This window comes from Rosa chinensis, chromosome 7 (genome assembly GCF_002994745.2).
Source record: "Rosa chinensis cultivar Old Blush chromosome 7, RchiOBHm-V2, whole genome shotgun sequence".
Lineage (NCBI taxonomy): Eukaryota > Viridiplantae > Streptophyta > Magnoliopsida > Rosales > Rosaceae > Rosa > Rosa chinensis.
Genome location: NC_037094.1, coordinates 69,632,102 through 69,702,219, shown reverse-complemented (window position 1 = coordinate 69,702,219; position 70,118 = coordinate 69,632,102). Strand labels below are relative to the sequence as shown.

Sequence of the window (70,118 nt, the reverse complement as noted above, 5' to 3'; positions counted from 1 at the left end):
TCAATTTGGCTGAAATTTGTAGAAATGATCTATACATTTGGACCTAAAATCTGAACGGTTAAGATGTTAAAATATAATCGAAAAGTTGGTCTAATGCCCTATCCCTAGAAAAGACCAAAAAAATGGATCCCTCACAAGAAGGGCCCTGTGTGTGTGTGTGTCCGTCCATTTCAGTTCAATCTAATATGATTTACTTTTGGGGGTGGAAATCATGGTCCGAGAAATTTTTTTTTTTTTTTTTTTACCAATTTATTTTACGGAGATGGGGATGTAGAATTTACAATGTTTAGTTATTTATCAATATGTGGGGATACAATTTGACCCAATAAAATGCATTGCTAACTCTCCTTATCACAATCGATCAAGTCATTCTTGGGGTCCTCTATATATAATGCTGCAATATGTTTTGAGTTATTAAAGGTCCTAATAGCCCAAATGAGTTTTGATTAATCTCTTACCACGAATATATTCACTCCAGGGAATGGCAGAGAAGAGAACTGAGAGTTAAAGATGACTAACTATCAAATGTTTTCAATCTAGTTCAAGACGTAAGTGAAGCGGTACTTACCTGGGATCTATTCTGGTCAGGAAGCTTTCTACTAACTTGTATGAATTAACCTAGCTAGCAAATCTCAGCTCAAACCAAACTAACGAGAGACGTACGTTCAAGTTAAAAAGGAACTCGACTTCGACGAGTATGTTAGTTCAGGAGGCGATTTCTCGTTTCATGCAAAGGTGCAAGTTTGATTTCTGGAGACCTGGTGCTCGAAAAAGTACAATGACTGAGAAATGTCAAGTTTATACAACGTTTTTTGTTTCCCTAGCCTTAAGAGTTTCCAGAAATTGTAGTTTTTTTTTTTTTTTGAGGAAATGATCATTTCATTAATTTATCTATTTTCAGAAGGCATGTACATCATATGCTGTCTCACACCAAAATCATAAATGGCACAACCCGCCAAGCAGTATGACAGGTAACCCTCATTGTAAACAAAATGAGCTCACTTATTCGAGCCTAAAAATCAAAGGACCCAAACCCTTACAACTTAACTCCCCTAAAATAGTAAATTTAGTTGCCTAGAGACCTCAATAGGTGTACAACTAAAGAAATTAATAATTAAGCCGACAAAGATCAAAATCCATGTGACAGGCTAAACTAGAGAAAAAGCTAGAATAGGCAGAAGCCTCTAAGTTGACTAGAAACGCTAGGCAAGAAAACTAAAACAAGAGGTCCAACCAACATGACCACTAGACATGGCCCAAGGACAAAGCCCAAGCACCCAACCACTAGGATCAACCCAGAACCCCAGCGATGAGCAAAGCACCAACACCATGAGCCAAAAAGGTCGTCGAAGCCACCATTGGTAGCCATCGAAGTCATGGCCTCCGTCGCACACAGGGTGACCGCCCCACCAGCGCACATCAACCCAGTTGAACCAAACTCATCCCGTCACCATAACCAATCCACATAGCCACCCCATCTGCATTTGAGCATATCCTCTGCCAAATTGAGATCCCATCAGATTGCCCTCCTCAAGCTTCCTGCAATCGCCAAAATCTTCTGATCCCCTCGCCAGCCCATAACCAATAAGTTGAAATCGATCTGATCACCAAACCGGATCCAGGTCATGAACACATCTAGATGCATCCTAGAAAAAACTAGTCCCGTCCGACCACATGGCTCATACCGGCAAAGCCAGAGGTCCACTCTGCATGGCGGCGCAGTCGGACGAGTGAGAAGGTCAATTGAAGAAGAGAGTAGGTCGCGGAGACCCGCTACTTGTGATTTCAGTTGAGAATGAAACCATTCCAGAAATTGTAAATTGATTACAACACAACAACAATTTATGCTATCCTTTAAAGAAAATTAATTCAACAAGATAGTCTAATATTAAAACCAGCCCGTTGGTATAATCTTGTTTTAGTCGCCAACATCAATTGCTTCCTCTTCGATGAACCAACCCATTGATACAATCTTACTATAATCCCCAACATCAATCTCTTCCTCTTCGATGAGCTAACCCGTTGGTACAATTGTGCTATAATTCCCAATATCAACTGTTTCCTCTTTGATAATGCACATATGAAACAATGTTACAAGATATTTCATGGATAATCTAGGCAAATACCTAATCTCATCATTTGCAATTGGATCATTATCAATAAAACTAAGCTAGTTGTTACTGTATCTTCCAAATTAAATACTACATCAACTTCTCTAAGCAGTATCCATCCATAATGACATAGTAACCCGTGAACAATTCCAATTCCCAAACCAAATGAGGCAATAGCTGAATCAAATCTTTATTGCTCACATATATAGTTGTTATCATTCATGGATCAAATTACCAATAACAAAAGAAATATTAGAAAATAAATAAAAACATTGAATTTGGTACTAGATCACAATTATCTCTTTCGAAGTCGAGGATTTTGATGGCGACAACCTCATTAAAGGGCTTTCATACAGCACGATGTACAGAGGCGCTTACACCTTGGCCGACCTCCTTGTAGAGCTTGTACTACCTATCAGATAATTCTTCTCCATCCTAACCAGCACTTCCTACCTTAGCAACAATCACAATCTGCATATTCAATTTTAGAAACCCTAGATTTTACAATTGAAATTAAATACTCAGCCCACTCTATTCGGAAAGTTAAAACAACAATGAAGACCTACTCAAAATATCAACAATTTTTCACAATTTTCTCAGTTCGATTTGTGCAAATTGTTTGGCTCCAAAACCAGTTGGCGTGCAAACTGTCTCTTTTGAGTGTGTGCGCAGGCGTGCCAGCACCGTGGGGTGCAGTCGTCGGGGGAGTCCCTTGACCTGACTTCTTCTTCAAGCATTGTGGATGAGGAGAGCACCAACCTCGCCACAAGGTTCTTCTCTAGCCTTCGGAGAAAGGACTTCTTGCCTTACGGATAAGGACTTTGGATGTGATCTCTTCGAGTCACCGAATCGATACTCAACATTGTAGACTGAGCAGAGAAATCACTGGGAAGTTTGGAGAAAGCACGGGTTTTGCTAAAGCGTGACTTTAGCTTCGCTGGGTTGCGAGGGCGTTACCCTTACTTTGCTGGTTGTATCGGTGGCAGTGGTACTGGCAATCGGCTCGCGAGGAGACTAGGACTGGAAGCACCGTCGCCGGGTTGATCTGGTGATGCTGACAGTCGGCTCTTGGAGAGACTAGGATTGGCGCGCGGTCACAGGGTTTCAACGAGGTTGAAGGTTTGCTCCGGGGAAGCTTTGTAATCGCTGGGATTGATTGATTCGAGAGAGGTCCTTTGTTGTTCCGCTTTAGCCTTTATATATAGGCTACTCGTAGATTCTCCTTCCTAATAGGAATGAAATACTATATTTTAGGCCACAATTATTGGCCTTGAATCAAATCAAAACTCTTAATAGTTTTGATATCTATCGTAATCAATAAAAGATTAACTCTGTCGTAGCAATCTTCTAGGCAAAATTAATTACCTTTTAGAGTACTGGACCTAATCTTCCTCTTGGATATGGTAGGATATGCACGTATATATATATATATATATTCATATATATCTTCGTGACTTCGCGAGGACTCCGTAGCTCCATGCAATTATATATATATATATATATATATATATATATGTTGGCGGCAAATAGTTCCACATCCACCTTAATTGCATAATTGCATGGAAGATTTGCTCGCTTGCACACCATTGGTAGTGAATGATGGCCCACCATGCTATTTAATTCTATGAATACACTATTGAATATGCGGAGAGGAGGACAGCATGTTTAATTGCATGGGGAACCTTCCTTAATTGAACCATGCACATTAATTGCATGCTTCCATATATGCCAGTGCACATTAATTGCATGTGAATATATATGAATATTTGCATGGGCCACGTGACTGCTCTTTCTCTGCACAATCGCCTCTTGGAATCAACCAAATAAATCACCATTAATTACCAAATATATGATAATTAATAGTAAATCGATGAATATCCAGATCTGCCTCAAGATTGCTGGGCCACCAAGTAGGCCTTATTTAGCCTCTAAATAATATATTCCGAAATTGTAGGAAATATATCGCTTGAGCCACGGATATTGGCCAGGATTTCTTCGAGTCTTCCTCATGGGGAAAAAAAATGTTAATTTTGGGTTCAAACATAAATAACCTACTTTTTTTTTTTTCAAAAACTCATTCGAAATAAATAGTAATCAAAACTCAAGACATGAATTGTTCCATCCCGAACTTTTATTTACCCATTTACTGGTCATTTGGAAGGTAAAAGGATAAAATCTTTACTTTTCACCTGCATTTTGATCATTTAATGGCTCTAAAAGTTGACTTTTTGTTTGGCTCAGTTTTTTAGGAAACTTCCTTCATGAAAGTTGTAGAGGACGTTAAATCGAGTTCGAAGACGTAAGGCACGCTAAAATCGGAGTTATAACATTATACGGGTTTCAAGTCAGTGGCAATTTTGTAATTACGTTGAATTAGTGTCTATAAATAGCAACTTGACTTTCCATTTCGGGAAAGTCCCGAAAATTTCCAGATTTCGTCTTCTCTCGCCGGCGTAGCTTCCTAGCGTCACCATTTCGGGAAAGTCCCGAAAATTTCTAGATTTCGTCTTCTCTCGCCGGCGTAGCTTCCTAGCGTCACCGCCGCTTCGTCCGGCCACCTATGGCCATGAAATTGGTATCAATCTCTTCGTCTTGCGACAAGGTTTCCATCCATATATGTCTTGCATTCTATCATTCACCATAGACGACGAATCGAAGCCAAGAAGGTTACTGTAGCAAATTGGGTTCAGACTATTTTCCGATTTCCTGCCAAACCGTCGAGAATTTGGATAAATCCCGAGGTATAAAGTTGTTCCTTACCTCATGGGCTTTCTTTTTAGTATAATATTGCATATAAATTTGAAGATTTTGGAAGTTGGAATTCCGGCCACCTTGAGCCACCGCGGCTCCTCCGGCGGTCTTTCATAACCATTTTAATCCTTTTTAAGCTTTATCATTCTTCCTAGGATGTGTTAGTATTAGTCCAAGTAAAGTTGTAGAATTTTATATGAGAAATTGGGATTTGGTGTTGAGAATAAATTGGGAAAATTGTGAATTGGAAGTGTTGTAGTTAGAGGGAAGCTAGCGGAAGGAAGTTAAGATGAATTATTGTTGATAGAAAAATTTGGGTTGAATCCGAGAAGAAAAGGAGATGTTGGTTTACAAGAGTTCATTTTAGAATAGTATTTATTTTGCGAATCGTTGCTTACGAAATATAATTATGTGTACAGGGCGACGTACCGAGCTACTGCTCGACGAAGAAATCCGTATGCATGGTTGCCTAAATAATACTGTAAGTGGACTTTTGTTTTAAATAATGATGCATGCTATGATTTTCCCGAAATAATGATTTAATTAATTTATTTATCATTTTGCTATAACTTGAGCATATGATTTGTTTCTATTTTTATTTCGATATTGAACTTTCGATGGTTTATCTCCGATATATGATTATTATTTGAAATTATGATTTATGTGATTAAACGAATATTTTTCAAGATGATTTTCAAAAATCAATATTATATTTTATTAGTCGATTTTGACTTTTTTGGATTATTATAGAACATGGGATTTTTTTTTTTTAGGGAATTATAATTATATATGATTTCAGACCTATTTATTTTGGATTCGGGAATATTTTAGCATGTGAGGCACGTCATTGGAATACACATATTCTTTTATAAGATTTTCCAAGTATGGATGGAAATTGTACTTGTGCCCTATTTCGAGATTTATGGGGAAGCCTTATGAATTTATGGATTTACTGGGTTTTGAATGTTTTCTTCACCATTCTTGGATCGTTCTATTAGTGTCTCCTCCTCACTTATTTTGTGTTTTTGAGTGGCAGTCGAGGAGAATAAATTTATTCTCCTCCTCACGTGGGTGGTAGTCAAGGTTAGTAGTTATCCTCATCAAATACTCTGTGTGTGAGTGGCAATCGAGGGTAGAGCCTGAGGGGCTCCTTTACCCATATGGTGATAATTTCTTCCCCATATTTTACTATTACTTGACTAGCCAGGCTAGTCCGATTCTTTTAACCAGCAAGGCTGAGATGTTTTCGCAAACTTTTTGTGTGGCGAGAAATATATTTTATAAATGTGGCATGCATCGAGATTTTTGTAAATAATTCAAATTGTGGAAAAGTATCAAAGCTTATTTAACTTAAATTATCTCGATTATTTTTTTTTTCCACTCACTCTAACGTGTTTTTCAATTACTTTTCCCTGGACCCTTCGGTTTCAAATGTCCAGTTTGCAAGTGAGATTAGTTTAGGTCGGGCATACATGGAGTTGAGGCATAGTTGTCACTGTTTCCACATTGTAGGATCTATCGATCCTTTACCCTCTTATTTCTATATTCTTGTATACTTTTTATTTTTTTAGAATTGCTCTGATAACCTGTAGAATTAATATTGTTAAGATGAGATTTGTATTATGTGAAAGTGGAATTGATGGCATTTAGGGAGCAGGGTGGCTCCATGAGTATAAGGATGGATGTTTAGAAGTGTAAATGGGTTTGCTACAGGTTTTGAGTAATCCATTTTAAAGGTAACGCTATCGAATTTTCGGTAAAGTCATTCTTAAGGTGGGCCTACATGGCCACTTCGGATTTCAAGGTGAAGTTCGAGGTAGGTCCTGTCACGAATTAAAGCAGAGAGAGAAACTACACCTCACATAGAGAGAGAGAGAGAGAGAGATTTCAAGGTGAAGTTCGAGGTAGGTCCTGTCACGAATTAAAGCAGGGAGAGAAACTACACCTCACATAGAGAGAGAGAGAGAGAGAGAGAGTCATGGAGGAGAGCATGAATGAGGGGTTTCAATATAAAGGACAGTCCATTGGGAAATTTGTCTTCTTCCTTCTCCACAACACCGGAGGAGTTGGGAGTTGGCAGAGGAGCGTTGATATCAATTTGGGATTGGAGCTTCGACAACCATGGCTGACCTTATCTACAAACATGGGTAAAAGCCGGCTTGGCCTTAGCAGATACTCGTGAGAAGATGGCGCACCGTTTGCGCGGTGAGGCGGAGATGGTGGGGATGTGAACCTAGGGTGGGAGTTCGAGATCAGAAATTTGGACAGAGATCGGTATCCTTCGAGGCCTGGTCGCTTGGTTTTCAGTTTTGTATCAAGGGAAGTAGGGGGCTGAGAGAGAGGTCAGAGGACTGGGTTTAAAAACTATATTGTGCTCTTTTCAAGAATTACCATAACTGCTACCGACATTTGAAAGTTTGTGAACTATAAAACTCATCATAAACAGAAGTTCGATCCAGATATACTACCAAATTTACGCACAAATATTTATTCTTTTTGTGGTAACTTCACAGTTTTGACCAGGAAATTAATGGTGCTGAACTGCTGATATATAGAAATCTAATCACACATTTTAATCTATCATCATCCTAAAAACAAAGATGATAAATAGCTATTGCACAACATATTGCTATCCACTAAATATACTGCAATACAGCATTTTGAGAGCTTACTAATCTATAAAGGAGTTGGCCCTCTCCTGACTAGCACCATGAAGATCTGGGAGATCGTTCAGAACTGATGGAGAACTTCATCCACCTCTTCCTCTCAACATATGTGAGACAGGGCTGCATCACAAGGCCGATCACTATAGCTATAAGACTCACAACCACAACCTTGAGTTCAGAAAGAGCAAACAAAACACCAATTAGCAGGGTAGGCGGAATGCACAAAAAAATGGTTCCAACTGTTCCAACAGGAATCTTGAATGGCCGCGATGCAGCTGGATGCTTCACCCGTAATAGTATAAATGCTATGAACTCCAAAATCATTCCAACACAGTACAAGAAGTTTTCTGCAGCTACAATCTCTTGAAAGCTTAGCCAAGATAGCAAAAGGACTCCGGAAGCTGAGAACATAATGCCGATGACTGGGGTTCCATAACAAGACCGCTTGCTAAAGAACTCAGGCAACATCCCTCTTTCTGCCATCCCAAGAAGTTGAAAAGAGTCGCTGCTCATTTCAGCCACAAACATCCCCATATTTGACATCGCCGCAGCCCCTTGGATCCAACATCTCAACCAAACTCCCCCAACAATTTTTGCAATATCAGAGAAGTAACCATCAGTCCACAACTCACGATCAAGTGGAACAGCCCCAGTACCAATTAAAAGGGGGAAGAAATATCCAACAACAACCAAAATGAACGCATAAAAAAGAGCCTTGGGGAGAGTTTTCTTTTGGTTCTCCACCTCTCCGGCAAGTGTACTTATAGAATCCCAATAGTTCAAATTCCAAAAGAGAGTGTTCAAATACAAATTCCAGTCCACATTATGTAGACTCACCACTAACCATCTTGAAGGCTCCAACTTGGGAATTGCCACAAGTCCCATAACCACAAAAGGAATGATTGAGAAAATCCCTAAAAGTACAGCAACCCATCCCACAATGGTTAAACCCCGATAGTTTAAGTAAGTGAGGAACAATGTCAGAGCTAACGCTGCCACGATTCTTGGAAGTCCACCGCCTAAAGCTGGTATTGCTGACTTCAAGTAGTCCAAAAACAGAACTGGGTACAAAGCATTATCAATGACTCCACTTAACCATTTCAACCATCCTTGTTGAAACCCCCAAAATGGACCCAGGGCCGAAGAAACCCAAACCACATAACCCCCATTCACAGGGAACATGGTACCCATCTCTGCAGTAATCAAGGCCTCAGGAACGCTCCAAATGAATGGAAAGACCAAGAACCCGAGAAGCGCTAGAAGGGGACCAGCAGCCTGAACACTGTCCTCCATACCAAATGGACCCCCAGATACCTCATAGAAGATGAGGAAGACAAGGGGCAGAACTGAGACTTTCTTGAAGTTATTTACCCTAGGGGATTGTGCTTCACTAACTGCAACACATTCGGGATTGTTGTGCTCTCCCATTTCAACGGAGCCTTCCCTAGTTGCCGCGGTCCTCAATTTCTGCATTCAGCATCAAGTTTATAACTTTATAAGGGTGTCTTTTGGTGTCGATTTTAACAAGGCATGTATATAGCACAGCAAACTAAACCTATCCTTACAAATCAGCAAAGCCTATATTTTTACATCTACCTTACATAAGCAATTGAGCAATATTGTAAAGAAATTAATCAGCACCAAAATAACAATATCATGATTCACCAACAAAAATGTATACGTACACACATAGTAATCATTCAGAAAAAAGAGACATGTACATGAAGACGAACTAAGAAACACAGAAAGCTTCAGCAATAGAGATGGTCAGATGGGTCTCTTGAAATGGGCGGTAAAGTTGGATGCTTCAATGGAACTAGGAGTTTTCTAAGCAATAGAGAGTGACAATTAGAATGAGGTGGAGGGAAATAGAAGATATGGAAATGGACAAACCAGGAACAGATCGCAGCTATTCTAGTTTGAGTTCGTGCATATAATACCCTCCATTACAGAACAGAGGAAGTTTGAAAGTTACGTCTGAGTGGCTCAAAGGGAGAGACGATAAGTCGGCAGTGCAGGTGAACTTCAAGCCTATGTTTGAAGCTCAGCTGGTGCAAAGTGCAAAACATTGGAATCGTTTTAATTTGGGAGAGTCACATTTACTTTTGGGAAAAACTTACAAACAGTACCTGAATTACGGGCCACTAATAACTTTCGTACCTCAACTTCAAAAACTATCACAATGGTACCCAGATTATCTAACACGACCTAACATTCATACATGCCGTCCACTTTGCCGTTAACGGTGTTAAATTTACAAAGGTAAATCTGTCATTTCACTGTTCATCTCTCTTACCATGGTACTGTTCATTTTTAAAAAAAATTTCCTCTCCTTAGGAAAAAAAAAAAAACAGTACCATGGTAAGAGAGATGAACAGTGAAATGACAGATTTACCCTTGTAAATTTAACACCGTTAACAGCAAAGTGGATCCCAGGTATGAATCTTGGGTCGGGGTGAAAAGTCCAGGTACCAAAATGATAGTTTTTGAAGTTGAGGTACGAAAGTTATTAGTGGCCCATAGTTTGGGTACTGTTTGTATTTTTTTCCCTTTACTTTTTTTTTTTTTTTGTTCTTATCACAAATAGTATCTGAACTTATCTTCTATCTTATTTATAGTGTCTGAACTTCAATTTTGATCACAATCAGTACCTGAACTTTTCGATTTCATTTGAAATGGTACTCATCACTAAATTCCGTTAATGTTCCATTGAAAACTAACATATGACTCATTTTTCAAGGATAAGCTTGTAAAATTACTTTTCTTTTCCCTTATTTTTTTTTTGTAATATCACTAATTTTCACTTATATTGTGGCTATAAAAAATGAGATAATCGAGAAAAAAAAAACTTTCAACTTCAATTAAAAATCTGAGTGATAAGAAACAAAAATTAAGCAAGTTTTGATAAACTTTTGGTTTTAATGTTTTATAGTTTGTCCAAAAAAAAAGTGTTTTATAGTTTTACTTGAAATGCTTTGTCTTCATAGTTTTAAATTTTTATTTTCATAAGAGCAGTGTTCTAAAACTCGGCCGCCTAGGCGCTGGGCGGTACCTCTCTGCCTCAAGGAATGCATAATCGGAGCTTCTAGGCGTTTGGATTTTAGGCGGGCGCCTAGGCGGCTGGGCGTTTCCTTTTTTTTTTTTTAAATTCGCGAAATCTTCACCGTCGCTGGTCTCTTCTCAGTCTCTCCTCTCTCTCTCTAGCTCAGTTGTTGTCGCTCTCTCTCTTTCTCTCTGCGCGCAGCTGAACTCCAAAACCAGATCGAAAATTAATCTCCAGTAAACACTCTTCGTTATGGTTTCCGGATCTTTAGGATTGGTTATTGATTGAATAATGAAAAGATCAATGAAGAGAGAAGGTGGAGATGGTTGCTACTGGTTTCGCAGAGAGGAGAGAGAGAGAGAGAGAGAGAGTAATTTGTGGCTACTTTTAGTTGGCAGGGAGAAGAAGGATAAGATTGCACGGCAACAAATTGCTTCAATTGAATACTACTTTTTGTTGGTTGGATAATTGAATACAACTTCAAACTGTACCACCTCTATTTAATTAAAAAATATTAAATTTTTTTTTTTTAGGAGGATAAATATTTAGTTTATTACACTTTTGAGTCTTTATAAGTTTATATATTTTCAATTACATAAATAAAAGCTATAAAAATTAAAATTAAAATTAAAAAATACAAAACCTCCTGGACGCTTGGGCGCTCCTCCCTAACCCACCGCCCGACTAGCGCCTAGCGATTTTTCGAACCTTGCATAAGAGGGTAGAGATACATTTTAATTTCTATTTTTAATTGAACTTCTATTTGATTAACATATTAATTGACCAAAATATTATTTAGGATTTTTTAGTAAAGAAAATTATTTAAATGGGTATTTTCGTCAAACTATTCTTGAATATATGTCATGTGCTTTGCACATGTCAGTTTTTAACCGAACATTAACGAAAGTTAGTGATAGGTACCATTTGAAATGAAATCGAAATGTTTAGGTACTAGTTGTGATCAAAATTGAAGTTCAGGTGTCATGGATAAGATAGAGGATAAGTTCAGGTACCATTTGTGATAACAACCCTTTTTTAATCAAATAAATAACTCTTATACAATAACTAATCTACTGTCAGTTCGACTCACAACCTCCCACTTATAAATGAGAGATTTATGCCATCAAACCAAAAGGTACTAGCCAAATTATTTCACTTTTTGTGTGATGCACGCTATTTCTTAATTTTTTAGTTGCTTTATTTTTAGAAAATTATGATATTTATTTATTATTAAAGAAAGCTTAAGATGGTTAAATTTTTAAATTATCCATATTATCATTACTGTTAAAGTAAAATGCAATTGGAATTGGTTTACTCATTTCATTTCATAGTCCCTTTATATAGGGAGAGAATTACAACGGAAATATCAATTACAATGATGACATTAACTATTGATTGGTCCTTGATCCATACTGATTGATGGTGATTGCTAATTACCTGATTCCCTCTCCGTCAATCTCTTTGACGAAGGCACATAATATGTTTTTCCTTTAACACTCCCCCTTGTGCCAAGTCAAAGACGAAATGGTGCATGAGTTGTTGCCTCACTAAAAACCTCTTGCCAAGTAACAATAAAGACCCTGTGGGACAAAAAATACATCTTGGTAGAAGGAAAAGAGCACAACTCACCTTCTACATTTGAGGATGACATGTGTGTGTTAGACTCCCCTTGACGTCTACACCTCCCGTTGATACTTGCATTAATCAAGGAAGTTTGGAAAGACTTCGCATTCCTATGTTTTTCACATGTTTCTCAAATGTGGACTTGGGCAATGATTTGGTGAACAAATCTGCCACATTCTCCTCATACCTTACTTGATTCACTTGAATCTTGAAGAGAGCCTGTTGTTGCTGATTGTAGAACAACTTTGGCGATATGTGTTTTGTGTTATCACCCTTAATATAACCTAGCTTCATCTGTTCGATGCAAGCTGCATTGTCTTCATAAATGCAAGTAGGCTCTTCAGTGGTAGAACTCAAACCACTAGTCCCTCGAATATGTGTAATGATAGTTCTTAACCATACACACTCACGAACCGCCTCATGTAGAGCAATGATCTCTGAGTGGTTCGAGGAGGTAGCCACAAGGGTTTTCTTGGTTGATCTCCAAGATATCGCTGTGTTCCCATTGGTAAATACATAACCAATTTGAGAACGATCTTTATGTGGGTTAGACACGTATCCAGCATCAGCAAAACTGACCAAAACGTCATTTGGCGTATCAGTGTAGTGAGTGGTGTTTTCGCCATCAACATTTCCTTTAGGGATTGCAGTTCCATCTGCGGTCCCTCTTGTCTCTCTGTAGGGAAAGAACAGTCCCAAGTCAATGGTTCCTTTTAGGTATCGGAAAATGTTCTTGATACCATTCCAATGACGCTGCGTTGGCGCTGAGCTAAATCTAGCTAACAAGTTCACTGAGAATTCAATGCCTGGTCGAGTACATTGGGCTAAGTACAATAATGCGCCTATTGCACTTAGATAGGGAATTTCAGCTCCAACACCTCTTCGTCATCTTCCTCTGGACGAAATTGATCTTTCTTTGCATCCAAGCTTCGACCAATCATGGGAGTGCTAGCAGGATGCGCTTTGTCCATGTTAAATTGCCTGACTTTTGGACATACGCAGACTAGTGGATTAATATTCCACAAACTCAGTGTTCTAGTTCAAGGCCTAGACAGAATCGAGTTTTCCCAAGATCATTCATCTCAAATTCGGATTTCAAATAGCTCGCGGTTTCTCTTATTTCATCAAGAGTACCTATTATGTTCATATCATCGACATATACTGCTATAATTGCAAATCCGGAACTTGTTTTCTTTATGAATACACAGGGGCATAATTCATCGTTCTTATATCCCTTCCCAATCAAGTAGTCACTTAGACGGGTATACCACATCCGCCCGGATTGTTTCAATCCGTAAAGTGAGCATTTCAACCTAATTGCAAACGCACTCCATGGTTTAGAGTCACTTGACTAGGGTAATGTAAGGCCATCTGGCACTTTCATATATATCTCTGAATCTAGATCCCCATAGAGCTATGTAGTAATCACATCCATGAGCTGCATTTCCAGTCCTTCGGAAACTAAGCTAACTAAGTAGCGGAACGTTATAATGTCCTTTACGGGAGAGTATGTATCCTCGTAGTCAATTCCAGGGCGTTGTGAGAAACCTTGCGCCACAAGGCGAGCCTTGTACCTCAGGACTTCATTCTTCTCATTACACTTTTTGACAAAGACTCATTTATGTCCTACAAGTTTTACACTTGGTGGGGTTAGCACTACCTGACCAAATACCTGTCTGTTTGTCAGAGAATCTAATTCTGTCTGGATTACTTCTTTCCATTTAGGCCGATCTGCTCTTTGTTGACATTCTGCAACAGAGCGCGGTTCGATATCATCGTGCTCTATGATTCCTTGAGCAACAGTATATATCATCAATGTGCATGGAAGATCTTTCTATCAACTCATATGCACTCTCATAATCCTTTGAGATTTCTTTGTTCTCTGGAATCATTTTAAACATCGGAGTGTCCTCTCGTATTGATTCATGCATGGACATAACTATAATCAGAGACAATCTAATGAGAGGGATTCTATACATTGATCTTTGGTTTGTGCCTTACTCGCCCTCTTCTTCCTTGGGTGAGTGTCAATCAAACCAAGTGGCCTCCCCCTCTTCCTTGGGGAGCCACGACCTCAACCACACCTCCACTAAGTGCGGTTGCAGTGCCTCTATCTGTGGCACCGTGCCCCTTGTTGGGGACTTCTAACCTTGCAGGCACATTTGCAGCTGGTATATGTGATCTCGTCACTTTTGCGATATCAGTAAACGCATCAGGCATCAAATCTGCTACGTTCTGAAGATCAATTATTCTTTTCACTTCACTTTCACTTTGTGAAGTGCGGGGATCAAAATGAGACAGAGTAGGGACAAACCACTACAATTCCTGTCGTTCCTTTGGAAAATCCTTTTTCCTATCTCCCCCTAACGACGGGAGGAGTGTCTCATCAAAGTGACAGTCCACAAATCTAGTGGTAAAGAGATCGCCTGTCAAGGGTTCCAAGTAGCGGATAATTGTTGGGGATTCGTATCCAACATAAATACTTAATCATCTCTGAGGACCCATTTTGATGCTCTGTGGGGGCGCAATAGACACATATACTGCTCAACCAAATATGCGTAAGTCAGGCTCATATCCAGTTACCAACTGGTACACAAAAAATGGTTGGCTAGCAATGGGTCTGAAACGAATAAGTAAAGCTGCGTGCAATATTGCATAACCCCAGGCAGATATAGGCAGGTTGGTGTGCATAACCAATGCTCTAGCCACCATATGTAGTCTTTTGATGGTGGCTTCTGCGAGACCGTTTTGTGTATGCACATGGGGTACAGGATGCTCTACATCGATCCCAATAGGCATGCAATATTCATCAAATGCTTTTGATGTAAACTCTCCAGCGTTATCAAGCCTTATAGACTTGATAGGGTGATCAGGGTGGTGAGCCCTTAAACGTATAATCTGTGCTAGGAGTTTTGCAGCATTTCTTGTGGACAATAAAGTGACATGTGACCAGTGTGTCGAAGCATCCACCAGAACCATAAAGTACTTGAATGGTCTGCATTCTGGATGGATAGGTCCACAGATATGTCCTTGTATCCTTTGCAAGAATGGAATGTTTTATGTTATATTTTTAGCATAGGGAGGTCTCGATCCTAGTTTTGCTAAAGAGAAGGCTTTACAAAACGAGTGATGTGCCTTTGAGATAGTCAATAAGGCATAATGGGAGGGAGGTAGTGCTTCTGGTACTTCAGAAGGCAATGACTGCATTTGAGCATTACTAGAACCGACACTTTGCAGTGTGACGGATTTTGTCCCATTTTATGTTTCACTCGAAAGAAGGGATGTCCATATGAGTTTTTTAAAATACGAATCATCATGTCACGACCGGGGTGCCCTAGGCGGTCATGCCAAAGCCTGTATGAGTCAGTGTCCCACATTTCATTATGGGTGACAATCTAGGATTCAATGATCCGAATCGTAGTGAGGTTCAGTCCACTTGATTGACTCATGAGTTTCTCGAAAATGCGTTTCCTTCCACATTCATTAGAGGTAATATAAAAGTATTCAGTTCCATTCTCACAGTGTGTTTTGACATGATAACCGTTGGCACGAATATCTTTGATACTTAACAAGGTTCGATTAGCTCTTGGTGCATATAGAGCGTCTGTGACTTTAAATATATCTCATATTCTTTAGAGTATTTCTATTTTAGTAGAATGATAATCTTTTCATTCTAATAATTTTTTTCTCTAGATGAATTGCTTTACATCTTTATAGTGCAATTTCGAACCATGTAAATATATGTAGTAAATAAATTTGAATAAATTCAATGCTTCAGAATAAAATTCAAAATTTATTAATAAGCCAACGATAATCAAATCAAGGTCTTTGTTTAGAAATCTAATTCATCAAACCATTCTTTAAGACCAAATAATAGTCTAATTAAAAATGAGGCATTATGCCTTCACAACTATCTTTGGAAAATAGATAAAGCAGGTTAGTCAAAAACTAGTGCATCCATTGACTGAGCAAGTTCCTTATTGCCATTGAGGTCTACAATTGTGAGGTTGACATCTGGGTCATGGCCTCTTTCTTCCATACAGTGAGTTTCTTGTTCTTTAGACTTTCTATATCTCTTGTAAGTGGCTGCAACTATGTTGCTTGCTTGGCAGTTCTTGTACTAATGCCCAATGACTCCACACCTATAGCATGGTTCATTGCCAACTCTATCATGTTTGACTGAAGGGTTCTTAGGTGCCCTGTGGACCTTGTTTCCATGACCACCAGGGCCAGCACCACCATCTCTGCGCCATACATTAGGAGGGCCTCCACGGCCCCATACCACGACCCCCATGTCCCTTGCCACATGGTGTGCTGTTGCCACATGGTGTGCTGTTGCCATATGAGTAGGGATCAGCACGTTTAACCCCCTTTGCATTGGGGTTCTTTCCACCTTTCACTTTGCCATAATTAGTCTCGGGAATTTTCTTTGTCCCAATAGGCCTGGCATTGTTGCTCAAAAGAACCTCAACATGCCTCTCAGCCAGTTGCAGTAGGTTGATCAGCTTATTGTAGGTTGTGATTCTTTTGTTGTCATACTCCAGCCTATACTGGTTCGCTAGTATAATTGCTGAAGTAGGAAAAATGGAAAGAGTCATCTGGATCATATCATTTTCTGTGAGTTTCTTTCCACAGAAATTGAGACGTGCCTTGAGGCGCAACATGTCTTTGTTGAAGTCATTAACCCGTTTTGTAGTCAAGTAAGCAGATTTCATTCCACTGAACGATCAGTTCTGGGAGTAAAGTTTCATGAATATTCCCAAAACGTCCCTTAAGGGCATTCCACAAGTCTTTGGGTGTCTTCAGCTGTAGGTATTCCCAGCGTAGGCTAGTATCAATTTGCCGCCTCAGAAATATTAAGGTATTTGCTTTCACCTTATTAGATAGTTCATCATCTTTGGGGTCGGTAATAGTGGCAGTGTAGTCTTTTGCCACAAAGGCAATTTTTACATCAGAAACTCAACGATGGTACTCAAGTCCTTCTGAGTCCAAGATGTCAAATTCAGGTTAAGTTGGATCAGTCATCTACATAAACAAGAAGGAAGATATAAATTACGCAGTCATAAAGACATCCACGTGAATTATTTTCCAAACATATGAATTAGATTTCAAGACCAACACTACTACAAAAAGGTCATCAGACGACGGTGAATTTGTGTTGTGTGATGACCAAGCTCACCGTGGTCTAAGTGAGTGTTGTGTGATTGAAAAATCAGACAACGGTGATTTCACAGTTGTGTGATAATAGTTTGCTCAACAGAAATACCTATTTCCGTTGTGTGAGTTCTGCGCAGCATGTGCCTGGCATGGCATGCGCGGCGATGCCTCGGCACATTCAGACAACAGAAGATGAAATTTTGCCGTTGTCTGAGATTCATAACATACAACAGGTATGACTTATTCTTTGTTGTCTGAGATTCATAACACACAACAGATATAACTCATTATTTGTTGTCTGAGACTACTAACAGACAACGGATATAACTTAATATTTGTTGTCTGAGGTAAGTAACACACAACTGAAGTAAAATTATCTCCCTTGTCTGTTGATTACTCAGACAACAGTGATCATTTTATTTCTGTTGTGTGTTATGAATCTCACACAACATAATTTTGTTTTCTTTTGTTGTTGGTTGTTAGTTCACACAACAATTATATTTGGTTATCCGTTGTGTGAATACTGTAATCAATTGGGTACCAACTAGTGACTGTTGTAGGAGAAGCCTCAATTTTGAACTCTTTTACATTCATACAACACATTGTTTTGTATTGTGTTGTATGACTAAACCTTGAACAACAACAAGAATATCAATATAAATGTTTATCCAGAATAATGCTCAATATATTACCATATAAACAATACTCTAATCCATATATATCATTCAAGTACCATTATTCAAGCATCAATACATTCAAGTAACAAGATAATGCACCAAAGAAGAGCATTCTTAGCTAGCTACACATGAATAAAAAAACATTCCTATTCTTGATGACTCTTAACCTTCTGCTGCCATTCGCTTCTACAAAACCTCGAATGTCTCACTCACAATTGGCCTGCAAGATGCAAACTTGTTTAGTGATTTGAAAAAAATTGACAATGTCTGCATTAGGCACAGGCAGCTCATCTTTAAACCCTGTAGCAGAATTACATATGTAATGGTTGCGTTTCACATCAACTAACTGAATCTTTCACAAAGAGAAAAAAAAAAAACAATTACATCAAGTGGTTCAAGACTACACAATTGTGTCAAGTACTTTTGAAATGATAAAAAAGTTACATGGTGCATCAGAAGGTGCTTGAGACGACTACATATGCTAAAATGGCACAACACCTTGAGATAACAGCAACCAACTCACCCATTCCATTGATGATCTTTATAATCTTTGTTTTCTTGCTCTCCTCTATGCCCGAGTCAATAAGAAAGTGCTCAACAAGTTTGTCCTCTGAAGGATCTCTACATGCCAAAGTAGTTGGTCCAAATCAGCACAAGGGAAGGAAAGGAAGAATAAATGGAAGAAGCAGATAAGTTTACCCCAACAATCAACATCTGTGTTTGCCTCTTTGTTTAAATCTGGATTTAATGTGTTGTATGCTTGCTGCAAAAAGTGTATTGGAACTACCAACACAAAACCTACATGCAGGTGACTTTGCTACCATATAAGGCCAAGGAAACAGATTACTGTCATGAAACCTTTACCTTTGGCAACTTATCTTGCTGGCTTAGATGATCCACGTGAAGCCTCACATTTGATGCAGCAGGAATCCAAAAGCTACGGTCAACCTCAGAATATACATTTGCAACTATATCAAATAATGTTTCAGCTCCATTTTCTATCGCTTTCAAGATGGAACTTTCTCTACCTCTACGTTTCCTGAAAGAGCAACCCTCTTATGTCAGCTTACATTTGACACAGAGCTATGGTGAGTAATTTTACAATAGCATTTAGGCCAAAGTGTGATGTTCGAGAGGAGAGCCTTATGTTTCATACCTGAGATATCCACAAAGCATGTGCTTTGGCCAGAGGTTAACTCTCCCATGCATGGGGATCAAAGCATGTGGGGAAATCTCCATAAATTTGTATGTTGATTGAAAGTAATCCTGTAAATGAGGAGAAAAACAAAAATCTTCATGCATATAGTAACTACAAATTGGGCATGTGTTTTCCGGTCTAATCCCACAATGACACTCATCAATTAGGCTAGGAAACTTATATAGGAAATAACTATGACACAATATAAATAGGACAAATAATGAACTTACAGTCATATTTCCCCCGGAAGTAACATCCAGTATGGCACTACCTTGACTGAAACACAAGTGAGCTTCTACCGGTTCGAATTAAAGACACTTCCATGAGGAGAAACAAGAAATGTGATATGGTCGCCCACTTTATTGCAAATCCCATCTTAAATTTGATATGATTTTTGAATAAGAAAATCAAGTGAGAACTACCGGAGAGAAAATGGCAATCAACCGCTGACCGCCAATGCAAATCTCTTCAGTTCCAGAAATAGCAGTAAAGCCAAGAGACCAGTCATCTGTCAACATATAAGACCATGAGCTTAGGAAGTAGAAGTTATAAGCAGAGCTTGAAAAGAGCAGCGCAAAGGTAATAATTAGAAACTGATATCCTAAGTTCCATAAACATTATTCATCTATCTTGCTAAACAATTACCATAGTCATTCTAATATTTTAAAAGTTAACAAAAATGTTCTTAACTGAGGGTACAGAAAGACCAGTATTCTGAGGGAAATGAGGAATAGGAAATAAAGTTTTAACCTCTTCGTATAGAGTTAGTTTTTTAAATTTAAAATCATTTAAAAATACTGGAAAGTTTGGGGAATTACATAATTGAGATTACTATCTTTGTCCCTAGGCTTTTCAGTCACTGGATACACATAATGTTACAATCACAACCTTTCCCAATGCGTCGCATGGTGTTTTCATGTGCTAATAATGTAGCCTCAGGATTGCAACGTTGAATAACTGAAAGACCTGGGAACAGAAAAGGAACAAACACCTGCACATCAATTTAAATAAAAATTACAATGTCTTATCCTAAGTTTTATTAGTTTTACACAACCTACCATCCACATGATCGCGATGATGATGAGTAACAAACACAATTAACTTTCTCGGCAAAGCAGCTACAATTTGTCTGAGCTGATAATACAGAAAGAAAAATGATATATGTTAAGAACTAAACTGGTAAGCATTCTGTATAGAATTTGTTGAAATTGTAACAGATGAAAAATAAAGCCGGTTCCAGTCTTAGCAAAACCTGCTATCACAATAAAATCTGTAAACACTAATTCTTTTACAAGAGTTTCTTCTCTTAAACAGACCTGGTAAATGATGGCTAAAAATAAACCATTTTCCAGGCGCAGCAGAGCAAACTAACATGCCATACCTCTTCATGGAATTTAGACTGACACCCAGGATCCACTATCAACGCATCTCCACACGCGATAAAACCATTCTTTCCAGAATCATTTGGAACATTTTTAGGTGCAAAAACAATCAGGTTTGTTGTACGAAAAGGTTTTCCTGTCCTGCTTCCCATAGGTACAAGCACAACACCAGGAGCGTACTCCTGAATTGAAAATAAATTTTTACTCCTTAATTCTATAAGACCACAAAAAATGATGTGAATCTGTAATGCTTGATAAAAATTGTGCAGTAAAATAAAACAACAGAACCAGTAGTTGAACACCATGGTTATCAGATTCGCAAACTTATTTTCTCATTAGAGCTGTTAAATCAGATATTGAAGGTCAAAACGCATCTAATCAAGGAGAATGAAATAAGCCAGGACAATTCACCAAATGGTACCCTCAAGTTCAATAGCTGGTGAGTGGGTTTTAATTTCATATAAAAAGAGGAAAGGTAAACATAGGCCATTCTAAGCAATTCTAATAACATCCAGGATTACTACAAGGTTCCTTATGAATGCTATGAAGTACATCCATCCTTGAAGCTTATTAAAGCATGCTCAACATACTCATACACAAGCATCCTATAAAAAAAACTCTCAAGTATATTAGTGCAAAGACGATAAATAAGTAAGCCACAAACAGAATTCAATGAACTGAAGAAAAAAAAAATTGATGAAAAGGAGACACAACATATCAGAACCGAAGACCAACATACCTGTGAGCACCTTCAGCACAGTAGCCAAGCAACCTCACTAAATTCTTATGGCGAACACGACCAATTGCTTCCACTTCAACCTTGAACTCCTTCTCAACTTGTCCCCTGCAGCAAAACCCAACTAAATCATCAAGCTTTCCCAACGTAGCAGCCATTTATAGCAAAACCCAACTAAATCATCAGCCATTTCTCTCTATACACAATCCCATATCCACCTTCACCAATCACATTCTCATCAGCAAACCCGTTATATGATCCTTCAAAGTTTCAAACCCTCTATATGATCCTTCTCTTTTTCCAGAACAGCAGGGGAGACGAACAAAGGAAAGTAGCAATTTTTAATCTTCATTTTCTTTATTTCTGCATCGAAGAATGCCTACACATCAACAGAACTGTGAGGTAAGTAGCTGTGCTGGAATTACATTACGATGGCAAATTGTCAAATGAATAGATAAATTAGCAAGCAAAAGCTATTAAAATACTCAATTAGAAGCTACTGGATAAAGTTCATAACTTTGAAACTGGGGATGGACATATCACAAGTTCGGCAGCAATACTAAATTATACAAGTGCAATGTGTGGTAGTCCAAGATCAGGGGTTTACATAAGGATGCCACTAAAAAGTAGCACTTGGTAAGACAGCTAGAAATAAAACTAGGGAAAAAGAGTCATCCGGCGACCCCCTAAACACTAGACAAACGCATATCACAATGCAGACACCAGATAGTTTTTTACTAGCTCTACAAGCGAAAGAAGAACACAATTAACAAGTGAAACTGCATCACTAAACATCAAAAGTATACTTACTTGCATGGTCTCCCATATTGCCATTGTCCATGGCCTCAAAATATAACAACCAGATATGTCATAGTATTCAATCATCTCACCGAAAACAACAACCTGCACGGAACAAAAACAACACCCAAAAATCTCGCTTACACTTGTTCAAATAAATTGCCGAACACAACCTAGTTCAAAGAAACATCATACCTCCGAATACCACTCCCCAAAATTCTCATCCTTCTTCTTGGTCAAACCGAGGCCGGTTTCTTTCTTCACCTCCTTCTTCTTCCCCCCAATAATCAGTAACAAATTCCGAGCTAAGCTCACAGCAAAAGGAAATCAAAGTAAAAACCCGAAAACCAAGAAACGGAAAAGCAAGGCAAACTCACCACCACGACCACCACCTCCATGCTTGACTTTCACCTTGGCATTGGCATTAGGCTTCTTGTCACAGGTGTCAGCCATGTCCTGATTGTTCTAATCTAAAATTGGAGCATATCATACACACCACAATTAGGGCTCATTCAACAATTCTTAGCAGTTAAAATTCAGACCCAGAAGAACAAAAGCAGAGCAAGACTCAACATTCCAATAACGCCGGGTTGAAATCGGAAACCAAAAAAAAGAGATTTAACTTTGGTATTTCCAAGTTTCTGGCAATTCGAATTTTGGTTTAGTAGAAATGAAGCAAAAGAGTTTAGGGTTGAAGAAGCTTATGCATTACCTTAGCGAGCAGAGGGAAGTGAAGAGCGAGGTGATTGAGCTGAGCTGCAATCAGAGGAGGAGAGCTCTCTGAAGACATGGCGTGCTTCGTTGCAGACCGAGAGAGCGGTGGTGGTTGTGGGTGGCGGGGCTTGAGTGACAGGTCGGTGAGGCGAGAGAGAGTGAAAGCCCAAGTTGCGGCTGCCATGGAACAACCACTAGAGACTTGTGGCCTCGTGTGATGCCTCTCGAATCTTGGGGGCTCGATTCTTGAGCTTCAGCTTCCATAGTGTTCCTCTTCTTCTTCTTCTTCACTCTTTTGATCGGATTCTTGAGCTTCGGCCATGGTTGCAGACTTGCAGATCGAGATTGAGAGAGCTTTCATGAGAGATAGGGGTTTCGCACAGAGATAGAGAGAGAGGATGGTGAGAGAGATCCAAATAGACTTAGGGTTTGTGAGAGCGGGATTGAGATTGAGAGTGTACCGAGATTGAGAGCGGACCGAGATTTAGGGTTTGTCTGAGAGGACTGAGTTTCATTTCGTTTTGTCGAGAGAGTTTCAGTGTGGGAGGTATAATTAAACTTCAAATAAAATCTAAAGTGACTCACACAACACAAACCTAACAAACTGTTGTAAGAGTGCACTACAAAAATCAAAATGCCAAACACATGGAGGGAAATATACCGCGCCCATAGCATTTTGGCTTAAAATGTTGCCGCTTATATTCCAACTTCACACAACAGAAAAGTATAACTTCTGTTGTCTAATTTCTACAACTTGCACTAGGTTTACCTTGTGGAAGACATTCAAGCAAGCTTCCTCAAAATTTGGCATCCAGTTTTCAATCACACAACGGAAACCTCAAGCACCGTTGTATCAAGTAGCCCAAATTTCAGATTTCAAGAGGCAACCAAGACTCGAGAGTGGAGGGAAATCTGCCGCTAAATTTTTAAGGCTCAGACGACGGACCATGCTTAATTTCCGTTGTGCAATGTAGTTCTTATAAAAAAGTTATCACTTTGTTGGCATTCACACAACAGAATTCAACCAGCACCGTTGTATGATTAAACTGACTTCAACACACAACAGATGATTTGTGTTCCGTTGTGTGATTAGTGTTGTGTGATTAACTTTTTGTACTAGTGCAAGATTCGTAATGGTCACATTTTTTTTTTCGATGCTATGTGAAAATTCTTTATCACAGTAAGTGTGTGTGTATAATGCGCATGAATTTTCATTATCATGGCAAAGCGGATTGTATATGTTGCATTCTAAAAATAACCACAGCACATTTAAACATAGCATATATAAAAATAAACTACATGGCATGCTCAAATTTTACAAATATACAACAAATTATATACTACACATAATAATTAGCAATAATATATCATGAGTAAAATGAAATATAAACAATAGCGCAATACAAAACATGCGTAGGCATAATTTATATAAACATAAATAAGAAAAAATATGCTCAAAATTTCATAATAAAGCATAAGTAAAATATATAATCATGCTTAAAAATAATCATATAAAACATAAATAACAAGACATGCTTGAAATGATCAAAATTATCTAACTAAACATGCTCAATAATATAATAAAAGCATAAACAATAAAGTATAAAGCATGCTTAAAAATAGAAAATATAAATAAAATTCACATGCTTGGTTAAAATCATAAAATAAAATAAAATAAACATACTTGATTTCTAGAAAATAAAACGATCCTATCGCAAGCGCGTGTTGATGCAAGCGTGCGTAGCAATGTTTTTTTTTTTTTTTCAGTCTGGGCTGGGTCTGTTCTTTGGGCTAGCCCCTTTACTTTGGGCCGAGTTTCTTTTTGTTTTTGTTTTTGTTTTTTTTTCTCTGGGCCTTCTGTTCTTTGGGCCTTTTGTTTTTTTTTGTTGGGCCGAGTTCCTTCTCTTTTTTATCTTTTTTCCTTTTTTTTTTTTTTTTGGGCCGCAGGGCTTGCTCTCTTTTCTTTCTTCTTCTCCTTCGCGTCTTTTCCTTCTTTCTTTTCTCTGTTTCTTCCTTCTGGTTCTCTGACAAAAGTGGGCGGAGGCTAGGCTACGGTGTTGCTGTGTGTGTAGGCTGGTAGCAGAAGGGACAGAAACGCTGGGGAGCGTGCAGAGGGACGAGGCGCTGGGCTGCAGATCTGGTTGCTGCCGGTGATGTGGGGGCGTTGGGCAGCGTGTTGCAGGTGGCTTGCAGGTCGTGAAAAGTGGAGGAGGCCGGTGGATTGGGCTGCTACGTCGTCGCCAATCTGGGTGCTGCGACGGTGGGGAACTAACACGGTGATGCGGGTTTGCTGTGATCAGTGATGCAGGCTGCTGCAGGGATCGCGGTGGACGGATGAGGCTGGAGGGGTGAGCGGGACAAGGATGAGGCCGGCTGTGGGGGCTTTGTGGGGGGATTTTTTTTTTTTTTTTTTTTTTAAGGATTGGAGGCAGAAAAAAAAAATCTCTAGGGTTTTGGAGTTTTTTTTTTCCTCTTGGCTATTTGCTCTGAGCGTGTTGATAACGTGTTAAAGTAAAATGCAATTGAAATTATTCTACTCATTTCATTTCATAGCCCCTTGATATAAGGAGAGAATTACAACGGAAATATCAATTACAATTATGACATTAACTATTGATTGGTCCTTGATCCATGCTGATTGATGGTGATTGCTAATTACTTGATTCTCTCTCCGTCAATCTCTTTGACGAAGGCACATAATATGTTTTTCCTTTAACAATTACTTTATTAACGTAGCATTCTTCATACATGCTCCGCATGTGTAATAGTTTTTTTTTTAAATAAAAAAGAAAATGGATGGAATAAAACAGTTATTGCAAAGAGAAAATAGTGGAAGAGAAAAATGGGTTGTGAGATCATTTCTTTTCATTTTTCTTAACTATATTTTGTAGTTGTCATTTTTTGATCGAAACGAAATCCCTCTATGGAGTTGACAGAAAGAATGGTTCTGTGGAACACCCTAAAATCATATTCTAAACAAAAATAAGAAACCAGCATACCCCTAGTACACCCATCTTTTAGAAAGTCCATGTACCATTATTCCAAACAAAAATCTAAAATTTTCGAATATGACATAAAATGATTTCAACTAAATCAATTTAGGAATGGCATTGTACTAAAGTAAGTGACTTTCGGAGAAAATAAAATTGGAAGTCTCCATCAGTTAGTAGAGGTTTTCAGTGTCAACCATTTTTTTTTTTTTTTTAGAGATTGAAGTCGTTAAGTAACACATGACATTTCCCTGGACCATTAGGTTGGTCAAACTGAATCAAAAGGGTGGAAACATGATCATCAGTTCAGACACGTGTCCGTTACCCGTGAAAACCCCATCTTTCTTTAGAACATTTCTCTGGACCATTAGGTTGGTCAAACTGAATCAAAAGGGGGGAAACATGATCACCAATTCAAACACGCGTCCTTCACCCGTGAAAACCCCATATTTCTTCAGAACCTTCTCCTTTGTTTTCTACTCTGATCAAACCTTTTCATCCCTGGTGAAACTCCATTTCTATAGCAAAAGTGACTCAGAACAGAGCCAAATCTTCTGGTTCGTTAATTCTGAATTGAGAGAAAGTTACAAGGTGAAAGTCTCTTCTGGACAATCCTTCAGCCAATTAACTTCGACAGCTGAAAACTGCCACTTCTTCTCTTCACATCACCGCGACTTTTTCATGAAAGTTGTTCAAAATTGCGTCTTCTATACTGTACTCGATCCAACGGTTAATTCTTTCTCAATCAAGGTGAGACCGCTTATAGTTCAGTGAAAATCCTGTCCTAAGATACCACTGATATTTGATTCTAATTCATATTTGCATGTCCAATCCTCTTTCAAATTCAGTTTCTTCTCAGATTGGGTCATGTTTCTCCATCGACATTTGAGTTAATTTCATGAAGTTTACATCTCCATCTTGAGTTCTATGCTTTGATTTTACAATTGGTAAGTTTTGCCTCAATCTATTGAATATCATCTTTTCTAGTTCAATTATCATATATAGAATCTCATATTTATTAAGTTTTGTGATACTTAAACTTTCCATTTGCACTTGTTATGACTCGGTCTTTCCCTTTATCTCATATCAAAACCTTGTTATGGTTTATTCATACTCAAAGTTCATTCATATCATAACCTGACCTTCTGGATTTTTACTTATCAAATCCATATGGCTCTTGATTGTGTTTATACTGAGATTTTAATTCATAAACCTAGACATGTCAAGAATCCATCACCAACTGGTTTGATGTCAATCGGAGTCAAAATGAATTTTTGACAAATTTTCTAAGTTGATAGAATGCTGCTGGAATTTTGAAGAAAACCGCACAGTTCAGTCTGTCTTCGTCCATCTTTTTCCATGCTTCCTAAACTCCAATTTGCTTGAAATTTTAGTATGTTGTACCTTAACATGTCAACTTAGGACCTAGAAAGTTTCAAGTTCATTTCTCTTAAAATGAATATTTACTAATTTTCTAAACTTGAGCTGTTCCAACCCTTATATCTCTTTATCATGTGTCCTACTTTGATAGTCCTTGATTCTGTTGAACTGATTTCCTTAGGACTATTTGGCTTTCCATATGAGAAACTTTAAATTCTAGATATAGATAGTGTTACATATTAGAAGCAGATAAAGAATTTAGACTAAGTTATGGATTTATAGAAAATGGAACATGGGAATGATAGTTTGCGATCTTTATTATTAGGAATGGGGACATGCAGTCGTCAATATGTTTTCCATTGCTAAGTTATTAAGCTACTTCATGTTCTATTCCAGGTAGGGAGGCTTCACCTTAGTTAGTGCTCTTTTGTTTTCTACATTGTTTTTATGGTTTGAAGTGGTTTTTAAGATTTAACACTTGAGTTAATGAGATGACTTGAGAGTGAGCGGGGCATAGTGACTTCCTTGGGTTTCGATCCCCTAAACCTCCGGAGGGGTTGTGCGGACAGGATAGTGTCTGACATCCTTTGAGGTGTGACAGTAGATTTAGGTGGTACGGCGTAAATGGACACTCTCGCTACTCTTCACCTGTTGTTGAAGATTTAAATCTTCGGTGAGGATGTAGTTGGCTAGTATTAGACCGGTCATCAAGTTTTATTTTACCGGGGTACTCATTCGTTTTCATACGGTTTCACATTGGGAGTTCTTATTTAATTTTAGGATTAAATTATGTTTAGTCCCTGTACTATGGCCCTTTTTTCTTTTCAGTCCCTAACATTCTCAATTAATATGAAAAGTCCCTAACGTCACAATTTCCGTCTAATCGGTACACTCCATTAGCATTCCCTCTATTTAGGCCGTTAACTTGCTGAAGTGGCACTCGAAGCCATGCCAACTCAGCAGTTTGCATGCCACGTAAGCTGTAAATTATCCAATATACCCCCTGCATTTTCCCTCATTCTTTTATTCTTTTTCTTTCTTTCTTTCTTTTCTTCACACCAAAATGCACCGCCACTACCACCGTAACCACCACCACCACCACCAAGCTTACCATCCAAAAACTTCCTCAGATTTGTCATTCAATGATTCTCCAACTTCTTTGATATTCAAGGACTCGCCGAGAGCAGTTTCAAGGTCACCACCACCAAAACCACCTTCTCACCACCACCACCACCACCACTTGCTGCTGCACCACCTCCTACTCCACCTGTCACAACACCCAATCCCACCACCTACCCTCTACCACAACCATCCCCAGACCCACTTCTCCAAACCACTGCCTCTCAACTCCTCATTTCTAATCCCCCCAGCATTGTAGTTAAGCTCAAAACTATAATCCAAGCTCCCAATTCATCAACATTAGGTTCTTCCCCCAAATCGCTGTTCTTATTATACACATTCCAATACGGTTCAAAGCCCATAAACGTACATGTAATCCACCAATATCATAAGCCCCCAGTTGCAACAAAACTACAACGAATCTAAAATTATCACAGATGATCAAGGGAGCTAAATTCACTTACCCAATAAGCCAATTAACAATACATAACTTAAAAATCAAACAAGGCACAAGGAAATCATATATGAATTGAGGAACCCAGAAGAGAAAGATGAGACCTTTTCAACAAGGAGAGTGAAACAGGCGGTGGCAACAGCACGAGGAGGAGGAGAAGGAGTGTGATCTTTTCCGGGTCCTCCGCCGCCCAACCCAAAGACCTGGAGCATAAATCATATCCCTCACCACCGTCCAAGACACCCCTCAATTCGAATTAGAAGACGCGCTCAATTCAGATCAGGCTGAGCCTAACGCCGTCTGGCCCAGCAACCTATTCCATTTCCAGATCGAGACTCCAAGAAGCCGCCACTCCTCGCCGGGTCACTCACCTCGACCCGGCACTGGCACCGATTTTCACTAGCTATCTCTCTCTCATTTTTGACTGCGAAGCCTCAAGTGTTAGGATAAGGCCGAGCAGGGAGAAGGAAATGGCGAGAGGCGGGAGCAGGAAGGATGAGTCGGTGGTGCTGAACAGCACGAATGTGTTTGCGGCGCAGGGGAGCTTCAAGAAGAAGTAGAAGAAGTCTGATAAGTTTATTGGGCCCCGACACCACTCACGGTTAAGTCATGGGTCGATGTCGATGATGACCCATTTTCAGGCCTTCCTTGTTCGCCGATCATAAACGAGTAACGAAGGAGGAGGAAGGTTTTTTATTTTTGTTTTTGGGTAGTTAGATTTTGAAGTTTTTGGGATTGAATTGAAGGTAAGGACGAAGAAGAAGATGAATAGGCAGCTCGGTGGTGGTTTTAGGGTGGTTGGGTGTGAAGAAGAAGAAGAAGGTAAGAAAAAAAGATTAAAAGGAGAGGATAGGGTTATTCTCGACATTTTAACATCCATCATACTTACAGGGCACTGAGTTGGCGTCTGGTTATCTACCACGTCAGCCAATTAACGGAACATTTGGACGGAATGGACCTATTGGAGGAAAATTGAGAAGTTAGAGAGTTTTTAGATTAAATTAAAATGTCAGGGACTGAAACGATTTTGGAGGCAAAGTATAGGGACTAAACATAATTTAATCCTTAATTTTATTATATGTTAGTACTCAACTGGCGCCAATTACTATTTGGTTTTCAAACCTAGTTAGGGCTGATGTTTGAGCAGCGAGGACGAAAACTTACCCCTACTATAGTTGGTCTTGCAGGTACTGTGCACGAGGATTAAGGAGGATTTTGGGACTGAGCTGAGTGCTACATTTTTCTTTAACTATTAATTTGGTATATTTACCTACACATTTTATTCACCTCTACTTTGTTTGATAGAGGTGAGTGTTATCTTGTTTTGGTCAATGTTTGCTGAGCTTCTTAACTTTGTATTCAAATGGTTTGAACCAAATTAGAATTTAATTTCAATGTTGTAAGTTGTTGATTCAGCTTTGTTTCGCTTAAGTAGTTATGTTTGGAAAACACTCAATTGTTTAGTTATAATGTCATTTTAACAAGCAAGAATAAAGTTTTCAATTTCACCCCGCTTTAAACTCTACGTTTTATGTCAACTCTTGCCATTTCATTTTGTATTTTTTTAGTTAAATTGCCTTGCGTCTCTTTAGGACATGAGTTAAGCTTACTTAGCTTATGCTTCTAAAGGTTCGAAGCACTGTAACTTAACCAATTTAGAGAGGTGTAAATTGGGGCGTTACAGATCGTCCTGTTAGGATCAAATAAGGATGGCTTTAGAAGATGAAGAGCTTAATGTGCTTCGCACTCCCAATGCATGGCATCTATTGCTACAAGGTCATGCCATTCATATTGAAAAATGCTGGTGCAACATTTCAGAGTACCGGCCATGCAGAAAATCTTTGGTGACATGCTCCACAATTACGTAGAATGCTATGTCGACAATCTAGTCTTCAAGTCGAAAAAGATGAAGGATCACTTGCAAGACTTGCGAAGGGTGTTTGACAAACTATCCAAGTACTAGCTCAAAATGAACCATTTGAAAATTGAAATCGTTTTTGGCGTCAGATCAGATAAATTTGTTGGATTCATTGTGAAACATCGCTGGATTGAAGTGGACCAATTGAAGATTAAGGCCATTCAAGACATGCTTGAGCCAAGGAATCTACGCGAGTTGATGAGTTTCCAAAGATGACTCACCTTCATCAGACGGTTCATATTCAACCTCACAGGCCATTGTCAACCTTTTAGTAAACTTCTGAAGAAAGATATGCGTGCGTTTCATACGGGATGAAGCTTCCCATAGCGCCTTTAAAAGTATAAAGAAGTACTTGGTAAATCCTCCAGTGTTACGTGCACCAATCCTTAGGAAGCCACTTATCCTCTACATTGTTGCTCAAGAGAAATCACTTGGAGCACTTCTAACCCAAGAAAATGAAGAAAAGAAGGAGAAGGCATTGTATTACCTAAGTCGAACTCTCACAGGATCATAATTGAACTATTTGCCGATAGAGAAAATTTGTCTCGCACTCGTCTTTGCCATCCAAAAATAAAGACAATACATGCAAGCTTACATACTGCATCTAGTGGCACGAGTTGACTGGGTCAAATTTTTTATGTCACAATCAGTCTTAACGGGGACAATATGGTATTGTTTCAACCCAGAAAAAGGGTTTTTTCTGCTTTCTCGTCCACTCTAGAGGACGGGTAAATGATCGAGTACGTAATGATGCAAAACTGGTTTTTGAGTGCGGTTTTCAATCTTTAGTGGCACTAATTGTGTGATTAGTTCTACAAATTTAGATTCATCATATTCAATAATCAAAACCATGGATGGTACGTTGAAAACAACTTATTTCTCTGGCCAACCATGCAAAGAGAATCAAAATTATAAAGAAGGTTCAGAGCAACGTAGCAAACCATATTGATGAAGGCTAAGCATGCATGGAGTGAAATATAAGCAGAGGATTAGGGGTCATATACTATATATTGAAGCTCCTTCTTCATCAATTAAGCTTTCTCTACAAGTTGTGTTTATGAGCAATTCATACGATAGTATCATAGAATCACCTTTCATTAAGATATTTAAGGGATAATTATAGAATGAAGAGTATGTAGCTTTGTGCTATCTCCCAAAGCATGAGAGAACCATATGCCTCTGTTTGTGTCCTTTTCAAGAAAGAAAGAGTAACACGACCACTAGTGGAAAAGAAGATTGCAGATTAATTGAATTTGATTGGATAGCAGTCGTAGCATTACTATAAAAAGGCCATCGAATCATTATCAGCAGTAATCCTGGTCACCGTATTCATAAACATCTGATTGAATTTGATTCTTGAAAAAAAAGTAGGAGATATCGAGCTGGACTTCATAGTTCATTCACTGTGTCAACACATTTTAGGACCACATTCACAATTCCTAAAAATAAAAATATTCTGTCAGTTCAATCGGATTAGATATATGAAACCAGGTTCTGCTCGTAGTGCACACGAGTAAACCTTGCCTATCATCTTCTACCACCACTAACTTATCCAAATTCCAAAGTCAATTTTGCATGTGTCAGAATGCACGCACACATCTACAATCTACTTGAAATGCCTCACAAACTGAATTACATGTTTGCTTTATTATTATCTTTCCTTTTTGAGTTCTGTTTCTCTATGAAATCCAATGGATGTGTATTATTGTATGAAGCTCACCCTGCGACTCTAAATTGGAGATCTTTGACATGGATCCCGCATGCATGCCATGCTTGAAAAATTCAACTTTTCACAACACAAGGCCAAAGGTTTCAGAAAGCGGTCATGTACAAGCTTTGACGACGTTTACCAAAAAGTTGACAGGTAAACAAAAATATGACCTGTTTTTCAAATCAGTATGACATGGATCCTTATCAAAGAGTAACTCAATCAGTTGGCCGGTGTGTTTAAAATAATTTACACGAGTTACTTTCTCTACATCCTAGACGCCGGTAGTCTCTAATAAGGACTTCTCCGTCGTTCTTCATAAAACTTATTCTAGTGGCGGTAACTATAGTCTATCGGTCACCACAAGGGATGGAACCAGAAATTTAAGTTGAGGGGGTCTAATAATTTTATCTTATGATGCTGTCAAGTTTTTTTAAGTTCATATAAAGCTTATTTGTCGTACTTTGACTTCGATGAATCCTTATGAATTTAATGGCTTCATGCTGCAGAACTATTCCTTTGGCTTCTACATCTACTCCGTACGCAAGGCATCGGTGATGGTAGCATCAAGATTTGTCGGAAATTTCAGTTTAATTGATTTTTCGTTAGTAGTTTGTGACTTGCGGCTTAGCTTCTTTTGATTTTCTTTGTGATTGGGTCAAAGTTTTTCAAAATATACGTTTTGTCATTTGAGGAAGTACTAGATTTTACTTGTACCAAATCTTTTAATATATACATATATATATATATATATATATTTAATCTTTTAATATTTTTGTATTAGCATGCATTTCCTCATATATAGTTGCTTTGTCATGCTTTTCTCTAATTTTCCCTCAATCTTCATGCATTCACTTGCTTCTATACATTCAATCTATATAAGATATTTTTTCTCTAAAAAAAAATAGGGGTGCTGCAGCACATCCCAGCACCCTTTGGTTCCATGCCCACCACAATTCCTTTATGCAGCATACAAATTACAGCATACTCAACCCTGTCCAAGGAGCAGGAATGTGGTATATATGTGCTTCACATGCCGCATATGTGGCAGTGAGGCAGTGAGCACGAACCAACCATCCACATATAACAACTCCTCCATTCCCCAGAGCCATGCATATATACCACCTTGGACACCATGCCGCTGTGACGGTGCACCCACTCCCCATGCGGCTGAGCCGCTGAAGTAGTGTTGAGTATGATTTTCATTGATCTGTATGTTTATAATTGTACCATTATATAGCTAAGATCTGCTCTACTATTAGCAAAAGAATTCAATGCTATAAATACAAATATTCAAAACTAAGCTACAGTTACACAATCAGTTTTGATTGTGGAGAGGTTACACAATCAGTTTTGATTGTGGAGAGGAAATCACGGTAGGAGAGTGATTTCCTCTAACACCCCCCTTCAAACTGGGCGGCTCAGGACGCACAAGTTTGGTACACAAGAGATTATGGCGCTGCTTGTGAAGTGGTTTAGTAAGAAGATCAGCTGGTTGATCAACAGAAGGGACAAAATGAACCTGATGACTCCCAAGAGCTACCTTTTCATGAACAAAGTGATAATCTAAATCGATGTGCTTGGTGCGAGCGTGGAAGACCGGATTAGAAGCCATGTATGTGGCACTTAGGTTATCACAGTAAAGCAAAATGGGTACTAAATATGGACACCAAGTTCATATAGTAAGAAGCAATGAATTAAAAAGCGAGCCTTGAGGCGCGCCTAACGCTCAAAATGCGAAAATCTGGCCTGAAATTGAGTGTGTTTTCATGGCTAGGCGATGAGGCTGCTGAGGCGTGGACAAAGGCATGAAAAGCGATGCGCACATCAACAAATGAAAATGACGTCGTTTTGAAATGGATTGGGTCTAAAGCTTTTCCAGGTCGGGGCCCCAGACTAATCGATTGTTGGAGAGCCGATTTCAGTCCTCTCTCTTCCAAAAGGTAGCAAATTCGATCCCTAACCCAGAGTTCGAGTTACTAGTTCAATTTCGATTCGCAGCAGTCAATTTGAAGGTATTGGAATTCAATCGCAGCAGGCCATTTGAAGGTATGAAGTTCCTCTCTGCTGGGGTGGAGTTCATTGGTGAATGTGAAACCTCCGATCTATATGAAGTTCCTCTCTGTTGGGTTGGATTTCATTTAGAATTTGTTGCTGGGTTGGATATCTCTACTGAGTATATCGTTATTGTGTGTTCTTTGTTTTGGTTTTAGAGGTTTCATTTAGTCATTCAAACTGTTAGAGTTTAGACATTGGTAGGGATTTATTCAGAATTCAATTGCCTTCTTTCAGGAGATAAGAAATGTTGCCATGAATTGTATTGAGGTTTACAGACCTTTTCATCTCATGTTTGACACTTCAAGCAAGAAAAATGGTATTGCTCTGCTCTGCTCTGCTTAGAAATGTTTTCTGCCTGTTTTTGATTTTATTTTGACACTGAAATACTGAGTTGTTGAATGGCAGGAAACCGTGCAATTCGGATTAATCATCTTGATAAGCTGCTGGACTTGGTGGTCCAGCAGAAAAGGCTAATCCTTTCAGACAGGAACTTGCTTCCTTCTCTCTTGGCCTCTTTGCTCAGCTCGTCCTTCCAGGGCTTCTGAGGACCAAAGAATATTGAGATAAGGTGAACCACTGTCCTCATTGAAGCCTTCATTTGAATTTTATTACTGTCAGCACTCAGCAATTCGTGGTATGCATGTGTTATCTAGTAATTAAAATTAGGAGAATCCAATGGCAAATAAGTTAATATTCTTCAATGTTTAGTGATGGTATCATTAAATATGAAGAGAGTCTACTCCAGATTCCTGATTATCATGTTGTGATCCAAGAAAACAAGGTGAAAAGAATTGAAAACTCTGGAAAGCTGAGATTGATAGGAATAATTGCTAGCTGAAATTTGAGTTCTTTTAAACTAGCCTCTTGGGAGTGCTTGTCATTTGGCCTTTTCTATTTTGTTAAGAAACTGATTATTATGGGCAAAATCATTAGTGTTGATGATGTTACGAAAAATTTGACGTGAAAGAGATTTGGCCCTTACTAAGTCTTCCTTTGTGGTTATGTGTATAGGAACTGTTCCATATGGGCATGCTTCTTTCTTAGCCCATGTTTGAAACAATGGATCAGTCACAAGATTAACTGATTCTTTTGTCTTAGATGAAAATGAAGTTGGTATATATAAGTGTAATAATTACATCAATATAGGTCTTTTATACGTAAGGCTTACGCCTTATGCCTCAAGGCGAACGCCTTCTTGAGGCTCACCGAAAAACTCCTTGTCCTACGCCTCAGCGTTTTAAAACATTGGTAAGAAGCCTAACCAAGTTGTCTCAGCACTGGAATGAGCAAGAGATCGATATTCAGATTCTGCACTGGAGTGAGAAATTGTAGGTTGCTTCTTGGAACACCAAGAGACAAGGGTATTGCTAAGGTAAATGAGATAGCCAGACATGGAACGGCGAGATTCTAGGCAACCAGCCCAATCGGCATCAGAGTAAGCAGAAAGGTGGGCAAGTTGGCGTTGAGGACTGAAATGGAGACCATGGCCTAGTGTGCCTTTGACATAGCAGAGAATACATTTGGCTGCAATGAGATGCGGAGCACGAGGTTGACTCATGAATTGTGACACAGAATTGACCGCAAAGGCGATGTCAGGGCGTGTAATGGTTAGGTACTGCAAGGAGCCAACCATCTCACGAAAGGAAGTTGGATTTTCAAGAAGATCCCCATCATGTGTGGTGAGAACAGCCTTTGCCGACATTGGGGTGCTCACTGGCTGACTGAGTAACAGATCGTGTTTCTCTAAAATATCATGAGCTTACTTGAGTTGATTGATGTGAAGGCCATTGGAATAAGGCTTGACCTGTAAACCAAGGAAATAGTGAAGGGGACCAAGATCCTTAATGTCAAATCCACGGCCCAAGGCATCAATAAAACTTTGAAGAAGATGATCACTGCTGCCCGTAATGACAATGTCATCAACATAGAGTAAAAAGAAAATTGTATGTTGTCCATGTTGATAGATAAATAAAGATGAGTCAGCTTTACTATGGCGAAAACCAACAAAAAGCAGAAAAGAGCTCATGCGATGAAACCAAGCACGGGGTGCTTGTTTGAGGCTATATAGTGCCTTATGAAGCTTACAGACATAGGAGGGCCGAGAGGAATCGATGAAGCCAGGAGGCTGAGTCATGTAAATGTCTTCCTGAAGATAGCCATGGAGGAATGCATTTTTGACATCTAGCTGACGGAGAGGCCAACCCCTAGACACAGCAACACAGAGAACGGTCCGAATGGTAGCAGGCTTGATAACAGGACAATAGGTTTCACCATAGTCGATCCCGTGCTGTTGATGGAATCCTTTGGCAACAAGGCGGGCCTTATAACCCTCGACTGAGCCATCCTGGTTTCGCTTAATGTAGAACACCCATTTGTAGCCCACAATATACTGAGATGGAGAGGGAGGAACAAGGGACCATGTATGGTTTTTCAACAAAGCATTAATCTCCTCGGTCATGGCAGCTCTCTAATTCACATCTTTGGAAGCCTGAGTATAACAAGTCGGTTCCATGGAATTAATAACATATAAAAGAGCTTTTGGAATGGGATACTTTACAATGCCATCTGTGCGAATTCTAGGCTGGATGATTCCATCACGGAGTTGAGTCCTCATGTGGTGTGTTGGGGGCGGCGAAGGAGGTGCGGGGACTAGTGGAGGAGGAGGGGGAGGTACAACGACCGGCGATGGAGGTTCAGTGGTGACTAGAGGTTCGACAACGACTGGAGGAGCGTCATCGTTCGGTTGCTGAGCGATGGTGGACTGAGCAGGCTGCTTGGGTGCATCCACCGGTCGGTGACGGCGTCGGTAAGTCATGATCGGAGAAGCGACCGGAGGAGCACGACCAGGGGGCGGCGATGACGGAAGCGGAAGCACGAGATTGATGGAGTGCCTGTCTGATTCGAGAGATGCCAAGGGTGGATTTTGACCATAGTGTGAACTTGGGGCATTGGGCTGCAGACTTGGACTTGGGTCAATGGATTGCTCTGGGCGAGAAGGAAGGGCAGATTGCTCAATTTGGTGATCAGTTGGGCTTGGGTTAGATGACACTGAGCTCGGCAGGATGGCCTGCGGAGATGCAATGTTAACTCGATTAGAGAGAAGAGTGAGCTCGAAGGGAGCTGCAGATGAATTAGCGTGTACCTGCAAGTTTTTGTAGGGAAAATTGGTTTCGTGAAATATAACATGACGCGAGATATAGACACGACTGGTGTTTGGATCGAGACAACAATAACCTTTGTGTTGGGGACTATAACCAAGGAAGACACACTCGACACTACGACTAGACAATTTGTTGGGAACATTTGTACCTAGGTAAGGAAAACATGAGCAACCAAAAACACTAAGGGATGAATAAGAAGGAGGATGACCATAGAGACGTATCTGAGGAGTATCCCAATTTAGAGTAGGAGTGGGAAGGAGGTTAATGAGATATACATATGTGAGAACAGCCTCAGCCCAAAGATTTCGAGCACCCGAGATGAGAAGTAGAGTGCGAGCCATAGTGGCAATATGGCGATGTTTTCTTTCAGCAAGCCCATTTTGTTGTGGAGTGTATAGACAAGAAAATCGTTGTTGGATGCCCGAAGAGTCACAAAACTGGGAGAAGGCATTGTTGACATATTCCGAACCATTGTCACTTTGAAGGTATTGGATAGAACTGTGGAAAATATTGCGAATCATGGCAACCAATTTTTGAAAGCGAGTAAGGACCTCATTTTTCTAGCGCATAGGATAAAGCCATGTATAACGGGAGTATTCATCTGTGAAAAGAACATAATATTTGAAGCCAGTGACAGACACGGTAGGAGACATCCAAACATCACTATGAATTATAGAAAATAGAGAAGAGGCAGAAATATGTTTGGAAGGAAAAGGCAATTGATGGGACTTGCTCAGTGCACAATTATTACAAAAAGAATTAAAAGAAAGTGTGGAACCAAGAGTAGATCCTAAACGAGCTAAAACGGAAGAGGAGGGATGACCTAAGCAATTGTGCCAAAGAGAGGAGTCAACAGAGGAGAGAGCATGGGGGACCGTGGACTCGGACGACAAGCTAAGCGGATAGAGACCATCTTTGTATGGGCCCTGAAATAACAAACGACCAGTACGTAAACAATAGATTTGATAGAAATTTGGAGCAAATAGGAAGAAAACAAGACTTTCCTTGGTGAAACGAGCCACAGAGAGAAGATTTTTACAAATTGACGGAATGCGAAAGACATTTTGTAAAGAAAAGTTGGAAGAACCTAATGACAAGGAGAGGTTACCAGTATGGGAAACAGGCACCGGGTCCTCATTACCCATATATACATTATGAGGCCCACCATAAGATTGGGGATTGTTGACAGGCATAGCTGTCATGTGATGGGTGGCACCGGTGTCCGGGTACCAAGTTGGATCAGCAGCAGAATGAACCCTAGCAAAAAGGGGGAGTAGTATTTGGGCCGAAAAACCTTTGTGGGCCTTGAGAAGAATAGGAAACCCAGATAGGAGAAGAGAACAACCTACGCACGTTGTGTTGCATCGTGTAGAGGTTGTGAGACAAGGAAGACTGATGTAAAAAGGAATATCGCTGCTGCTGGTAAGAGAAAGGATGACAATTCTGGCCAGTGGTTGATGGTAGGACAAGGAAGGCTACTGCTGCTGCTGCAGGATGAAGGTATATGATACCTAAAGGAAGATGTAGGAATATTGGAAAAGGCAGAAGGAGAACAGAACAGTTATCCTAGGCTTTGATACCATGTTGAATATGATTTTCATTTATCTGTATGTTTACAATTGTACCATTATATAGCTAAGATCTGCTCTACTGTTACCAACAAAATTCAATGCTATAAAATCAGTTTTGATTGTAGAGATGTTATACAACCAGTTTTGATTGTGGAGAGGAAATCAATATAGGAGAGTGATTTCCTCTAACAAGTATTACTACTACTCTAATGCCTGCCTGAGTTGGTGCAAAGTAGAATGTCTCAATCACCGACACACTTCCTGCCCCCAGCCCCACAATCCCGGCCGTGAACTACTTTCCGACTCGTGAAATACATATATGGTTGGTGTGAGTGGTACTGCATACCCAATTTTGATTCCCAAAGTTCTTCACCTCTTTCTACTTGGCTTTTATTTCATTTTTCTAAGAGAAAATTCTTGAGCTGTTCAGTTGAAGAACCACCCTTTTGGCCCTTTGAGGTATAGACAAATTGGCACTATTATCAGGCAGCATCCTACATTCCTACCTATCCCACTATTTAAGTTGGGTGGTTTTGCTGCGATTTTAAAGAGTGTAAAATTAGGTTGTGTGATTTATATCACCATGTGAAGGAATCTAAGATCACCACTACACCTACCTTTACCACCATCATGCTTGATATGCTTCCATTTTTGTGCTACTAATATATGTACTACATTCCACCAAATCAACCCACAAGAAACTTATTTCTTGGCTCTTATAATCAGTAGAAGAATTTAGCTTAGAACCTAGTTATGTAAAATCACCACTATTGTTTATACCCACCCTTATCACTAGCTAGCCTCCACAGAACCAGAATAATGCTTGATCTGGTCACCAATCTCTCACTACTGATATATGTGCATTGCTCACCAAACCAACCCACGGACACTTTTTTTTTTGGACGGGCACGGGCACGGGCACTTGGCCCGTGTTAAATTTGTAATCCATTAAGTATAATATATAGTAATCGAGTGTTATAATTTGTAATCTCTTGGGTATAATATATAGTAATCCATGCCAGTGTTGTGTAACAGCTAGAATAGCTTGCAATTGAATATGTATGACTGCAGCGATAGGGTCTAGCATCTACATGATAATCAGGATAAGCACAAGGAAGAGGATAAAGAGAAGGAACGTACCTGTCTCTCACAAAGTTGCCAAACCACAATAATTGGTTAAGTACGTCAAAAACCCAAAACCCTAAAACCTTCCCAGGAGAAAGCCTGCCCTTCATAAACCACCAACCTCCATCCCAATCCTAGTTTCCAACTTTCCATTAATGAAAATTGAAACCATAGGCGCTGCGTTTCAAGATTTTCTCAGCAACCACCTAGTCACACCCAAACCCACGCGGCTCCATTAAACAAAGACATGTCCATTACTCACTCCCCTATTTTAATAAACCAGCTGTCTCTTCTTCCTCAGTTCTCATCCGTATATATTCTTCCACTGAACACATAGCTACACTAAAAAAACACCCAAACCCAGTACCAGTGCTCTCTAAATAACTCTGTCAATGGCTTATAATTACCATTTGGCCATCTGGGTCTCCTTCCTCCTCGCACTCTCGACCTTCCTCATCAGCCCTAGTGCAGCCACACCTCGAAAGCTCTCGGCCCTCGTCCAACAACAGCCACTGGTCCTCAAGTACCACAAGGGCCCACTTCTCCATGGTAACGTCACCGTAAACCTCGTATGGTACGGTAAATTCTCCCCCAATCAACGGTCAATTCTCGTTGACTTTCTTCAGTCTCTCAGCTCCGGCCACCGCGCTCCACAGCCCTCGGTCTCGTCGTGGTGGCAGACCATTGCGGGGTATACACGTGGCCCATGCACCGTCGCTGTAGGGAATCAAATCCTCCAGCAGAGCTACTCTCTCGGCAAAACACTCACGAACCAAAAGCTCGCGGTTCTGGCCGCGAAAGGATCAAAGGGCGGTCGTAAAACGGCGGAGGTCAACGTCGTTTTGACGGACGCTGACGTGGCGGTGGAGGGGTTCTGCATGAGCCGGTGCGGTAGTCACGGGTCGAGTCGGGGCGGGTCGACTTACGCCTGGGTGGGGAACCCGGGGAAGCAGTGTCCCGGTCAGTGCGCGTGGCCGTTTCACCAGCCGATTTACGGGCCGCAGACTCCACCGTTAGTTTCTCCAAACGGCGACGTCGGGGTAGACGGAATGGTGATCAATCTGGCTACGGTTTTGGCGGGAACGGTGACGAATCCGTTTGATAACGGGTACTTCCAGGGAGCGGCAGGCGCGGGTTTGGAGGCGGTGAGCGCGTGCACGGGTATTTTCGGGAAAGGGGCGTACCCGGGTTATCCGGGGGAGGTCGTTTTGGACAAAACGACGGGATCGAGTTACAATGCGGTTGGAGTACGTGGACGGAAGTATCTGCTTCCGGCGATGTGGGACCCGAAGACATCCGCGTGTAAAACACTCGTCTGAGCAGTGGCGTCGCCGCCTGGTGGCGCGAGTTGCTAGAAGTATACAAATAATCTATGTGCATCATAAATATTTTTGTCTGTAAAATGTGTGAAAATAATAAAATATGCTTCGATTCTAATAATGTACTGGTTCTAACCAAGTTGTCTATTAATTGGATCTGTGGCGCAATGGTAGCGCGTCTGACTCCAGATCAGAAGGTTGCGTGTTCGATTCACGTCAGGTTCATTTTTTTTTTCAGTTTTTTTTTTTCTTCTTCAATTTCTTTTATACATTACAGTTCGGCTTCCTTCCAGCATCTCTTTCCAATGAGACCATAGATAGAGCTTCCTTTGCGAGAGAATGAGCAGCACTGTTTCCATTTCTAGGAACTTTCCTCCACAAGACTTCATCAAATGCTGACTTAGCTTTAACCCTCTTATTTCATCATAAATTGCACCCTCCTCGCTGAAATCCAAACCTTATATAGGTGTCAACTGCAGAAATCACGTTGGCAATATCACTTTCGACTTCCAAGCAACGAACCCCTTCATGCACACAAAATCCCTCATTGCTAATTCCGAAGTATGAGGCTTTAGGTTACTAATAAAAGAATGCAACATAGCCCCTTCTCATCTGCATCTCCCAAGACTACTCCAATTCCAATTCTCCCCTTCTTGGTATCAGCTACGGCATCAACATGAAACATGTGGCTGAGCCGCTGAGGGCCTGAGGCACAGTCACTTCAAATTATTATTTAGGTGAGCATGACTGTTTATCTCTATATTCAAACCAATAAGTTTCTCTTTATATACTTCTTTAGTTAGGTGCTAATTATTAAGGGGTATTGATCATTTGAGCCTAAAAATTGTCCACTTGCTCCACTAAGAGTTTTTTACTCTCATTTACCCAATTTAACATTGGGAGCTTCTATTCATACCTCCAAAATTGATATTTGGACCGCCCCAGTTAATAGACTTCCAACTTACTTTTACAAATAATTAATATGCTACCTACACCTCCCTAATCTTTCTAAAATGTCCATTGTCCAATAAAATTAAGAAAAAGGAATTTTTTTTAGGAGGTTATATTCATACCTCCGAAATCGGTAGTTGAACTTCCTTCGATTTTTGAACATTTCACAATCTTATTTTACCTTTGATAGCAATCTACCTGTTTAACTTCTGACTAATAGCACTCAAAGAGCTCCCTACATCATATTGTATATGTGAGCAGTATATATACATATACGGATTCAATCATGTGCATGTAGAAAGCAAAGGAAAAGTGATGATAACAAGATCATCTCTAATTTTTCAAACAGGAACAAAATACAATACAAAGAACCTGTGTCTAAACTTTTAATCTACCTAATTTTCTCATTTTTTAAGAAGTTCATAAACAAACTTTATCAGTTTCCAGTACTATATAGACCAAATTGTAGCTTTCTTTAAGACATAGCTAAACCCTTAACCATCATGCATCAGATTTCTATAACAGATCAGGAGAACTTATAGTATTGCTTCTCACATCTCCATTCCATTCCTATTTTCAAAATTTTGATCACACCCCTAGATTTCACCAAATGCTATAATTCCTTATTTATGTTACCTTTAAGGTGCTAATCAATAAACATAAGGATGTCATCACAAATAACATTCCATCTGGGAAGATGAACATGGGTCATACTTAAAAGAAAACAAAAATTATATAGAAATAGTGCAAGACGCTTTACTAATTTCAAAAGTATGGATTGCATGACCAACTTCCTTATTACTGACATTTGTTTTTCTTGCATTATCAAGGATGAGAAATGGTACAGCCTTCTATACCCAATGCAAGTTTCATAAGCAGACATTAATACGGCTATGATTTTTCCCAAGATGACGAAAACTAAACACAAAGGAAAAATGATGAACTTTCTGAATCCATCATTTGTCTTAGGGTATCCTAGTTCTTCCAATTCCAATGGGAATATTAACTCCCAATGATTTGAAAAACTTTTTTTTTCCCTCTTTTGTGTCTTTATTAGTAATTTGATATGATTTGACAAAGTCAACTATCACTTGGAAAAAGAGAGAGATCCAAATGCCAATTTTGGATGTATGAATAGAAGCTCCCTTTAACATTTATATCTCTCCTCTCTCTCTCTCTCTCTCTCTCTCTCTCTCTCTCTCTCTCTCTCTCTCTCTCTCTCTCTCTCTCTCTCTCTCTCTCTCTCTCTCTCTCTCTCTCCACCATCATTGGACTTAGGCCGAAAATCCGACTCCAGACCAGAACTCGATTCCACCAGCTCACCAGACTACAACCCATACCTCCGAAAAACCTGTTTCTGCTCCACTCCTGCACGATCCGACAGATGCTCGACGCCGACGCAGACCTCGATCAGCCCCTCTATGTCTTTCTTGAGTCCGGCACGGCGAGGAATCAGAACACTCTCTCTCTCTCTCTAGACCTACCGCTCACCAACGGAAGAAGGCGTCGACGTACTCACATCGATCTTGCTAACTGCCTCGTCTGCGATCAAGAAGGTAGTCGATTTGAACGAGCTAACGATCCGAGGGATGAAGTGGGACGATGTCCAGAGTCGGAGGAGAAGCTCTATGCGGCGATTCATGCCCTTGAGAAGCTCGTGGGTGCCCAAAGCTTTCTTCTTCTTTTTTGGGCAAACTATGGGCAGAACGAGAAGGAAGATCTCGTTCTGGGCTTGGAGTCGAGTTGCTGGAAGATCTCAATGATGACCTCGTCGGGAAGGCACGTTGATTATTGGGGGGCAATAATACGATTATTGGGGGGCAATAATACGATTATTGGGGGGCAATAATATTATTATTGGGGGTCAATAATATAATTACTGGGTATTATTAGGGGGCAATAAAATCGGACACTGGAATCCGGTCATCGGTCCTGTAGGCGGATTCGAGATTCCGGTCACATGTTGCAGGATTCCGGTCACCGGAGTCCGCAACCAGCCACTCGTCACAGAAGTCCGACGAGGTCTCCAACGACTTCTCTCTCTAAGTGACAAAGAAGGAGATGGCAAAATTGTCCTAAACAAATAAAAAGCAATAAAAAAAATACTTAATTGGGTATTAGGGCAAAATATATATAAAATATTGTATAAGTGAGCAATCTCTTAGAATGTTTGGGTAAGTGGGGTTAATTAACCCCAAAAATGGGTAAATGATCATTTTCCAAATTATTAATGGGATTGCATATATATCTCAGATGTAACTAAATAGGGATCAGCCTAGTAGTGTAGAGCAATTTTACGCTAAGGAAGGAGTCAGTTGATAGTAGAAGTTTGTTGTTATTTGTTCCGAGCGATGTGACCTTGGCAGAGGTTAGTTCTATCTCCTAGTTGGACAAGCATGATGTTGTTTGGTTATGTTAATGTGTGATTCCGGATGGGTGATGAGCGCGCTGATTCCTCAGACAGCTCTGCCGTTGAGATTTGTAGACAAAGAGAAGGATCGTCAAGAGGGAGTCCAGAGTGGAATCTAACTGAGGAATTAGTGAGAGTGAGAAATGATCGTTACTCTAAGCGTGCAGACATGATCCCCTTTATATAGGCGATGAAAGGCATTGGGACCCATGCCAACTGTTTGGCTATGGAGGATTGCATTCGTCCACATTTGCGGACGTGCGCACTCCTCATTGAATGTTATCGCACGAGCGTGGCCGTGTGCTCAACAAGGGGACCCACCAACAATTTCTATATTATATCTCATGTTTGAGTCAGAAAAGGTTATGTATCTTTCTTTTTTTTTTAAACAAAGGGGATTAATTAGCCACCCCAAGGCCAGCCCAGAAGGCAGGATAAAACAGGAAACCGATTCTGATGGACAAGCCCATACAGAAACAACATAGGAAATTTAATCTCCAACTGAGCTACATAGAGCCAGTAAGAGGAGATTAAACCTAAAGATAACATTTAAAAAACAAAAACGCACGTAGCTGACAGAAGCCGCACGTAGCAGCACCAAGCTGGCCAAAGCCGCCGAGTAACTCCGTAGTCAAAAAACCCCAAAGAGTAGATCTGAGACATGGGATGGAAAGTCTGATACCACACCTAGAAGCACCTACCTCATCTCCACCAGTGTAGCACCATCCGTGAAAGAGCCGAGGCCACTGAAGTAGGACAGAATCAAAAAGCAAAGGACCGTAACATTGGAGAATGGTGGTCGTGAAACCCATGCATGAGCATCCATACTCGCCTTGGTACGTGATTTTTACTTTTGAAACAGCAGCCATGAAAACTTTCATGGAAGAAAACACAGGTAAAGGGAGGAGTGGTGATATGAGGTGTTGGGTGGAAGAGTTCATGGAGATAAAGTCAGATCTGGAAAAGTTTGGGATAGATTGATAAAGAAAGAGGGACGATCTGGACAAAGCTAGAGTTAGACTGGACAAAGCCAGAGATAACCACAAAGGGTACAAAACACCACAAAGGTGAGGCAAGAACAGTTCTTTAGGATGCTGAAAGAGAAGAAGGAGTGACCTCCCCCAACTCTTAAGCCTTCAATCTAGATCTGGATGGATCAAGATTTGGGCAAAAGAGAAGGGGGAGGGAGAAGTTTCTTCTCAGATCTACTTTCTCTCTCTACAGTTTAGAGAGAAAGGGTCTGCTTTTACTCTTGTTAAATTGAGAATACGCACAAGAACCGGCGTTAAGGTTATGTATCTTAAATTCGAATCTATTATAGTTTTGGATGTGATATTTTGATTGGTTTGTCAAGGATCAGGGCTCCGTGTCATTTTCGGCTTTGGAATTGGGATCCATAAAGTTCTTCCATCTGAATGAGAACTAGGGTTTATTTATTTATTTATTTCAAAACATGTGTGTTCAATGTTTTTGTTCTAACAACCGTGAGAGACTTTCATCAACTTCTGTTGGGTTCAATTAAAAACACCAAGGCAAATATTTGATCAAGTGATTTGCCCATTAAAAGGAATTAACAATAATTTCATTTTCTATACAAATTTGAAGGTCAAAAAATCAAAATTGGTCACTCTTGATTTTTTCGGGTCCAATTAACCTTGCGGCGATTTCTCCTGAGAACCTCTTTAACGACCAATTTCTAGAGGCTTTTTGAGGCACACACCCATCTGCCCCCAAAAAAAAAAAAAAAACTTAATCCGACAAATTCTAATCGAATATCATTATCAAAAAATAAAATTCTAATCGAATATGATGCCCATGCAATTGACGAAGGGCTTGGTCCAAGATCAGCCGATTACATGCCAAATTCAAAGACGTCAAAAGTTATGTGCCAAATGTACAAGCGTAACAACTCCAGACTCGCCAATCTTTTCCCCCTATGACCGAAACCTTTGACAATTTGGAACATCATCCATTTCCCAAATCCCTTAAAGACCTTTTCACTATAGTTTCTTATCCTTGAACGTCACGCACGAATCTGCACACATGTTTGGGAAGCTTTCCGAATTTCAAAATGGACTGAAGTTCGGGAATCTAGTCGCTTCACTAAAAATTGGCCCAATAAGTTTTTAGGCCCATCTCTGACCCGACCCGTTGGCGCTTTAAAAACATCCTCCTTGCTCCTCTTCGCACTCTAGAACACAGTTCTGTGATTTGCCCACACTATTTCGTCCTCCAACTTCCAACAATGGAACCCGAAGAACACCACCACCACCACCACCCCCAATCCCCCGAAACCCCACCACCTTCCACCACCACCATTTCGCCGCCGGCCTGCTGCAAATGCGGCGCCCCCACCGCCTTCGCCGCCCCTCCGCCGTCGTGCTCGCCGCCCCCAAACTACCGCCCCATCCGAGCCCCCGCCATCAACCTCCCCCCAAACAACAACTCCCAACAAGCCATCATCCTCGCCCCGGTCCCACAATCCAAGCCGGTCCCACCAATCTCACCTCCCTTCCGCTTCCAAACCCCCTCCAAGAAAATCCAATCCCCCGACGACATCCGCCGCTTCCACGACTCCGATTCCGGCAAGCACTTCCTCGGCTTCGTCGTCGCCCTCTCGGAATCCATCCGCAGCAAGAAAATCTCCGATCCCTGCCACGTGTCCCCCGTCACCGCCGCCATCGTCTCCGTCCTCGAGACCCTCCTCAAATGGGTCGACGAAATCCCGCCGACTCAGCAAGCCGCCCGATACGGCAACGTTTCGTACCGCGTCTGGCATGACCGCTTGGTCGAAAATAGCCCTGACCTAATGCTCAAATTCCTCCCTCCGCATCTCGAAGCTTCCACCGTCGAGATCGTTCCCTATTTCACTGATAGCTTCGGAAACGCTAGCCGGATCGACTACGGCACCGGCCACGAGACCAATTTCGCGGCGTGGCTATACTGCCTGGCGAGAATGGAGGTCATTAAGGAAGAGGACTACCCTGCCGTGGTGGCCAGAGTGTTCGTCAAGTACTTGGAGTTGATGAGGAAGCTGCAGCTGGTCTATTGCTTAGAGCCGGCGGGGTCTCACGGCGTTTGGGGCCTCGACGACTACCATTTCCTGCCGTTTATTTTCGGCTCGTCGCAGTTGATTGATCACAAGTATATGAAGCCGAAGTCGATTCATAATGATGATATATTGGAGAACTTTTCGAAAGAGTATATGTATCTTTCGGGGATTGCTTTCGTGAAGAAGGTGAAGAAGGGGCCGTTTTCGGAGCACTCTCCTTTGTTGGATGATATTAGTGGAGTGCCGAATTGGAAGAAAGTTAATAGTGGGATGCTGAAGATGTATAAGGTTGAGGTGTTGGAGAAGGTACCAATTATGCAGCATTTCCTATTTGGCTGGCTCATCAACTGGTATGCCCCGTTTAGCTCTATCTGAACAATTAGCATAGATTGTAATACAGTGACAAGTTTGTACTTTTTGGCTCCTAGAGTTAAATTAATAAGCAATGAAATGCAGGAGTAGTTCTGGATTTTAGTTCTTAGACGAAATGTTGTTCTGATCGTCTCGTTCTAGTCTGTGCTAGAGCAACATTTAAGCTGGGCCAACGCTGGCCAAGTTGGATGAACTGACGTAACATATTAATCAAGTGCTTGGTTGTGGTCAGAAGGAGGATTAATAATTTGTTCTGCATGTGGTTGGATTGTAGATAAAATTGTAAACCTTCTAATTATTAGAGACTGTTTCCAGTATTGGTTTATATTTCTTTGGAAGAATCAGGCCACTGCCTATAAGCGTTTAATAGGTGGTGTAGTTAGGATCAGAGGATATATCCTAGGCAATTGCCTCCATCTTTTTATCCTTGATCTCCCCTTTCCCCGTATGCCTTCATGTGAAGATGCAACCATATTGCTTCTCCTCTGAGCTTTTTATTTCAACTCTAACAACAGACCTGGTACAGTAATTTGAGAGCCAGGCTTTTAGATGATCACATAGCCCAGATCTGTCATTCTTAGAAGGGTATCATCCATGGTTATAATCGAGCGATGATTTTCAGATTCTCTTTGTTGTACATTTGAGTAGTGCACTAGCATCAAGTGTGCCTGGAGTTGCAGGGACAGGTTTTCTAAGTCCCAAAATTGGTATCCTGTCCTCTGTTATTGTGACGAATATAGTTAAAGCCTAAAATACATCAAACTTTACCCGTCTCCTCAGTCATCTTTGTGAAATCCAGAACTTAGTTGTTGTTATCAGTCATCTTTGTGACATCCAGAACTTAGTTGTTGGGCTTACCTGTAACTCTGTAAGAGTATGTGATGACTATTGTGACTATAAACTAGGATAACAGTGTAAAGAATAGTGTCGCATTAGATTAGATTACTTACGGCAAGTACTTGTGCAATAGTAGTATGGTTTTTTAAAAATAGTTTCAGAATCGATTAATATTGAACAGACTACATAGAAGCTGCATTTCTCATATCGCATGTGTCGATCATGATTTGACATAGGAATTTCAAATGTGGAATTGTACATTTGAAGTGTTAACTATTGATGGATGGATAAGTGTGTTTTCATATTGTTTGTTAACGGATTTTTTTTCCTCCATTGTTTGTTTTTCCTCAGGGAGTAGGTGACATCTCTTGCGGAATCTTTTGTGGGAGCAAGTCGTTGATTTTCTGTCGGGTTATAAGTCAGTAGAAGTTTAGAAAGTTAGTAGATTGAAATATACTGCTCTGGTTACTGAATATGTGGTCTTGGTGTTATGTGAGTGCATTTTCTATGTGAGTGCTGAAGAGGGATGTGTTTCTGAAATGGAGAATGGAAATTTGATCTCAGAAAAGGAGTATATGTCCATGATAATGGATAACTATTCGTGTTGAGCTTGGATTCTGTTCCTCCTTAACAAGTAGGAGGATATTGATTTCATTAGACTCAATAACCATTAGCATGAGCTAGAGCCTACCATGTAGTTAAATAAGAAAGAAATAAGAATCTTGAAACTCTATTAAGTAATTGTGACTCATTACAGATTTATTTTGAGTTCGCTATAGCAGCGAACTTATAGTACAAAGAATAATCCATGTTTTCTAGGGCAAAATCATTAGCCAGTCATGCAATTGTAGTACCAATAGAACGCCACTTCCTAAAAACAAATAGGAGCAACTCCTTATTCATAAACCTCTTGAGGTGCACCAATCATTAGGATAGTTACCAACTCCAATAGAAATCATGATCTGAACGATAGGCACTTGAAGACCATATACCGACTTAAAAGCCCAAGAAGGTCAAATTCTTAAGCCAGGCCATCATAATCCATTAAGTAATAAATGAGGGTGTGGAATAGGCCCTCCCTAAAAGCCCATGGATTAGGCCCAGATAGCTCATATATGAGTCAAAGGCCCAAAAACCCAAAACCACACTCAAGCAACCTTAGCAGAAGCACAAGCCATCATTTACCATGCCGCAGCCGCCAAGCTTTCCGGCAGTCGGCCCTTCCAGCACGACATCATGTCTTCAACTCCCAGTCAAAACCAACCCGGGTCTGCACACCGGTGATTAGAGATACTAACCGTCCACCACCAAAACTCAATCCGAGCAAAAGCAGCAAGCAAAAGATCCAAAGCTGATTTGCAATTACGCGCACCTCGACCTCCATTTATAGTCTAGACACGACGCCAATCTACTTACGCACGTCTAAACCTTGATGTCTCCGTGCGCTGTAGACCGGCGATCAAACCAAGCTAGAAATGTTCTGACCTTCTTCAACACCACGCATCACTGAACCTCGGTGCCTAGTGTTCCCACGACCCCCGACGAAGCCTCGTTGGTGCTAGAAAACAAATGGCAATCAAATTTTTTTTTTACCGCCGCGCTTTGCTAAAAACTCTTAAGGCTTTGCTCTATAGAGGACTTCCTACTTGTTTTTTTTACATTGGGTCTAATAGGCTTCTTTTTTTTAAAAAAAGTAAATGTATCTTTCATGAAACACATGTTAGGATGACCATTACATATCCTTCTGCTGCCTTCAACTAGGTAGATCAAGAAGTTGTAGTAGGAGAACTACTATGATACATAGACCACATATATTCGAACTAATCGTTCACTTGTTAAAACAAGCCTATAACTACGAAAAACTAAGACATAGTATATAGGCAAAGCATTACAAGAGAAACTACATTTTGTACTGTTCCTTCAAGTTAGGGCTAGGAGGTTTGGCTATGTAAGGCAGCCGTAAAAGTTTTTCCTCAACAACTTTCCTCGGTTTAGGAGGATTCTTTTTCCAGACCCATGAAGAGGTTTGGCCCAACATGAAGTGGGCCCAGAGCAACCCAAAGCTTTGACAACCCAATTTTGCCGTTGGCCACCATAGACATTGTTTGCATTCCACATAGCCACCAAGTTGTACTTTTTCTGTCTTCTCCAGAGTTTTTGTAATTATTGTTATTTTTAGTGGCAGGTTGTGAAGGGATGACCTTATTTATCATGAGAAAATTTGTGTATCATGAATTATAATAAAATACTTCAAAATAACCTCTTTTAACATTAGCCTTATTTTTAATTAAGTGCCTTTTCCATCCTTTCCCATCATTTCTCTTTTAATTAATTAAGTTTTAAATTCTATAATATTCAATTATATTCATTTTTGGTCAATAATGTGTAAAATTCGAAGAAAAAATTGTAGAAAATTGTGTGTGATATTTTCCAATTTAAAAATACAGAAAATTTAACAAATTTCCATCAAAAATATATCAATATGTAAATTATTTCTGTATTAACAAAAAAAAAAAATTGTAACCAAAAAAAAAAAAATTTCTACCATTTTTAACAGAAAATTAAAAAAAAAATCCATCAACACGCGGCAGCACCATGCTATTTTAATAAACTCTTTTCTGAGCCTCCGAGAACGTTTCAAGTGGTTTAAGCACGAAAGGGGAGATTCTGAGCTCACTCACTTTCTTCAATTTAGAGCGAACACCACAGCCTGAAGCTTTTCATTTTCCAGCCGAAAACTCTCTTCCACAGGTAATGTTGATCATTTAGGTTCTGATTCTATCATCATTTGCAATGTATCTCTTTGTTTATATTTTGAGAAACGTGTTTCATGAAATGCATTATCTAAACGCATACCTTGATTTTCATTGAAACTTCTCTGATAATAAAAATTAATGGGTACTTTTTAGTTTCACTTACTTTGAATTTTGAATGATAAGCTGAAAAGAGTGAGTTTTTTTTTTTTTTTGGGAAGAGACCAATTCCACTTCTGAGATTTTTCAGGGTAATTCTTTATTTGATTTTGGTGATTGTAAAACTTGGGTCTCGTTTTATAGTCTTTCCATTCTGTATTGATCTTCCACTTAAGGCTAATCACTCTCGACTTTGAATAGTTGGGTTCTGATTGGCATGTGGGTTTTTTTTTTTTTTTCTTTCTCTCTAAGTTGTCAGATTATACTGAGAGAAATGTGTCTGATGAGATGAACAACATTGGTAGTATAGCGGAAGAAAACTATTTGGATAGGTTAAACTGATATGAAACAAAGAGGAAATTATTGGTAGTGATATCTTTTTAATTTCAAGTTTTGATGTTTTTCCGGTAAAATTCTTTCTTTGATTGATTTGGGGACCTGGTGATGTTTTAAGGCACTTGAACTTGTAAACAGATTGGTTATGGATGTTTGTTGAACTGCAACAAGGTGGATTCTTTATTAACTTATATAGCAAATGTTATATTAGCTTCTCGTTTGGAGGATTAATCAGCATTGTTTTCTTCATAAGGGGAAAAATTTAGCTTACAGTTTCAGCCCATTCTGATTTCAAATCCTGGTTCTGCCGCTTGGTTTTATGGATTATGCTTGTACATAGCTGGTCTTGTTTTGTACTCTTTCCCTTCTGCTTGATGGCCAGTGTAAGCATTGATTTTCTAATTTTTGTTTCTCAGTATCTTAAGGCAGCTAGATGGAAATGGCAAGTGATTTTCGGCATTGGGATGAATTAATACCTGAGGCATTGAGTCTGATATTCAACAGCCTTTCTTTTAAGGAGAAGCTAACAGTGATTCCAATGGTTTGCAAACCATGGAGCAAGGCAGTTATGGGGTCTGACTGCTGGCAAGAGATAGACATTGAGGAATGGAGTAATGAATGCCAGCCGCAACACCTTGATCGCATGATTCAAATGCTGGTTGCAAGAAGTTGTGGATCAATGAGAAAGCTGTGTGTTTCCGAACTCCAAAACGACATGATTTTCTCCTTCATTGCTGAACAGTAAGCAGAAAGCAGTTGTATTACATATTTCAACTTCAAAATATTTTTTGCAAACCAGTTTGCCTCTGTGAATTCTTACTCATGATGCTATTTTTATGTATACTTTGCAAATCACCATTTCATGCCATGTGTTGATCAAGTGTTTATACTTTATAGTTATATGAGAGTGGTTTTAATAATCATCTCATGTGAGTCCTTTTTTCTTTATTTTGTAAGTGCTAATACCCTTCAGACCTTGAGACTGCGAAGAAGTGAAATGAGTGATTCAGTGGTAGAACAGACAATTGGAAGGTTTTCTAATATCACCTTCTTGGATCTTAGCTACTGTGGTAAAATTGGTAGTCGTGCTCTAAAGGCCATCGGAATGAACTGTAAATTGCTCATGGGACTGTGCCGGAACATACATCCATCGTACTCTGCAGGCATCCATATGAATGATGAGGCTGATGCCATTGCCACCACAATGCCTAGACTGAAGCACCTTGAGATGGCATACCATATCATCAACACACAAGGGGCTCTTCAAATACTCGAAAGCTGCCCTGATCTTGAATTTTTGGATTTAAGAGGGTGTTGGGATGTTCAGCTTGATGATAAGTTCTTGGGGGAGAAGTTCCCAAAATTGAAGGTTCTAGGGCCTCCTGCGGACTACTACAATGATGAGGACTTGGAATGTTGCATGGATAACTCAGATGCTTCTTCTGACGGTTCCCCTTCGAATATGAGGATCTATCTGAGGAATATCTGTCCGACGAGTATTAGTCTGACAGATAACTAATCTGATCAAATTCTTTCTGAGTATTAAGTCCTTTGTAGAACTTGATGATTGGCCCCTTATTCACTGGCCAACGCTCTATATTTAGCCTTTCTTTTAACATTTGCATCACCCTTTTTTCTATTTAGTCCATGTGAATCTTTGCACTTTTATTTTTTTGATTGCTATGTGAATCTTTGCACTTGATATTTAATATCAGGTATTCTTCTGTGTTCTAAGAAGTTCTATAGATTTCTCTAGCTCTTGGCCGTTCCAGTGATCTCTAAATCACAGAACATCCATTTTTTAAAACAGCACACTTTCATGTATAAGCTGAGGGGAGGACATTACCTTATTCTATGTTTTCTGCAAACTTTAGCAAGTAAATTATTGCCCACAAAGTCACAAACCCTTCCTGCTTTTACATTTAAAACACTACTTATTATTCTTCATCCTGATCTTGACTCAACAGCTTAAGGCAATAATTAAAAAGTGAGTGAATAGTGTTAACGAAGGAATGCCCCACCAGTCCAATGAGTGGACTTGGTCTCAAAGTTTTCACTTCAATCGCTATCAAATTAGTACATCAAACTTTCTTTGCATCCACGGCAAAACAATTTATGTCTAATGTTTCCGACAACAAAATTGAAGGCAGCTTTTCTCAATCATTTCAAACAAATCCATCAAAAATGTAAGCTAACAAAAACAAAAATCACACAATAATTGATAGTTTACATGGTCTTAATTTAGTTGCTAGAAGACCAAATGAGGTTACATGTTGAGATCTAAATCTTTAAGATGAACAGAAATGTCCTGCATTATTATAAAGACATCACCCCCCCCACCTCCCTACTGGACTAAACTAACAGGACCCTGTTTGCATTATTATTTTATGACCTCATGATTTTGTCTGGGAATGGGAATGGAGATCCTATTATTCCCCACGCGCATGTTGCGCCAAAAAGAATAGGAATAAAAAGGTACGCACCCCACTCGACCTTTTTGGTCTTTTCACTTGCAAACCATCTTAGTGACTTAGTATTATTCATTTCTACGTGGAAAAGGTCGGGTTCTCTGTCTGTGCTCTTCAGAATTTTTCAGATGAGTCTCTATCAAACTGGCGCAAACACTTGTGGCTGGTTAGTCCACAGGTAAGTCGCAACCTTTTCGTAGATTCATACCTTTCACTGCAACCAACCACCACCAAATTGTTTTTTTTTTTTATCCTTTCACGTTGCGTGGATTCACTGTTCAACTCCAGTGGGTTAAGGCATGGGTTAAATACTTAATTATTCTTGCCGATGGAAAGTCAAAAGCAAAACGTAATTTTCAAGGCAGAAATTAATTGTCATCACTGTAAAAGTAAGCATTATGGATTTTTTCTTTTGGGACACAAAAAGAAAAAGACAATTGTGAAATTAGAAATGTATTAAGAATTTACAATATCGATACAATAAGTTATGTATAACATTTCGGTACTAAATATTTATGCACGGTGAGACTGTAATATGATTCATATATAAAGATGATCACTATAAACTCTATTTATTATTTTACGTAATCGTAATATCTCGCGTGTGTAAGTATTTATTTTATCGTTTACAATAACTTAAAATGATTAATTTTATCCTTTGTCAGCTAGCTTAAAGGTAACCAACAAGCGTATATTCTTGAAACTCAACTTTTTAAGTTATGGCTTAAAACAAATGAATAATGTCATGAGTAATTGCCAACTATTAATGCATGTGAGATCCACAATATGATTCACATGCATAGATGCGTACAATCTTTGAGCTGTTAGTTACGACTGCATTAATTTATAATCTATAGCAATGAAAAAAATTTATGGATCATACATGAATAATTATCAAATTGTTGTCTATTGATGCATGTAAGATCAATATACATAGAACATTAACAAGATATACTTATATTTTATTTGATTATGTAACTAGAAAGACCGAAAGTAGTCAATTTTAGTATTTGTTAGCTTGAGGTAACCGACAAACATATATTCATGAAACTCAGCTTTACAAGTTACCGTTTCAAAGAAATGACTAACGCATAAGTAATCTGTCAACTATTTGTGCACGTAAAATCACAGTACAATCCACATGTAATGACGATCACTTTTTAAACTCAATTTCATTACTTACGTATAGAACAACAATATCTCATCATGCATGCAGTAATTATCAAGTATTGACATGTGTGAAATCAACATGCTAAAATGCATTGTATTTTTTTTCTTTTTCTTTTTCTTAAATATTAATGCATGATTAATCAGATGCTTCTGATTTTCTATTCAAAAAAAGAACATACTTATACGTGCTTTTTAATCTCTTGACTCTCCTTTGTTGACCTAACGGCAGTACTTGAGCAGCATTATTAGTTCCAACAAAATAATTATATTGTTGTAGCTAATCTCAGCTCCTTGTTCCTAGGTCTACAACATCTAAATTTTCTCTCATAGCTTAGCCTAGGCGGTGGCAGGTCCATCACACCCAAATCCAGTATTGTTGCACCAAACTAGTGAATGATTACGCACCCAAAAGGTCAGCCTAATAAAATTCATAGCAGTACTGCCTTTTCCACGAGAATTGTCATCAACAAACTTGGAATTCCAAAAAAGTGTATGAAGTAAGGCATTGTAACAAGTCACTGCCAAGCAATTAATCTCTCCCTTGTAAATGTTGCATTCTTCTTCTTCTCCTTCTTCTTCTTCCTCTACACTCTTCATCTGAGCTTTCCCACCTCACTTGTCAAACTGAATTTACTACACATCCAACCAGATTTTACTTTTCTAGGGAAAGTGAAAAGGAAAGTACACATTGACTGTAACCAAACCCTTTCTTAGGCTTCAACTATTTCAACTGTTCAGTCCTCTCTGATTTCAGATTGGGCAACTTGGTACTACTCTTCTCTTACAAGTCACCAGAACCCGACTCGTGTCGGTGATTCTCTTTCCCACAAAACCCAGTTTGGAAATTGTAGAGGTTCCTCTCAAGTCTCTGTCCATTTATTTACTGCCCCAATAACTCATCTTTTTTTTTTTTTTTTTTTCCGATGACATGAGTTATTGGGTCTTACAATCTCACATCATCCTATCTTTCTGCAGAAAAGGAAAAAAAAAAGTTACATAATATAATGGAAGAGTGCAAATAATTTCACCAATCACCTACAATGCCATTAAAAACTGTCATTATTAAACCACCCGTTTTTGACAGTTTTTTTCTTTTCCTTCTGTGGGGTTTGTGAGAGCTCACTCATATCAATTTAAAACCCTCATAACACCTTTTCTCATACGTATTTTGTTTTGCCTCTTTTCACTCTTTGGTGTTGTTTTTACCTTTGTTGTTGTGTTGCAGATGGGTCTCGTTTTGTAGCCTTTCCTTTCCTTCTCTCCTTTTCTTTTCCCCTGCTTCTTTCTCTGCGGATAACCCGGTGAGTATTTTACATGATCCCAAATCCTGAAATCTAGAACAACCCACTTCTTAAGGGAGTAAGTTGTTTATGTTTTATAATGTATTCTCCGTTTGATTTTTTCTGAATATGGAAGAAATATATAGCAGAGCTAAAGATAACGCTGCAATCTGTTTAGACTCGTTGTGTTTGTTTGTAAATCAGAGAAGCTCACTAGTTCAGTGTCTGTCTCTTTGCTTTTGGTTTTTTTTTTTTTTATCATGATTAAAAATGAGCAAATCAGAGCTTAAATTTTCTGTCTTTTCCTCATTTCCTCAGCTTGCAACTGGAGCTTTTGTCCTTTCGTCTAGATCTGTGGGGAGTTGTTCATGCACTCAATGAACCCTTTGAACAGAAAACAGTGAATCTTGGTCTTTGATTGGTAAGTCTCATTTTGTTTTAGCTCTCATTTGGTCTGAAATCTATGTCTTTATGTTTTTTTTTCCCTTGTTTGTGATTCCATTAAATGGTGTTGTTGTTCACATGGATTTTGTTGGATCTGCTACAAGATTTTAGTCTTAATTTGATCTCTGAATGTTTGATTTCTTGCTGGTATTGTTTCCCATACTACTAATTTATTGGTTTTTCTTCTTTCTCCCCCAACTCTGTTTCGTATCTTCGTTAGAATCGAAGATAGTTGTTCTTCTTCATCCTTTTGTTTTCTTTATGTGGTCGGTGCTGGTATCAGTGGTATGTGTTTTCTATTTCTGCATTTTCTGTCTTATATTATTATTTTACTCCTTTATGTTTACAATTCTTGTTCTTGTTCTTGTTCTTAGTTTTCTTGTTTTTAATCTGCATGCCAAAGGGCATTTTGTTTTTCCTTCAGCAGTTGTTGATTAGTGGAAAATTGTCTTGGATTTATTTCTGCTTATGCTGAATATATAGGTTGTGATGAATACTTTTTAAATGAGATGTGCATAGAAACACTGTGACTTTTCTATTCGTAATGGTTCTACTAAGCTGAGAGATTGATTAGTCTTTTCTGGTCTCTCATTTTCTGAAGGTGAAATAAATGGAAGTGGCAAGTGAGGCAAGTGATTTTCGGCAATGGGACGAATTAATACCCGATGCATTGGGTCTAATCTTCAAAAACCTGTCTCTTAAGGAGTTGCTGACAGTGATTCCAATGGTCTGCAAATCGTGGGGTAAGGCAGTAATGGGGCCTTACTGCTGGCAAGAGGTAGACATTGAGGAATGGAGTGATATATGCCCAGAACCTCAGCACCTTGATCGTATGATACAAATGCTGATTTCAAGAAGCTGTGGATCTCTCAGAAAGCTTTGTGTTTCAGGCCTTAAAAATGACATGATGTTCTCCTTCATTGCTGAACAGTAAGAAAGGATATCAAAGTCTTATCAATGTCATATGTTTCAGTTTCAAATAAATATTTGTCTAACCCCTTATATGTGTGGGTCTGCATTCTTTGATGGACCACCTAAATTTATATGCCCTTGGAAAATTTACTGATTTAGAGATTATTTTGTATAAGATAGACTACTTTGCTCAATCATCATGCTCTTTTATATTAATCAATCAAGTTTTTATATTTTCCTGATGTGACTCCTGTTTTCTTGGTTTTGCAAGTTCTAATTCCCTTCAGACCTTGAGTCTGCCAAGAAGTGAAATAAGTGATTCAATAGTGGAACAAACAATTGGAAGCCTTTCTCACATCACTTTCTTGGATCTTAGCTGCTGTGGGAAGATTGGTTTTCGTGCTCTGGAAGTCATAGGAAAGAACTGTAAATTGCTTGTGAAGTTGTTCAGGAACATGCATCCATTAGATATAGTTGGCATGCCTATTGTGGATGATGAGGCTAATGCCATTGCTGCCACAATGCCTAGACTGAAGCACCTTGAGATGGCATACCATGTCATTAGCACGGAGAGTGCACTTCAGATACTCAAGAGCTGCACCGAGCTTGAGTTGTTGGATTTGAGAGGGTGTTGGGGTGTTAAGCTTGATGATGAAAAGTACTTAGAGAAGAAGTTTCCGAAAGTGAAGGTTTTAGGGCCTCTTGTTCAGGATCGCTATGAGGAAAATGAGTGGGATGACAACTCGTTTTACTCGGATGCTTCTTCCGAGTATCTAGCCTGGGAATTTGTGGATGATGACGATGATTTTGATGATGATGGGAGTTATGAGGACATGTGGGATGGTGATGGAAGACTTGAGCAGCTTGAGTTGAGGTTCTATCAAGGAAATGAACATGAGACTGAAGGAGGGTTTGGTTGGCCTCCATCTCCCTAAATTAGTACCTCCTAAATTAGAGTTGTCTTTCTCATTTATCAAACTGTTTGCTTCTCTCTTTTTTCTTTAAGCACTTTGCCAGATGCTTCTGCTGTGGAACATAATGTGTTTTATGGATAATATGTAATCTTTCAGTTGAAAAGGAAAAGCATGGTTTGTTATGAGTAATGACTTTGTATTTCCCAATAATATGGCTGTTTATAGAAGTATCTGAACTTGCAAACACGGTATGCTTGCCTTGTTAAGCTCGTAAAGAAAAAAAAGAGTAGAAAAAGTGAGTGGGTTTTTATCTTCCCTCAAAATCTCCCAAGTGTTCTATGGATTTTACTCGTTCCCTCGGATTCTAAGTTTTCTATGGAGTGAGATATAGAGCAGAAGGTTCTTATTAGAGTTTCTGTAGTTGTGATAAACTGATAATATAGCAATATGACTAAATGTGGAAAACATGTACTGTCAATGTGTAAAAATACATGCATCAGTGTCTATATTAAAAACCAGATAAATGGTTACGATGCAGGGGGTTACATCATAGGCATCTAACGCCACCTACTTTGAAAGTTTGGCATAAGCTACTACTTATTACTTTTTTAGCTACGAGCCTCATTTTGAAATTCCAGAAGCTTGTGGTGTAAATTTTTGGCTTCATCTTCTGTACAATCCCTCTCATTGATGTCCTTTTGTTGTGGCTTGTGTACTGAAATTATTGGTAGTCTGGAAGCTGCATATGCCTAAACAAAGTATTTTACTTCACCTTTTTCCTTTCTTTATATGGGAAAGAGAATCATAAGACGAAATCACGGGAACAATCTCTTCTCATTGGATTCAATTAAAATGTTAAGACATAGTTGATCAATGAGAATATTTCACTTTACTTTTCAGTTAGATAATTTAAGGAAATCTAAAGAGATGACAATATGAGTATGACACGCGAAATATTGTTTTAGTGGAGCTGTCAGAGATGGTCCGATCCTCCATTCATGTCTAGCCTCACGTTCGATATTAAGATATTGAGGGGTATTTTTTTTTATTTTAAGAAATTGAGGGGTATTGTTAGTACTTGGGCTAAAATATAGTCATTTGATAAATAAACTTGTAGTTAATTGTCTACGTGACAGAGTGTGATTAAATGATAAGATTACTACTTGTAGTTAATTGTCTACGTGACAGAATGTGATTAAACGATCAGATTATTCTAATGATCTGAGGACTTCATTCATTAAAGATTTTTTTTTATTATTATTATTATTTTAGATATGCTTGTTTCTTTATCCTACATATCAATACCTTTGGATTTTAGCTACTTGTCTACACTCTCACATGAGTGCATGTGAATGTGATGCAAGTCTTAGATCTTCCTCTATCCTTATGAAGATTTTTTGAGACGTGTGTTGGACCATTTCTCATTCATCTTAATTCTCACCGACCACCTATGTGTGGTCTTACTATGCATGGCGGATTCCTAACCATTCTTCTCGATTCTAAATGCATGAAAATGAAGATTGAAGCATAATACATGGTTTCAGACAAAAAAAACAAAAAAAGGCATAACAATGGGCTTATGGGCTTTAGTTGTCTATTTGGGCTTCTTCTCTCCTACTGGGCTGGCAGAAACTTTCCAGGTGCACTATCATCATTCCACGCAATATGCTTTTCCATTTGACCAGAATATCCTATGATCTATGGAAATCGAATGCACACATTTTGTGTGCACGTATATTTGATGATATTGAGTGTAACAGTGTCGCAATTGTATTTCGGAACTCTAAATCAGTTATCACAATGCTCATTTTATTCTTTTTAAATCTACTGATGAGACTCAAACACATAATCTCTCGAATGAAAAATCACATTTTTACCACCCCACCAAACACACACACTCCTATGCTCCGACCATTCTCTAAATTCTCAAAATTTGTGAATACGTTACACAATATAAATTTTAATGGACTAAAACGTGACACATTTTAAGTCTCACTTTACTTATGAGTCATCATAGTCTACTTTACGTTTTTCTTCTCGACAATATTAAAGTCGTGGGGTTCTTTTTGAAGATTTCCAAAGTTGGACCAACCTCAGATGTAAGTTACGTTTGATTGACCTCATTTATTCACCAACCTTCGGTTTGTCAGACACAGACCTCGAGAACTGGAGGGAATATGCCATGTCATGCTGCCAAGTAGCAGGACACGTGTAAGCTCATCGAGGGGCTTGCCGCTTTTGTAATTGGGGTTAGGAGGAGGGGAGGGTGGTGCACGAAGTGGAACAAGGTTGGTGGGTGACTTGGGCGTGATCTCACCCCCCTCTCTAATTTCCTTTTGCTTGGCTCGGAAGCTCGGCTGGCTCTCTCAAAATCTGCTTATTCATTTATGGTTTCTTTGGAAATGAAAAATTATAACCGTCGTTTGTCAAAAAAAAACAGGGAGAAGGAAATTGTAACGGTCGGAGTATTGATTCAAGAGTATTCTGCCAGTTAATTATATTGTTGTGGCTGACGCATTTATATCATCCTCGACCGACTGTAAGTCTTTAATATTATTTGGCTTGATTATATGTTGTAACAGTTGAAAATTGATATGACAGATGTGACATCCGATATAAAATTAATAAAAAACTTTATTATTATAAATACAACTTAGAGTTGGGTGTCACACACTTCACTAGATTTTGAATTGTCATAAATAAGTGACTGGGATAAACTTAATTTATATAAAAAAAATATGCAAAATTGTAATTATTGATAAAACTATCAAAATCAAATAAAAGAAAATTAGAAGGAAAAAGTGGATGACAAACACAATTTCAAATCAAAAATTATTATGGCAGTTTAATTCCTAGTTTTTATTCTCTTTAGGTGTTGAAATTTGAGACAAAAACGATCAAGTACTTGTTTTATTTCTCCGGACAAAGCACGAATCAAAGGCTAGTACTGTAATGCTTAACTATATCTTTAGTATTCTGCAACACTATTCATGAGAGGCTTATGATTGTTAATATGCACTAAATTCGATAGAGAAATATGCAATAATAAAATTAAAAATTTGTAAAAGTAAAAAAACAAACTAATCAGACACAAAAAAGAAAAGAAGAAACGAAACTAATTCGGCTCAATTTTCCCTGCGGCTTGTAATCTTCATCACTCGCACAAACCACCTTTTTCGCCACTAGCACAAACTTAGTTAATGCATGCATTTGTGGTACGACCCGTACTAGTTGTTATGTAATCATTAAGGCAGTTTACTTAAAAAGTACTAAATATAACTGACAAATGATGTCGCATGACTGATATCTTAAACAATGATTGTATATTGTGTTGTGGGCTGTGGAAGACTGGCAATTGACATATTTATGTCATCGATCTTCAACATTTTGATTACGTGTTGTAAATTATAACAGTTAATTTTCATAACTAGCACAAACCACCATTTTCGCCACTCGTATAGTTAATGCAAGCATTTGTAGCATGACCGTACGGGTAGTTATGTAATCATTAAGGCAGTTTGATTAAAAGTATTAAATATGACAGACAAATTAATGACGTCGCACGACATCTTAAACAATGATTGTACGTTGTGCTGTGGCAAGCTAGCAATTGACACATTTACATCATCGATCTTCAACATTTTGATTACAGGTTGTAAAGTATAACCGTTAATCTTCATAACTAGCAAAAACCACCATTTTCGCCACTGGAAATTATTCTATGCACCGACGGTGTAAGTGACCCAACCCTTATAAAATAATCTCAACCCTTGATATTTATTATCAACTTTATTTTTAATAAACAAAAAGTATATTTAATGCAATCTAACCATTCATTTATGTTGGTGCAAGTGCACGGCAGTGCTCTGAATAATCTCCCTGTGACCTTTCGCCACTCGTATAGTTAATGCAAACATTTGTAGTATGACCGTACGGGTAGTTATGTAATCATTAAGGCAGTTTGATTAAAAGTATTAAATATGACAGACAAATTAATGACGTCTCACGACATCTTAAACAATGATTGCACGTTGTCCTGTGGCAAGCTAGCAATTGACACATTTACATCATCGATCTTCAACATTTTGATTACATGTTGTAAATTATAACCGTTAATCTTCATCACTAGCACAAACCACCATTTTTGCCATTCGAATAAGCCTAGTTAATGCATGCATTTGTGGTACGACTGTACGAGTAATTGTGTAACCGTTAAGGCAGTTTGCTGAAAAAGTATTAAATATGATTGACAAATGACGTCACATGACTAAGATCTTAAGCAATAATTGTATATTGTACTCTGGCAAACTGGCAATTGACACATTTAAATCATCGATCTTCAACTTTTTGATTACATATTGTAAATTATAACAGTTAAAGACCATTAGAACAAATACCACATCATTCTGTACATAAAAGTGATGAAAAGTAAATAAAATCACACACATTTCTATAATTTTGCCACGTTATTCATAAAAGATTTAGGATTGCAAACATGCACTGCATTAGATAAAAGAAGTACATAGACTTGCAGAGTCACATAATATAAATTTTGTTAAAGTAAAAAAAAAAAAAAAACAAATATTAGTTGCCAGACAGAAGACAAACACTAATTAGACGATGAGTAAATTCCTAGCAAATAACACCTACTTTTAGGAAAAAAACGCATTCATTACAGAGTATATAATAAAAGAAAAGCCCATAAAGGAACAATCACCATTTTCGCCACTCGCACAAATCTAGTTAATGCATGCATTTGTGGTACGACCATACGAGTAGTTATTTCATCGCTAAAGCAGTTTGCATAAAAAGTCTTAAATATAACCGACAAATGACGCCGCATGACTGGCATCTTAAGCAATAATTGTATATTCCACTGTGGCAAAAGGCAACTGAAACATTCATATCATCGATCTTCAACTTTTTAATTACATGTTGTGAATTATAACAGTTAAAAGATTATTATGACAAATACCTCATCATTTGGTATATAAAAGTGATAGAAAAGTATTTAGAATCACACCCATTTTTATAATTTTGCCGCACTACATTAGACGGAAGAAGTATGTAGAGCCATATAATAGAAATTTTGTTAAAGTAAAAATAGATATAAATTAGTCGCGGGACAAAAGAAAAACACTAATTAGACCCAACAAAAGAAAGAAAGAAGAAACTTCAGCTCGGCTTCCCCGGCGGCTTGTAGTCTTCATCCACCTACTTCGACCCATCGAGTGATTTAAGTAGGTACATTCAAACGCATAACCTTCTCCCAAGCAATTGACTTTTACAGGGAATTGTTGAACCCCTCGAAATCCCCAAACCACCCTTCAAATCCTCCAAAACCCCGAAACTAACCCTTCTTTCTCTCCCTCCTTGGTCTCAAAGTTCTCAACTACCCACCACCGCGTCTCTGTCTTCCCTTATAAAACCCCTCCCCTTCTGTCCCTCATTCTCCTCTCAGGTACCCTTCTGAGATTTCCATCTCTCTCATTTCGTACCTGAAACAAAACCCAGAAACCAAAAACACAATGGCTCTCACGGGAAGCAGCTCAATCATTGCCCCCAAATCTTCCTTCATTCAAAGCCAGTCGACTCTTCTACCCTCCAAACCTCACCAACCTTCTCTCCCCGTCAGGCCCATCAGGCCCATCGTCGCCGTCCACGCAGCCGAGCCCGCCAAGAATCCAGCTGTGTCCACCAAGCAGCAAACGGTGCCAGCTTCGCCGTCAACTGCGGCGTCTAGTGGGTCTAAGAGCCGGAATGCGGTGCCGGCGAAATGGAGTTTGGACACGTGGAAATCCAAGAAGGCGGTGCAATTGCCGGAGTACCCGAATAAGGAGGATCTGGAGTCGGTGCTCCGAACGATTGAGTCTTTCCCGCCGATCGTCTTCGCCGGCGAAGCTCGGAGTTTAGAGGAGCGTCTCGCTGAGGCTTCCATGGGAAACGCGTTTCTTCTTCAAGGTGGGGATTGTGCGGAGAGCTTCAAGGAGTTCAATGCCAATAATATTCGTGACACCTTCAGAATTCTGCTCCAGATGGGCGTCGTTTTGATGTTCGGAGGCCAAATGCCAGTAATTAAGGTCACAATTTTGCCCTGCAAATTTTTTTATTGGGTTTTTGAATTTTTGATTTGAAGTTTCCCGAGTAGTAGAATTGTAGGAATTGAATTGGGTTGTGGCTTTTTTTGTTATTAGGTGGGAAGGATGGCGGGTCAGTTTGCGAAGCCGAGATCCGACCCGTTTGAGGAGAAGGATGGTGTCAAGCTTCCCAGTTACAGAGGGGACAATGTGAACGGAGACACGTTTGATTCAAAGTCAAGGACTCCGGACCCTGAGAGATTGATCAGAGCCTACTGTCAATCTGCGGCGACTCTCAACCTTCTCAGGGCCTTCGCAACCGGTGGTTATGCGGCTATGCAGAGGGTTACCCAGTGGAACTTGGATTTCACAGAGCACAGCGAACAGGGTGATAGGTATGCTTTCAGTTTTTACTATTATGGATTCGTGTTAAATTTCTGGGGTGAAAGACTTGGTGAATTATAGATTTTTAGTGGGTCAGAGATTGATATAGTTGTATATTCTCAGTCATGATCATTGCCTCGGTTATTTGTTTTGTTATGTATCTCAGAGTATATTCTTCGTTTCATTTTTATGCTTAAGGGGCAGACCCGTTTCACTTTGTTTATATGTATCATGTGGTTGCTGATGAATTTTGGGTCCACTGTTTATTCTTTCAGCGCTTGGATGGATAATGATGCATGTTAGATATCACTTTATGGCGATGGTGTTTAGATTTGTTCTTCCTAATAATCCAAAATCACTTTTCCTTTTGAGGTCATAACAACTCATCCAAGTTGGTGCCTGATAATAGTATCAATGGAAGAATCAGATTGATGTGATTTTAAGCAAATCGGTGGCTAATAATAGCATCGTCGGAAGAATCAGTTAATTTTAAGCATAAATTGGTTAAGTCTTGTTAGGTATTACCGTATCAGGGAATAACATATTTATTATGGGCTTGGCATTGTCAGTACACTGACTGGGAACTAACATTTTTGTAACATTTAGAAAACCAAATTAATATTTGAAGTATACCAAATTATGAGTTTTAATTTGGTTAGGCTTGGTACCAATTTTACCTCATAACAAGTTTACCGTGATCTTGGAATGGCAGGTACCGAGAACTAGCTCACCGGGTTGATGAGGCCCTTGGATTCATGAATGCAGCTGGGCTCACGGTTGACCATCCTATCATGACAACCACTGAGTTCTGGACATCCCATGAGTGCTTGCTTTTGCCTTATGAACAGTCGCTCACTAGGTTGGACTCAACTTCTGGGCTCTACTATGATTGCTCTGCCCATATGCTTTGGGTCGGTGAGCGAACCAGGCAACTGGATGGTGCCCATATTGAGTTCCTAAGAGGTGTTGCTAATCCCCTGGGAATCAAGGTAATTTGAGTTTAGTCTGTCTGATCCTTTTTTTTAAATTTTTTTTTTTTTTTTCGAGAAATGAATGACCACATCTTATGAATATCTGAGGGCATATGCAATTTATTTTTAAAATTTTCTGGTCAGAATAACTATTATGGCTATTGCTATCTTGAAATGGAATGATGGATCCTTTATTACTTTCAACTCTGTGATAAACCGAACTGAAATGCATCATTTGTTACTCCAACTCTCTAATTATATACGACTCATGCATATTTTTGTTCTTTAATGTTCATGACATTCTTATGCAAGTTAATTATGGTGGTGGAGACTAATATAAGATTATTCTTTGTGATGCAGGTGAGTGATAAGATGGATCCCAATGAGCTTGTTAAGCTCATTGAGATTTTGAATCCTCAAAATAAAGCCGGGAGGATAACGGTGATCACAAGAATGGGAGCTGAGAACATGAGAGTGAAACTTCCTCATCTTATTAGGGCAGTCCGTAGGGCAGGACAAATTGTCACATGGGTCAGCGACCCTATGCATGGAAACACCATCAAGGCTCCATGTGGTCTCAAGACACGCCCTTTTGATGCCATAAGGGTATAGTACTTATCTCATACCCTTTTTCATTCTTCAGCTGCTTAGGTTCATTGCTCTCATGTAGGTTGGATAGGGGTAGTTTGGATATCAAATCATAAGTGGGTAATTGTTTCTTAATACTACAAATTTTAAATAAAGCAAGAATTAAACATTCTTTTGGATAAACCACGTAATATAGAAAAAAGGGGTAAACTAGGAAAGAGATTTATCTGTGAAAATGATAAGAAGTATACGTATTGCATCCATGCAACATAACAATCTAAATAATAAATGTTGTAGAAATTAGCAATTTAATAGCCATCTGAATTGATATAGAATTGATTGTGCTTGCACATTGTCTCCGTATGTGTTTGTTTCCATATGCCCTTGATTTTGGTTACTAGTGGTTTATACTTATCGTACCTTCCATATTTACCATTAGCATTCATTTTTGAAAAAGACATTCATTACAGCCCATGGGCAAAATTTGGAACAAATTGGCATATTTCTCTTTAGTTACTTAATCACTGTCACCAATCAGTGCCAAAATTAATAGAGGTTTTCTGGTCATTATCCAGTAGACTCCACATTGTTGACCATTTGTAGAAGTTTGTTGAGGTGGGGCAACCAGCTCAAGTGTCCTCTACAGTGGGCATTCTGTAGCTTGAAACGAAGTTCTCTGTATCTTTTATCAATTTCCCAGTGTAGTAGGTGGGAAAGGGACAACTTGTTTGAAGTGTTAGGTAAAATAGTTTAATGGAAATATGAGAGAAGTTTATTCAAGTTTTGAATGGGGAGACTGGCAAAAGAGATAATATATTGGTGATGATTTTTAAAATGTAATCTGTGGTTGGTGAGTGAGTGTTTTAAAATTGGTTTGGCGTTTTAGAATTGATTTGGAGTGACATTTTGTGCATCACCTGATACTCATTTAGCAAAAAACAAAATTAAACTACTCACTTTTTGCTCAATGATTCCATGAGGCCATTTAAATTTTGATTACTTTGGTTGGTTGGATAATGCTTTGCATAATCTGATTTTGTCTGTTTCATAGGAACAATGAACGTCAATTTAGTTGTGGGAATTAGAAATACTTAATACAAGCAATCTCTCACCTGCATTGAAGTTAAATTTATTATTTTTTTCTCTGTTCAGGCTGAGGTCAGAGCATTCTTTGACGTGCACGACCAAGAAGGAAGCCACCCAGGAGGTGTTCATCTGGAGATGACGGGCCAGAATGTGACTGAATGCATTGGAGGATCACGGACTGTGACATTCGACGACCTTAGCTCGCGCTACCATACCCACTGTGACCCGAGGCTAAATGCCTCCCAATCTCTTGAGCTTGCCTTCATTATTGCTGAGCGCCTGAGGAGACGAAGGATCAAGTCACAACTCTCTGTTACCTCTTTAGGTCTGTAGAACGGTTCAAGGGTCAAAAGCAGTGTGTTTGTTATTTTTTTTTTCTTTTTCTTTTTTTAAGGTGTTAGTGACTGTTAATATGTCACTGTTGTTTCTAGAGTTAATTTACCTTGTGTGTGTTGTATTGTGTATACTGGAAGTGATATGGTTTGAGACTTTGAAGGGAAAAGAGAAATAAAATAAACAGACTGAATTAAAGAAGTAATATCTGTAGTATTTTTTGAGTTTTTAATGGGTATGTAAGGATTTACGTGTGATGTATCAGGAAGGGAAGCCGGAATGGCTTATGGAATTGATTGCGATTGGTTCCGTTGGTTACTCTTAACTTTGATGGAATAGGTTACATCTTTGATCAGAAAGTTCCGCGAGTGTATGTATCAAAGTGAGGCAGCAGGCAGCCAGGCGCGGACGCCAAGTAAACAATGCCATGACAACAACAGCAAGCAAGAAAACGTTTTGAGAGGGCAATCGTGTCATGAGAGCGTTTAACAGAAGTGAAATATATAGAATCGTTAAATTATCAATTATAGCTAATCAATACATTATATTTTTTTTGGAAAATTTGTGAGCGCTGAAGGGATGAAACAGGGCTTGATGTAACTTTGACCGGTATGTCCTTATATCTCATGCAAAAGAACTGAAAATATCCTCTCATTGGCTTCAATTGTCGACGTGGCATTGTGCGAGATAGTTGGTCGGACAAGCCTGCTGTTTAGGCTGTTCATCTCAACACCCCCTCATGCAAGTCGGAAATGGAGAAGTGCAACTTTTTTACGAACACCCTCTATCACGTCCAAAAAAAAAAGAAAAAAAAAAGCTATATTCGCGCCATCCTTTAAGACTCCCACAGCTTTAACGGCGCGAATGACTCCACGGTCCGCCCAAAAAAACAAATCGAATCCGCGTGAGAATTACGCGCACACGGTAGAGCCGCGCCATACACGAAACACGTCGCACGCGGC

The 70,118-nt window shown here is 39.2% G+C and overlaps 9 protein-coding genes, 2 long non-coding RNA genes and 1 other non-coding gene across 14 annotated transcripts in view; 8 read left to right on the top strand and 4 right to left on the bottom strand.

The window, feature by feature from the left end:
* Positions 1-7,407: 7,407 nt before the first annotated feature.
* Positions 7,408-9,558, bottom strand: LOC112175895 (probable polyamine transporter At1g31830). Its single transcript, XM_040511964.1, is given in 3 exon segments — positions 7,408-7,590; positions 7,592-8,995; positions 9,422-9,558. Coding segments are annotated over 2 exon segments (1,422 nt in total). The 5' UTR covers positions 8,957-8,995; positions 9,422-9,558; the 3' UTR covers positions 7,408-7,533.
* A 9,898-nt stretch (positions 9,559-19,456) lies between these two features.
* Positions 19,457-21,183, bottom strand: LOC112178495. The gene is made up of 6 exons (XM_024316634.2): positions 21,133-21,183; positions 20,608-20,790; positions 20,285-20,360; positions 20,115-20,192; positions 19,649-19,734; positions 19,457-19,502 (listed from the first exon to the last, which is right to left on the bottom strand). The coding sequence occupies exons 1-6, from the start codon at positions 21,160-21,162 to the stop codon at positions 19,494-19,496; spliced, it is 462 nt and encodes a 153-aa protein (XP_024172402.2). The 5' UTR covers positions 21,163-21,183; the 3' UTR covers positions 19,457-19,493.
* A 505-nt stretch (positions 21,184-21,688) lies between these two features.
* On the bottom strand, positions 21,689-22,427 carry LOC112175328. Its single transcript, XR_002926403.2, has 3 exons — positions 22,338-22,427; positions 22,155-22,247; positions 21,689-21,723 (listed from the first exon to the last, which is right to left on the bottom strand). It is a non-coding gene; the product is annotated as an uncharacterized LOC112175328 (long non-coding RNA).
* A 3,928-nt stretch (positions 22,428-26,355) lies between these two features.
* On the top strand, positions 26,356-30,131 carry LOC121050424. Its single transcript, XR_005802927.1, has 3 exons — positions 26,356-26,596; positions 26,695-26,793; positions 29,975-30,131. It is a non-coding gene; the product is annotated as an uncharacterized LOC121050424 (long non-coding RNA).
* A 5,589-nt stretch (positions 30,132-35,720) lies between these two features.
* LOC112178494 (uncharacterized mitochondrial protein AtMg00810-like) lies at positions 35,721-36,185 on the bottom strand. The gene has a single exon (XM_024316633.1). The coding sequence runs from the start codon at positions 36,183-36,185 to the stop codon at positions 35,721-35,723; it is 465 nt and encodes a 154-aa protein (XP_024172401.1).
* A 4,291-nt stretch (positions 36,186-40,476) lies between these two features.
* LOC112178967 (protein EXORDIUM-like 2) lies at positions 40,477-41,780 on the top strand. Its single transcript, XM_024317251.2, has one exon. It carries the CDS (start codon positions 40,733-40,735, stop codon positions 41,657-41,659), a length of 927 nt encoding a protein of 308 aa, XP_024173019.1. The 5' UTR covers positions 40,477-40,732; the 3' UTR covers positions 41,660-41,780.
* A 32-nt stretch (positions 41,781-41,812) lies between these two features.
* TRNAW-CCA lies at positions 41,813-41,884 on the top strand. Its single transcript has one exon. It is a non-coding gene; the product is annotated as a tRNA-Trp (tRNA).
* Positions 41,885-47,231: 5,347 nt separating this feature from the next.
* On the top strand, positions 47,232-49,869 carry LOC112180396 (serine/threonine-protein phosphatase 2A activator). The gene is made up of 2 exons (XM_024318937.2): positions 47,232-48,422; positions 49,633-49,869. The coding sequence occupies exons 1-2, from the start codon at positions 47,266-47,268 to the stop codon at positions 49,637-49,639; spliced, it is 1,164 nt and encodes a 387-aa protein (XP_024174705.1). The 5' UTR covers positions 47,232-47,265; the 3' UTR covers positions 49,640-49,869.
* Positions 49,870-51,885: 2,016 nt separating this feature from the next.
* Positions 51,886-54,252, top strand: LOC112179992 (F-box protein FBW2). Of its 2 annotated transcripts, XM_024318473.2 has the most exons (3): positions 51,886-52,032; positions 52,946-53,270; positions 53,487-54,252. In XM_024318473.2, exons 2-3 carry the CDS (start codon positions 52,963-52,965, stop codon positions 54,046-54,048), a joined length of 870 nt encoding a protein of 289 aa, XP_024174241.1. In that variant the 5' UTR covers positions 51,886-52,032; positions 52,946-52,962; the 3' UTR covers positions 54,049-54,252. The 2 variants fall into 2 exon arrangements, with proteins under 2 accessions (XP_024174241.1, XP_040367656.1); XM_040511722.1 differs by lacking the exon at positions 51,886-52,032 and having other exon boundaries at positions 52,090-53,270.
* Positions 54,253-57,280: 3,028 nt separating this feature from the next.
* LOC112180869 (F-box protein FBW2) lies at positions 57,281-59,944 on the top strand. 2 transcript variants are annotated; one of them, XM_024319435.2, is made up of 4 exons: positions 57,281-57,468; positions 57,766-57,868; positions 58,493-58,821; positions 59,075-59,944. In XM_024319435.2, the coding sequence occupies exons 3-4, from the start codon at positions 58,502-58,504 to the stop codon at positions 59,736-59,738; spliced, it is 984 nt and encodes a 327-aa protein (XP_024175203.1). In that variant the 5' UTR covers positions 57,281-57,468; positions 57,766-57,868; positions 58,493-58,501; the 3' UTR covers positions 59,739-59,944. The 2 variants fall into 2 exon arrangements, with proteins under 2 accessions (XP_024175203.1, XP_024175204.1); XM_024319436.2 differs by having other exon boundaries at positions 57,281-57,526.
* Positions 59,945-65,149: 5,205 nt separating this feature from the next.
* On the top strand, positions 65,150-69,361 carry LOC112175156 (phospho-2-dehydro-3-deoxyheptonate aldolase 1, chloroplastic). The gene is made up of 5 exons (XM_024312818.2): positions 65,150-65,797; positions 65,912-66,189; positions 66,891-67,167; positions 67,510-67,755; positions 68,890-69,361. The coding sequence occupies exons 1-5, from the start codon at positions 65,246-65,248 to the stop codon at positions 69,154-69,156; spliced, it is 1,620 nt and encodes a 539-aa protein (XP_024168586.1). The 5' UTR covers positions 65,150-65,245; the 3' UTR covers positions 69,157-69,361.
* A 666-nt stretch (positions 69,362-70,027) lies between these two features.
* Positions 70,028-70,118, top strand: part of LOC112175154 (F-box protein At1g78280) — a 7,799-nt gene continuing 7,708 nt past the window's right edge. The window contains exon 1 of the mRNA XM_024312817.2: positions 70,028-70,118. This exon is cut by the window's right edge and continues 299 nt beyond it. The gene's annotated coding sequence lies outside the window, so the exon portion shown is untranslated.

Bases quoted from the DNA above. Each gene is read 5' to 3' on its own strand.
- LOC112178495 (XM_024316634.2), bottom strand. From the start codon at position 21,162: ATGTACTTCATAGCATTCATAAGGAACCTT. The intron at 20,791-21,132 runs GTAGTAATCCTG...TTTTCAATTCAG, and splicing joins TAGCATTCATAAGGAACCTT to GAGTACGCTCCTGGTGTTGT. The intron at 19,735-20,114 runs GTTGTGATTGTA...ATATGTTGACAG, and splicing joins CATGCGACGCATTGGGAAAG to ATGACTGGTCTCTTGGCTTT.
- LOC112178494 (XM_024316633.1), bottom strand. From the start codon at position 36,185: ATGTCGGCAAAGGCTGTTCTCACCACACATGATGGGGATCTTCTTGAA.
- LOC112178967 (XM_024317251.2), top strand. From the start codon at position 40,733: ATGGCTTATAATTACCATTTGGCCATCTGGGTCTCCTTCCTCCTCGCA.
- LOC112180396 (XM_024318937.2), top strand. From the start codon at position 47,266: ATGGAACCCGAAGAACACCACCACCACCACCACCCCCAATCCCCCGAA.
- LOC112179992 (XM_024318473.2), top strand. From the start codon at position 52,963: ATGGAAATGGCAAGTGATTTTCGGCATTGGGATGAATTAATACCTGAG. The intron at 53,271-53,486 runs GTAAGCAGAAAG...TTATTTTGTAAG, and splicing joins TTCTCCTTCATTGCTGAACA to TGCTAATACCCTTCAGACCT.
- LOC112180869 (XM_024319435.2), top strand. From the start codon at position 58,502: ATGGAAGTGGCAAGTGAGGCAAGTGATTTTCGGCAATGGGACGAATTA. The intron at 58,822-59,074 runs GTAAGAAAGGAT...TGGTTTTGCAAG, and splicing joins TTCTCCTTCATTGCTGAACA to TTCTAATTCCCTTCAGACCT.
- LOC112175156 (XM_024312818.2), top strand. From the start codon at position 65,246: ATGGCTCTCACGGGAAGCAGCTCAATCATTGCCCCCAAATCTTCCTTC. The intron at 66,190-66,890 runs GTATGCTTTCAG...TTGGAATGGCAG, and splicing joins CACAGCGAACAGGGTGATAG to GTACCGAGAACTAGCTCACC. The intron at 67,756-68,889 runs GTATAGTACTTA...TTCTCTGTTCAG, and splicing joins GCCCTTTTGATGCCATAAGG to GCTGAGGTCAGAGCATTCTT.